Source organism: Nelusetta ayraudi, unplaced genomic scaffold (assembly GCF_046127955.1).
Source record: "Nelusetta ayraudi isolate G7.1 ecotype Tasmania unplaced genomic scaffold, CSIRO-AGI_Nayr_v1 ptg000016l, whole genome shotgun sequence".
Taxonomy (NCBI): domain Eukaryota; kingdom Metazoa; phylum Chordata; class Actinopteri; order Tetraodontiformes; family Monacanthidae; genus Nelusetta; species Nelusetta ayraudi.
The window spans coordinates 1,302,283-1,371,023 of NW_027466066.1; the positions used below are offsets into that span (position 1 = coordinate 1,302,283).

General features: G+C 45.1%; 7 protein-coding genes across 10 annotated transcripts in view; 2 read left to right on the plus strand and 5 right to left on the minus strand.

The window, feature by feature from the left end:
• Positions 1-4,720, minus strand: part of LOC142886655 (cytosolic phospholipase A2 gamma-like) — a 7,456-nt gene extending 2,736 nt beyond the window's left edge. Inside the window, exons 1-11 of the mRNA XM_076023706.1 lie at positions 4,525-4,720; positions 4,093-4,203; positions 3,649-3,791; positions 3,331-3,517; positions 3,152-3,257; positions 2,914-3,054; positions 2,435-2,503; positions 2,197-2,337; positions 1,561-1,707; positions 1,338-1,421; positions 399-553 (exon numbers count right to left, since the gene is read on the minus strand). Of these exons, the coding sequence (XP_075879821.1) occupies positions 399-553; positions 1,338-1,421; positions 1,561-1,707; positions 2,197-2,337; positions 2,435-2,503; positions 2,914-3,054; positions 3,152-3,257; positions 3,331-3,517; positions 3,649-3,791; positions 4,093-4,203; positions 4,525-4,632 (1,392 nt within the window). The 5' untranslated portion in view covers positions 4,633-4,720. The remainder of the gene's footprint in view (positions 1-398; positions 554-1,337; positions 1,422-1,560; positions 1,708-2,196; positions 2,338-2,434; positions 2,504-2,913; positions 3,055-3,151; positions 3,258-3,330; positions 3,518-3,648; positions 3,792-4,092; positions 4,204-4,524) is intronic.
• A 19,792-nt stretch (positions 4,721-24,512) lies between these two features.
• Positions 24,513-26,905, minus strand: timm29 (translocase of inner mitochondrial membrane 29). The gene is made up of 2 exons (XM_076023702.1): positions 26,677-26,905; positions 24,513-25,960 (listed from the first exon to the last, which is right to left on the minus strand). Exons 1-2 carry the CDS (start codon positions 26,789-26,791, stop codon positions 25,323-25,325), a joined length of 753 nt encoding a protein of 250 aa, XP_075879817.1. The 5' UTR covers positions 26,792-26,905; the 3' UTR covers positions 24,513-25,322.
• A 220-nt stretch (positions 26,906-27,125) lies between these two features.
• Positions 27,126-30,956, plus strand: yipf2 (Yip1 domain family, member 2). 2 transcript variants are annotated; one of them, XM_076023704.1, is made up of 9 exons: positions 27,126-27,428; positions 27,588-27,692; positions 27,885-28,036; positions 28,142-28,222; positions 28,326-28,413; positions 28,778-28,894; positions 28,990-29,156; positions 29,276-29,458; positions 29,544-30,956. In XM_076023704.1, the coding sequence occupies exons 2-9, from the start codon at positions 27,662-27,664 to the stop codon at positions 29,634-29,636; spliced, it is 912 nt and encodes a 303-aa protein (XP_075879819.1). In that variant the 5' UTR covers positions 27,126-27,428; positions 27,588-27,661; the 3' UTR covers positions 29,637-30,956. The 2 variants fall into 2 exon arrangements, with proteins under 2 accessions (XP_075879819.1, XP_075879818.1); XM_076023703.1 differs by having other exon boundaries at positions 27,627-27,692.
• Positions 30,957-34,006: 3,050 nt separating this feature from the next.
• Positions 34,007-50,814, minus strand: carm1 (coactivator-associated arginine methyltransferase 1). Its single transcript, XM_076023705.1, has 16 exons — positions 50,618-50,814; positions 45,313-45,438; positions 45,076-45,182; positions 43,608-43,712; positions 43,084-43,194; positions 42,207-42,384; positions 42,019-42,109; positions 41,763-41,844; positions 41,282-41,367; positions 41,097-41,186; positions 40,845-40,982; positions 40,468-40,557; positions 40,230-40,342; positions 38,444-38,521; positions 37,524-37,592; positions 34,007-37,398 (listed from the first exon to the last, which is right to left on the minus strand). The coding sequence occupies exons 1-16, from the start codon at positions 50,757-50,759 to the stop codon at positions 37,259-37,261; spliced, it is 1,746 nt and encodes a 581-aa protein (XP_075879820.1). The 5' UTR covers positions 50,760-50,814; the 3' UTR covers positions 34,007-37,258.
• A 1,305-nt stretch (positions 50,815-52,119) lies between these two features.
• Positions 52,120-54,881, minus strand: LOC142886657 (guanine nucleotide-binding protein G(I)/G(S)/G(O) subunit gamma-5). Of its 2 annotated transcripts, XM_076023710.1 has the most exons (4): positions 54,725-54,881; positions 52,823-52,949; positions 52,677-52,707; positions 52,120-52,538 (listed from the first exon to the last, which is right to left on the minus strand). In XM_076023710.1, the coding sequence occupies exons 1-2, from the start codon at positions 54,815-54,817 to the stop codon at positions 52,824-52,826; spliced, it is 219 nt and encodes a 72-aa protein (XP_075879825.1). In that variant the 5' UTR covers positions 54,818-54,881; the 3' UTR covers positions 52,120-52,538; positions 52,677-52,707; position 52,823. The 2 variants fall into 2 exon arrangements, with proteins under 2 accessions (XP_075879825.1, XP_075879823.1); XM_076023708.1 differs by having other exon boundaries at positions 52,120-52,707.
• A 557-nt stretch (positions 54,882-55,438) lies between these two features.
• clpp (caseinolytic mitochondrial matrix peptidase proteolytic subunit) lies at positions 55,439-58,276 on the plus strand. The gene is made up of 7 exons (XM_076023713.1): positions 55,439-55,593; positions 56,072-56,173; positions 56,316-56,387; positions 56,491-56,587; positions 56,951-57,138; positions 57,231-57,336; positions 57,730-58,276. The coding sequence occupies exons 1-7, from the start codon at positions 55,582-55,584 to the stop codon at positions 57,954-57,956; spliced, it is 804 nt and encodes a 267-aa protein (XP_075879828.1). The 5' UTR covers positions 55,439-55,581; the 3' UTR covers positions 57,957-58,276.
• A 602-nt stretch (positions 58,277-58,878) lies between these two features.
• LOC142886658 (interferon-induced very large GTPase 1-like) lies at positions 58,879-66,826 on the minus strand. Of its 2 annotated transcripts, XM_076023712.1 has the most exons (5): positions 66,764-66,826; positions 66,075-66,115; positions 65,886-65,934; positions 64,727-64,767; positions 58,879-64,595 (listed from the first exon to the last, which is right to left on the minus strand). In XM_076023712.1, exons 4-5 carry the CDS (start codon positions 64,742-64,744, stop codon positions 59,883-59,885), a joined length of 4,731 nt encoding a protein of 1,576 aa, XP_075879827.1. In that variant the 5' UTR covers positions 64,745-64,767; positions 65,886-65,934; positions 66,075-66,115; positions 66,764-66,826; the 3' UTR covers positions 58,879-59,882. The 2 variants fall into 2 exon arrangements, with proteins under 2 accessions (XP_075879827.1, XP_075879826.1); XM_076023711.1 differs by having other exon boundaries at positions 64,727-65,934; positions 66,764-66,818.
• Positions 66,827-68,741: the final 1,915 nt, after the last annotated feature.

Here is a 68,741-nt window from a genome sequence, read left to right on the forward strand (position 1 = left end):
TATATATATACATAGATATATATATATATATATATATATATATATATATATATATATATATATATACATGTATGTATATATATATATATATATATATATATATATATATATATATATATATATATATATATACATAGATATATATATATATATATATATATATATATATGTATATATATATATATATATATATACATATATATATATGTATAAACATATATATATACATATAAATATATGTCTTGTTAACACTGAGCACTCAAGCACGTCAAGCCTCTGCAAAGAAAAGGAATGGGTTCAAACGTACAGATAGTTTACTGCTTGAGCGCAGCAGTCGAATGAATGGCACGTAATCGAAGGCCTATAAGCGCCAATTCACTGACACGCACTTTTCATACCTCAAACATGTCTCCAGCGCTGTACTCTGGTGCGATGATGAGGTCAATGTCCCTCTTTTCTCCCAGAAATGAAGGGTAGGGTGCGTTGATGAGCAACCCCCCGTCTATCAGGTGGAAGTTCTCTTGGGACCGGAGGCAGGAGGGAACGATGGGATCTGTCCAGTGATTTGGGAATTTAGTGTCACCCATCAGTGTGTGTTGATGTTACATCACTCTGAGACATTTAAGATAGAAAAGAAAGCACCAGGCATGGCTAGCATTGCTTTCCTCTTTCAGTTTTAAATTCCTGTGGTGCGCCATTGATTTGGTGACACCTAAATACATCATCAGTTGTAAAAAAAAAAAAACAATAATAATAATAATAAAAAAATTAAACAACACCAATTACGAGCCGGCAGCTCACAACTGGTGTTTCCTACAGCCTGGGGAAGATGGCTAATAACTCTCAAGCAGGGAGGCCTCGCCCACATTAAAAAAAAAGAAAAAAAAAAGGTGTTCTGAGGCATTACTATGATACGAAAGAGGAATAAGGCATCAAGAAGAGAAAAAAATATAACAGGAAGGAGATTTCGTTTTGGATTTTTAAGTTGAAATTTTGTGAATAAAGTCAAAACTTTGTGAAAAAAAAGTCAACGTCAAAAAGAAGAAATTTCATGAATAAAGTCGATGCAAGGTAAGTGGAAATTCTGTGAATCATGTGGACATTTCGAGGTTAATCATATGGACGATGGATTAACCCAGTTACCCACAGTTAAAAAGTAAACTGCCGGAAACAGGCGTATCCCACAAGGTTCACCCACAGTAATCAGGAAACTTTTGATTTTATTCACAAAATTTCGTCTTTTTTTTACGTCAGCTTTATTCTCAAAATTTCGACGGGGGGGGGGAGAAAAGCTTGTTTAGACTGGTTTATTGGATATTGATAAGGTGCTTTCTCACCATTGTACTGGTAGAGGAAATTTGCAGTGGTGCCCCACTCCCATTTCTCAATCAGAGGTAAGACTTTCCTTATGAGTACGGACACTGGGTACAAAGCAAAAAAAAAAAAAAAAAAACTGTGGTTATTTTGTTAATACAGTTTGTTTATATCATACTTCAAGTCAAATTTTTTGTTTTTTTGTTTTTTTTTAAAGTTCAAATTCAGTCCGGGTCTTCTTCTGACCCTGCGTTTTCAAAGGTCCATCCTCCAGGTTTTGGCACCAGATGTCAGTTGCCGCCAGCAGCTCTCCTCTCCACTGCCGAGACTGATTCTTTCTCTCCTCCGGAGTGATGGACGCCCACTGCGCAGAATCATGACGTTGTACCTTGTCTGCGGAAGATAGGGATCTCATGCATTGTAAATCAGGCGTTTCCCGTTGTCCTTTGATCACAGATACAGCGAAATTGAGGCGTCGCTGCCTTGGATATCTGTGGCTGTGATCTTGTAAATTGTCTTGCTATCAAAATAAATGGATTTAATGCGCAAAGCTGATGAAAGATCAGTGAACCGCCTAAGCGGTTTCATAGGCTTTATTTAAATGTGAGCACAGACCGGTGGGGATGTGTAGTTGCGTGTGTGTGTTGTGTTTGTGTGTGTTTTCCATAAACATGAATGTTTATAAATTGGCTGATAAGCCAATAATATTATACAGAGATGACAGTCAGTGTTCTAATTGATTACTTACTTCATCCTCTCTGCCCTCATGTGACATTTTGCTCTTCCTTTTTTTTCCCCTTTGGTCGTTGCATTCTTATTTCTTTTTTTTTCTCCCACAATTTGAAAATAAATGACAAACAAATGAACAAATTGCAACTTTACCATGAAGTGTTGTTCTCAAAATGTCCAGCGCAGAAACAGCGGAAGGCTCCTTAAAGCCGCCTCTGATCAGGCCCAACAGATTAGCTAGGGCGCTGTAGACAAGCAGGTATTCTTTGGCAGCGACGTCCAAAAGCCCCGGCACTGGAACACACACACACACACACACACAAACAGGAAGTCACATGTCGCACATCCAAGAGAGAATCTCAAGTAGAGTTCAACATCAGACTATGATTACCTTCTAGCAACCAGGCTGGAAGGGTCCCTCTGACAGTTTCCTCGTCGGCCAGCGCTGAGCCAAGAACTCCTGCCAAGTTTTTTTTATTGTTATTATTATTGAACACAAACATGCAAGCGAATGCATCTAATATGGCATTAATAATGCTATTAAAGCTATGTCTTGTGAAACAATTAAAGAATTAATTAATCAAATAAAGAAATAAATGGTCCATTGATTCCCAGTGTATGCCAACTTAATTGTTAGGCTAGACAAGATTTTGCGGTGTCAGGTTGCAACGGGCTAAATTGCTATTTTGACGCCAATGTCGGTGGTTTGCGTTTTGATTGACACAGTGTTACAGAAATGTTTGCTGTCTGTGGTGGCAGCTGTAGAAATTGAAGTACACCGTTTGCAAATCATCGCAGCACTCATGAAATGGTTGCTGGCTCCTTCCCCTAAACAGGGGAAGGAGCTTCGCGGCGTCGTGAATGCGGCACCTTGTAGCTCCACCATGTCCATCTCACTCCGCCTCTGCAGCAACTCTCCAGCTTGGAATTTGCTGCCCAGGAGAGAGGTTTCAACAAAAAGCTCCATCTCTGTGAAGCCGGCCTCGTGAGGAGTCACCTCGAACCACTGCCCTGTGGGACAAATAATCTTTGTCACATTCAGCAAAATGACTGGGTAGCTCATCCACGTCAATGCCTCAATGAGGCGTGTGCATAAGAAGACAAAAACCCTCGATGGGTCCGTTCTCAAAGCAGTATCTCTCAATGGCGCAGTAGACGGGGTAGGGGTTGGTGGCGTTCCTGTCAGCTTCGCCCGAGAGATGCCGTACGTCCAGCTGACAGGGAGACAAGAGAGATTGTAGGCAAACGTCCTGTCGCTGGAGAAAACCCGTCCGGTCGCCTCTGTACCTGTTTCATGAACCCAGCAGAGGTCAACGCCCCCCAGACATGAGTGAGGGAAAAGTCCACGTCCTCCGTTTTCTGCCCCAGCCAGGCCAGAGTCTCCTCCAGGCTCACTTCTGAGGTGGACAGCCTGGTGATGGACTTGCTCATGTTGGTGCTCCACTCTGGGTCACTGTACAGGAGGGACATGGACCTGACAGAAGAGCACATATGTCAAGAAAAAAATGTGTCCTTTTTGGGGAAGAAAAACAATGTTTACGTATTGAGATTGGTCCATCAGTTTGGTAAGAACATTGAATATTAACCAATAAATGTCATTCCCACCATGTTGACCCAGAGACCCCTCCAAAGTAGAGCAAAGTGCCCAGCAGGCCGTCCGCCTCCATCTGATGAAGGGCGCCCACTAAAGCCACAGCTGACCTCTGACCCCCACCTGAGGCCAACAGAGCGATGTGGGGAACGTCGTCCTAGACAGCAGATGAGGAAACCAACATGTGTGTTACATACTTTTCAAATTCAGTTTTAGGCCACAAATCAATCAAAGGAGAGAGCACAAAATGTTCCACACCCATCTAGACAGAAAAAAAGGGCATTGTTAAACAAAGAGAAAAAAAATAATCCAGGAACATTTTTTTTCAGAGTGATTCGTCATGTCGAGCGTTTGCCAACCCGTCACAGAAGTCAAACGGGGAAAGAACGACTTGCAAGTCACTGCACGCAACAAGGAGTTCCATGAGTTGGCACTTGTTAAAAATGCCTCCATCTTACTGCGGTGGAGTTGATGCCGAGGCCGTTGAGCGACTCCAACACGATTTGTTTCCTCTTGTCAACATACTCCTGCTCACCAGCACACAGAGACCCAGACTGACGGACGGGACTCTGAAAGGAAAAGACGGCAGCACAAATAAAAGTCAATTCATTCACGAGAAACGTACAAATCCCACAAGCTAAATGCCTAATTGAAAGGGACATGAACTGACATGCAAGTTTTTGATTGTAATTTATCATTTGCTGACGCATTTCAAAAGTTTTCAGCTGGGTGACAGGTTTGCCTTCAGCATGCCTGTTGACACTCTTAAGTGTGTATTTTCATCAGTCTATTGAGGAGACTAAGTGAATAAAACCCCCATATTTATGTCACTAGGGTTAGGGTCAGCTGCCACTGAAAAACACACACTGTCCCATCTTTGCATCTCTTACCTGACGAGCGTCTGCGTTTCCCTCCATGTTCTCCTCAGCCTCCACCAGCACTGCTACAGCGGAGAGCCAAAGCAGCGCTGGCAAAAAACCTGTTGGTCCACCTTGCATGGCAGCCGCAACAACGTTTAACCCTTTCCTGCTCTTGAGAAGTCCCCCCTTAACGGCTAAATGAGGGTCTTGCCCAAGCAAATCTGCCGGACGTTGCCTGTGGATTCCCCTTACATACTGTAGTTGAGCAGGAAGGGATGTTTCTCAACATCAGCCAGATGTCAATTTCCAACCCCGGTGTGGCAAACAAGGAACGGAAATTGGGAAGTGCCATTTTGTGAAAGAAGTCGTGAGGCCACACGGGGCCTTGTAATAACAAGTGGGGGTTCAGTGGCAAATAAGCAGTACCCGTTTTTTCTGTGCACGGAAAACAAGGTGGTACAGGGACAGGCATAGAATAAGCCTCGTCTTCAGCCTGCTCCTTTTTTTGTTTACTGAGTTGGCTCATTTTTTTTGCTGTATAGAGAATATACCGTGAAAATTAGTTTTTAAGTATTTTTTTCGTTTTTGTCAGTTATTAACATTATCCATTTTATTTATTTTGTCCTTGAGAAAAAAAAAAAAAAAAGCGAAATCCATTGCTGTGCTGATAATGGCAGCATTGTTTGTCCTGGCACCCGCAACACTAAGCCCTGTCAACTATGGAACGCAACTGCCCCTGAATGCGGGTGGCGGTTGGTGCAACAAGGGAACACGAGGACAAGTTCAAGGTGTGGCTAGGCGTATTTCCTCTCCGCCGTCAAGTACATTTAAAATGAGGATTCTCTATATCTTGGAGCAGCCAGGACATGATCAAAGCATTCACGGTTTGCGTCTGCTCATCTGCATAAAATGAAATGAAAATGAGTACACACGGCTGCCAGGGGTGCACAGACACTGGCGCAGTCGGTAGTGCCTGTGTGCATCCGAACAGAAGGGCAGAATAGCAAAACACTCTTTTCACATACACGACCAGTCGAAAGTTTGGACACACCTTCTCATGCAATTCTTTTTTTTTTTTTTTTTGTCTTCACAACTTTCTACACTCCAGATAGATACTGAAGACATCAAATATATGAGCAAGATATATGTAATTATGCAGCAAAGAAAAACACGTTAAATAACTCTAAATATGCTTTTTATGAAAGGTGGCTATTTTGAAGAATATTTGAGTTATTTTACACTTTTATTGTTTCCTACATAATTCCATGGTGTTCACAGTTTTGATGCCTTCAGTGAGAAACTGCAACGTCAGCAGTCATGAGAACAAAAGAAAAGACTTTAAATTCATAGGGTGTGACCAAACTTTTGACTGGTACTGTATTTCTGACCATAAATTCTGAGTGGATATTGACAGAACCTCTGTGAGTGTGTAAGCCCATCTCTAAAAAACTAAAAATAAAATCGTTTTGTCCAAAAAAAACCTGCAGAAAAAAAAACATGAGAAAGTAGAGGGCCCACAATGGTTTAGTTGGGATCACTTGCAGCAAGAAGGTTGTGGGTTCAATTCTGGGCATGGGGTCTTTCCGTTACATTTTTCAGATTCCCTAAATCTAGTCACTCATGTGCAGTAATTGCATCGCCACCGTGTTTCCTGTTGAAAACCAGAGTCTTTGAGTATCTCCGACGCTTCCAATGGGATCATCTGCCTCCCACACAGACACGCCTGTAATCTGCTGGTATTTGCTCAGCAAATTCGCCAGATGACACCGAGATCAGAAACACTGCCAAGAGGTTGAGATTAACCGACTCGGAGATAAGGTCCGGCACGCGGCTCGTGATAAGACCTCACTCTCAGAGACTTTGCCCTTTATTATGCTAAACCTTTAGCCTTGATATTATAATAGATTTAAGGCTTGACTGAATCATATTAACATCAACCTCCTCAACAAATGATATTAAAGAGGACGTTGGAAGAGAGAGCAAAAAATATTTGCTAGTTTGGACTAGAATAACAGTGTGCAGTTAATCCAAGTTTCCTCACAAGGTCGGCAGCTGACTAACATTTATCATTTAGCAGAGAACAAGAGTGAGGCAGTCAGACAAAAGCAAATTCTTTCCTCTGTATTCACTCTAAAGGGAATAATTGGCAGTCACGCGAACAAACTCTGTCAGGTTTTCAGTGAAGATGCCAAAATTAAATCTGTGTATGTTTTAATGAAACCAATATTTGTAATCATGAGAATTTCCATATTGTTATAACAAGTATTGCCAGGAGGTAATTTCTCCTGGAATTACTCGCAAGCTTGGAATCAAGTGCACGCTGGTAGAACTGGAGGAAGCAGTTCCTTTCTCGTTGCTGACATCAATGTTTTCCATCAGCATTTAGTTCTGCAAATAATAACATCTTAATATGCGGCACCCAGCTGTAAATTGCAATTTTTGAAAGGAAGGTTTGCTAAGACAGATGGTCACTGAATGAATGCGTCTTTCAAGGCACAATTGTCAGTGTGGAGCCGTCCTACTATTAAACACTTCTTGCAAATAATAACAGGAGACACCGGGAGGCACAATGCAAAAGAAGAATCATACTTTATTTTCAAGAAAACAAGACAAAACAACAAGTAAAAAAAAAAATCTAATTAGGTGGTGAGAACGCAGCATGTACGAAGCCTGCCGGCTGATGTTGACGAGCTAACAAGATCCCGCTGAGCCACCTTCACCCTATAATTAGAGATTGTTTTGGTTTTGGTTTTCAATAGCACAGCTTTGACTGTGTCATGCACAGCTGTGCGAAATGAATCAACAAACATCCGCATTACCTTGATCTGATGGCACAACTCAAAAATATGGTTGTTATTTATTGTTTTAGTGCTGTCACCATTTTTTTTTTTCCGCCTTCTTCTTTCCAGGATTCAGTTCCTCATATTTCACTCTGGGGTCTGGAGAGTTCAAATAGGTTCGGTGGCTCCGCTGTTCTCTCTCTCGACTTATGCCGAATTAGAGACTGTGCATTGTCAAACTCAACCTATACACACATACAATTTCTTTAAAAGTCAAAACCAGTCGAGAGAAAAACAATCAGCAGCTGCTGGTATTTTGTTATGGTCTTTCCACTTGTACAAACACTAGAATAGGTATTTGTAGTTGAGCCAAGGTTGTTTATGCATATGTGACTGTACGATAAAGTGCCTTAAATTTAACACAGTACCAGTAAAAGCTACAATTATTTTTCGTTTTTCATCCCTGATAAATTGTAAACGAAAAGGTTGAGGACATGGCCTCGCGTGTGTGGAATTGTTTGTTTGTTTTTTTTTGACTGTATTTTGGCGCCATCAAGTGAAATAGAACGAACAGTGCACGCTTGAAGGCTGTAACTTTACACATGTAAAAATCCAAATCCTTTTCCACCCATAAAGCCTTTCTTTGATATGATGTTTCGGTTTCACTATACTTGAAAGTAACCAGCAGACAAAACTTCATCGTACTTAAATATTGCCTCTACCACCAGTTGATTCTTTTTATTTTATTTTATCTTATTTTATTTTTTTCGTTATGATTAGCTGAATTGAATGTTTCGATATTCGATACTTCTCGAAATAAATATTTACCACATAGAAGAATAAATACCTATTTGTTTTACTTTATGAGTGGAGGAAGTTCAATTTAACCTGCCCCCAATTGATTATTTGCAGCTGCGCTGATTTATGTTGGCCACCGGAGGGAGGTAGAACACACCATCATCAACACCAAGTTAGCGCTCCGAAAACGCTAACGTCAACATGCAACAATTAAAGGGACATACAGGAATAAACAGCTTTTTTTAAAAAATAAATAAATAAATAAATAAATAAATAAAAAATAGCAAGACGATGAGGCCAAAATGAACAGAAGTCTAAAACGTTTATGTTTTCACTGAGACAACAAGCATCCACATCGTTAGCATAAAGTCAAATAATGAAGAGCTTTTGGACTCCTTTCACTTATTAAAACTGAGAGTGATCCGCTTCCTGTTACTCAGCATATTTCGAAGGCCCAGTGTTTATCATGTCAAATCGGAAATAGAATGCGGCTCATGAAACTGTGTTCGGGTTGTCCTCCATTTTAGCCTATCTGAACTCTTCCTGTGCCTATAGGGATTGCAACAGTATCTGGAGTCTTTCTGATTTGAATGAAATTGAACTACAAAAGAACATGCTCGTTGTTTGGTGGACCAGTTGTCTTGTGAAAAACAACAACAACAACAGCAGCAGCAGCAGTACTATTTGACCACTGACCTCTGTTCTCTTTGTTCTTTCATTCGCACTTGTGGTGTCCTCCTGACCGCAGATCTCCTTTCAGTCGTCTTCCTGCATCCTTCCTCTTCTCTGCCGAGCGACGCCCAAAGTTGTTTCCTTGGCTTGAAGAGGGTGATTTAAGGCTAAACACACTGTTATGATAAGAGTTTAATTTAGTTTTGCCATCTTTAAATATGTTCAAAGCCAAACCATGGCGCAGGGGAGAAACACGTGCAGCTGACTGACAAAAATAATTTAAAAAATAATTTATTTAATAATTGAGCAAATGACCAGCATAGGCGGAAGAAATTCACACCAAATCTCATGCCAGAAAGTGCACCCCACTGTGTCATCTGTCCAAGACTTTCTCTGCCTGATTCATTCTCTGTGAAAGTGGTTGAGGCACATGAAACTGGAAAAAATGACCGAGAGCTGGCAAGCTTACGATGAGAATTATGAGGCTCAATTAGCCTTAGAAAATAAACTTTTGCGGGATAACTGTGCGCTTGTAGGTGATTGATGGGCACTTACAGAGAATATTTGATGTGAAGAAATGCAGTGTTGGCGCAACCATTACCAGAGTGCCCTGGGGATGCATTTCCCCCTCTGCGTGACAGTAAATAGTCAGGGATGAAGGGCAGGAGTTCAACTGACAACCGCAGGGCTCAGAAGCTGAACTGTGGAAGAGAAAAAAAAAGAAGATGCATGGACCTTAACAGTAGAGGTGACCTTCATTTCTTCTTCGGAAAGGGGTCTTATTTCAATTTACCTATTAAATTGTCATACTTGAAGAGGCAACTTCCACCCCGTAATTAAAAAAGGCACTGAAGCAGATAAAGACTGAATAGGGAAGAGACGCAAGTGTGTGTGTTTCCTTTTGTTCTTTGCTGTTGAAGCTTCTGCCGGTTCTGCCAGTGATAAAAACCTGAGTGATTAATTTTTGAAAATGTGGTGCGATAAGGGACTTTCAGCACGCTCATTTAAATTCTGACGGTTAGAAATCAACCAGCTACGGCTGAAAATTGTTTTCCCTTTGAAAGAAATAAAAACTTTTTTTTTTTTTTTCCCCTTTTGCAAACTGTGCATGTCTCCCACACAGTGGTTATTGCCACATTATCTCCGCTGACGAACATGATGGAAATACATTCTCAGGGATAATAATTGCATTTTGTGCAAAATAGTTCGCATTTAAGCTTTGAACACACAAGAAATAGCAAACCTTTTGAAGACACGGTAGGGACAAGATTGTCAAAAAAAAAAAAGTACCGTTAGGAAATCAACAACGGATGTAAGCATTCAAACTAATGTGACTTGTGTTACAACAGAGCTTTCACATTTTATATATCATAGCGCTTTTCAACGTTTTGTTTAGTCTGTCAAGTAAACAAGGGCCTTCAACATTCTAGTGGACCTATATCATAGCCCAAGTCATTATGCTTAGCCTGCTTTAATGAATATTGATCCAGGAGAGTGCTTAGTCTTTGTTTTTTTAAACTGACTTCTCTTCTTGCCGTTGCCCAAGGATGGGTTATTGGTCTTTGGGTTAATTGATTTTTACCATATGGACATATGTTTGGACATATGTTAAGTCAATTTGAATGTGTTGTTTTTTTTTTTTTATCATTATGTATGTGTTCATTGATTATGCTTTGAAGTTTGCTCCATCTCAGGTTGTTTCTAAGACAAATTATGGTCTCGGACCTCCACCCTTCCAGCTAGACAGAATTCTTGGAATCCTGTTTTTTGCTTTTGTGTGCTTTTTCCAGCTAAAGAGTGACGCTAAATTATGGCCTATGATGTCTCAAACAAAGACGGAAACGCCAAACCCTGCTTTTAGGTCCTCTTGTCTTGATTATAGTGACTGCCTTTTTGCATACTTCCGTGAAGAAAAAAAAACAAAAAAAAAACTTGACTGGATCTGCAGACTCCAGTCCTCCAGATGGTCTTCACTGGCTCTTTATCCTCTTCAGAATTCAATTTAAGGTCATTGTGGCCACATTTAAGGCTTTGCATGGTCAGGCAGCGGCCTACATTAGAGGCCTGCTGCAGTCCTGTGACGCTCGTACGCCTGTCCTGATCAACCGCTGGTTGCTCGTTGATTCTAGACTAAAAGAGACGGTGCTGTTAAAGTTGTGGGGTCCAGACTCAAGAAATGTTTTCCCACTGAATCAAAGATCTTTGCACACTAATAGACACAAGCACACCTTTGAAGTGTAGATTCTTGACCTCAACTCAGATATGTTTTGGGATGTTACATATCCTGACTGGCACTGCAGTTTTCCTGAGATGACGGCCAGTGACGCGGCCTTATATCAGCTGACCTTCATCTTTGGGTGCAGCCAGCCTGACGATCTATCAAATCTGTCAGGTCAGCCACACTCCCTGCTGTGTGATGGTCTCTGGAGGAGAAAGACCCAGGTGCACGCGAGCAGGAAGGCACCCTCGTCTCGAAAGACGGTGCTTCGGGCCCGGTTTGGAATTTTTATTACCGGCTTAGTCCGGCCGATTAAGGACACATCACAGGATGTGTTCTGAGGAAGACGGCAGTGACAGTCGAAACGTATCTCAAAGCTGTGTAACATCTCAGCAGTTCTCTGAAGAGAAGAACAAGAAATGGTCAATTTGAATATGAATACAAAATGTTCAATTTTCTATTTTTGCATCAGTGATTTGTGTTAGTGCCAATTACGACATTAGGAATTGTTGTAAAGACATTTCACACGTTTTTCACTTTCTGAGAAAGATTCATTCGGCCCGTTGTCCTAAAAAACAAAACAAAACGCAAAGAAACAAAACAGTTGAGAGGTTTTCCTCCTGTTTCTTGACCTGCGGCCGAGTTCATCACAGCCCTGCACAACCAGGTATGTTCATTTCATGTTCTGTTTGCCACCTTGAGTGGACTGGTTCAAACACAGGACTCGGCACATCTTGGAGGCCATTTCCTGTCGGCAGGCCAAGTTAACTGGAAGCTGATTGTCATAGTCATTACCGGCAGAAGTTTTTGTTACACTGCCCCCTCCCCACCACCCAGCAACACATGAAGCCATCTGTTCACCAGACATTCCTGCAGAGAAGCTGGATGGCAAGGAAAGCTAGATAAAAGTAAAGTAACCTAATGACTATTGTTCTTAATCTTAATGACGAAGCAAAGTTGTTGTTTTTGTTTTCTGCTATTCAATTTAATTTGGTTGCAAACTCATAACTTGATGCGCCAATCCGCTGGATTTAGTTATTTCACGTCTGTCTGGGTTAGAGCACATTAAAACCAGTGAAGTGAGGAGAAAAAAAAAAAAAGGACCTCCAAAGTAGGACAATCACATCTCTTGACATCCCTTCCAGCCAGTTAACTGCCCGGATCATCCAATTGGTGCACTTCATGCACTGCCGTGCAATGTGCCGCAATACACCACAGTGTTTGCATATTTTTTCAAAGCTATTCTGGATTAAAAGACTTTCGGCTGCTCCACTTGTATGTCTCTAATAAGACGCCGACATTGCAGCATTCTGACTGTAGTGGCCGTCGTTGGCAGCCTCACTAACAAGCTTCATGTTTTGTCACAACCAGACCGCTTGCGGTAGATCCCGCCTCTTTCTTCTGAAAAGATGCTGATTGGCCAAATCATACCCTGAGCAGCTGAAAAACATTTCCATTGAGAGCTTTTCAAGACAGAATTCAGACCAGCTGCCGCATATAGTCAAATGATACCATAAGGTTAAGTTGTTACTTTTTAAGAAAAGAAAATATTGCTTTTCTGTTTGTTTCTCTTCGACCCAGGATAGTATACATAGATTATTTTTCTTATTATTTCATGAATAAATCTTCACTTGTACAGAAACTCTTTAAGTTTCAGTCATCAGTCATTTCACATCAGTAACCCTAGTTGAACCCAACAAACATCAAAGTGTGTCAGTTTAATGGACCCATTTGTATCTGTTCTAGGGCTTAATAGGCACTTCTTCCTCCGCTTTCGCCAGTGTGGCTTTGCATGCTGCGCAGTGGCAGCTGAATCAGTGACCTTGCTACAGAGCCTGCAGGGGATACACTCACAGACACACACATCTGCAACCGGGAGTCATGTTGCCTTATGTCATCTCCAATCTTCCTGCCCTACTAATGTAGATTTTATTTTTTTCCCCATGACCAAACACGTCTCCCCACCTCACCATCACCCCCCCCCCACCCCCCACCTCTCTCTTTATTTTTTACTCTTCTCTCTTTTAGTTAAAACACACAGATGCAAAGAAGTCAACACACGGTGAACCCAGCACGTTGTCCAATGTTTTTATTTGCTGTGTAGGTCTTGATATACATACATAAATATTTACATATACTTGCCACACTTCATTAAACCTTAGCGAACAAAAGAGACAAACAGATGCGGATGTGAGCAGCTGCGGGAAGGAGCGTGGTTACGCACGGACACGGTGCTCATTCATCGACCGGCGAGTTGACTGCATCACCAACCCACCGACAGCGATGAATGTGGACCGGGAACCTGCCCAGTAAAGGAGCATTTCACCTTTTACTGACTCCAACCGAGGCATCAGCCAGCGTCAAACACGTGGAGCACATGGACAAAAAAAAGAAAAAAAAAAAAAAAAAAAAAAGGGAACAATTTTTTTTCATTCAAAACACTTTTAATTATTTTCCTTGACGCCCACTGGTAATCTTGAGTAATGTCCGCTGTTAATTGAACAACGCACGAGCACAATGGCTTTTTATTGCGGCGAGGCGTTAAAGTTTAAAAAAAGAAAAAAAAAAACTTCAAGATAATTTGCCTCGCTTTTTCTTGCCTCAACATTGTCTGTCACCACGCTGGAGCACATCATAATCGTCGCCGCATACAAAGGCGCCGCCGTCAAGCTATAATTAAATTAGACTTCACGTGCAAATTGACTTTAACAGGGGAAAAACCTGAGACGGCAGACGGGCCTTGTCTCGATCGTTTGTCACGACGGCGAGATGCTCGTTCCTCGACTTTACGCCGTGGAGCCGCTTTTCGAAGATCCGATGCAAGATTGTGCGCTAAAGCTGCAGCTGCTCTGTTTTAGTTTTTTGGAGTTTGATGAGCTTGTTTAAAGGGAAAACAAGAATTCTAACAACACGGTAGAATTCTGAATTCTACAGAATTCTTGTGGAATTGTTTCCGGACGCCGTGTTTCTCTCGCTTCTTTTTTCAATTTCCTTTCACTTTTCACAAAGTATCCATTAAAACATGGAGTACCGGATATCAACCCTTTATGATGTCACAAAGGGCACTCATATCTCACCTTACACTACACTACTACGCTCATTGACAACAGTCCCAATGAGGCAGGTGTCTCTCCAGCTGCCTGAGACCACCTTGTTTCTTGTAGGCAAAAAAACAACCAAAAAATATCAATTTTTTTTTTACAGGAGGCATTAAACAGAGGGCTAAACATCCTGCATTTTGGGAATGTTAGTCCCACGAGGCTGCCTCCACTGCAAAACTGCACTGGTGGAATTTGTCCGAAACCTGATCGCGGAAGTTCAAAGTGGCCAAAACTGGTGCATGAAGATGATGGGTATGCTAACGTCGCTCTCTGTTGTTGATCCACAAACACACGTTTGGCAGGTCAGTCCGTCCTCCTGGCCGCGCGACACTGCGGCACCGACACGGCGCGAGCGTTCACTCGCAGCGACCGCGGCAAAGACAAGTGGAAGGGTACACTCAACACTCGATGGTTTCTCCCGAGTCCAAAACTCACCGACAGCGTTGAATGTTCCCCAAGACTTGACGAGGGTATAGGAGGGGGGTGGGGGGGGGAGAAAGAGAAACTGGCAGTGACAGCGAGCTAACAAGCAGCTTCTCTCGGAGCTGCCGGGAGCAGCGGGCAGCCGCGGTGACGGGGCCGCCGACACGCGAAGAGACACGGAGGACAGGAGCGCCGCAGGTGTGTACACACACACACACACACACACACACACACACACACACACACACACATTTCGCACTCAGCGACGAGGTGAAGCCGAGCGAACACAAAAAACAGTGGGGGGTCGCGTTTCGTGGGGAGCGAAACAGTTCAAGGGCAGAGGGTTTTTTTTTTTCCCCCCCGCGCACGGTGGCGGTAAAACATTAGTTGTGACAAGTCATCGAGAGAGTCGACGTTTGGCCCTGTTGTGTCAAGCACTGTCTGCCGCCTGGTTTGGTTACCTTGGTTTGATTCACCTGCACACACCACCAACCCCCCCGACCGATGCTTCGCACCTTGTGCGTGAGAGTGGGAGCTCCTGTTTTCTTTCCCCCCCCTTGTTGTCGTTCCTTTCATGCCATTTCATTTCATTTTTTTTGGCCCTCCGTCAGCTTGAAAACGCTGAAAAAGGCCGAAGAAGTGTTTTGGAGAAAAAAAAAAACAACTTATCATGGGATGTGTGCTTTGATGTCAACTGAAAATGGATGAAAGCCTTACAACAAAATATGTGTCTGAAGCCCCATGGTATTTAGCTCTTTATTGAAATGACTCTTAAAACACACACACACCAAAAATGGATGAACTGCAGCTGTTTCATTACTTAGTTACTATTAATATAACTTCTTCAAGTTCGTCGGGGCAGATTAGAAAGCCTAACGGGCCACATATGGCCCCCGGGCCGTAGTTTGGCCATGCCTGATCTCGCAAGTGTAAACGTGTAATTGAATGAAATTTACTTGTGAAATTGCTCATGATTATATTATCATTATAAGCATTATAATTGTAAATACATCTGACCAATATTTACAAGAAAGGCTGGGCTTTAGGTCTACTGTTTATTTGTCTTGCTTTGCATGGTGTTCTTGTGCACTGGCTTGGCACGAGCACCGTTTCCCTTCACAGACAGAAACATTTGATACTATTCTGATGCCTCCGATTGGTCAAGTTTGGAATTGCAGCCGAAAAGTTCTTTTGTCTTTTGTCTTCATGTAATCAAATGTGATGAGTGACATTACTTTCATAAAGTAACTGAAATAGTTACTACTACCATGACATTTTCAAAAGGGTAACTTGTGAATTGTGAGCCACTTAGATTTGCAAGGCAATGTTCCCATACACCGCGCCCAGATTTCAATCACACCGCATTTTGACCTGCGACTTCGCGCCAGCGCCTGTGCCGTGACGGCCAATCGGCATGCAGGCCTCACCTCTCCTGTGCTGTGATCCGCTTCTAACCGCTGAGAGGGAGGCAGACGGAGGGAGGCTGTCAGGTGAACCAAATCAAGGCAGTGCGCGCGGCCTCTCGAGAACAAAAGCGGAGGCGACAGTCAGGACAAACCGGAATCAGCGTTCTTTGTAGGAATTTGCAGAACGGGCTGAGGCTGCCCAACTGAATCCTCGGCCTCGGTACTAAAATTTGGTTTGAGTGCGAGAAAATACGGTGCGCTGATTGTGGAACAGCAGGCACCCAGTGAACCCCACTGGTCGAAACGATAGCGAAAGAACATTGCCACCCGCTCAGTGGCTGATGTTCTCTGAGCCTGTCGCCGCAACACAATCAGTCATTATTGATGTAGCGTGCGCTTGCGTAATGGATGGAAATAGAGGATTTCTGATTATCAGGGTGACTTACGAATGAGGTGAGCGCAAGAACCTGCGAGAAATGGGACCGCGAGCGACCTTGTTAAAACCAAACTAGTCCCCCCCCCCCCCCGACAAAAAAAAAAAAAAAAAAAATGCGTTCAGTGAGTTTCAATTTGACAAAAAAAAATAAAATGCAGTGAAGAAGGCCGAAATAGTCCAAAATACTCGTGTTTCCAGTTGTGACTGTGAAACCACTTCACAAGTAACCCGGGAAAGAAGAAGTAGAAGGCAAAAAAAAATAATTTTAAAAATCATTGATTTAATGAGAGTTGGCACTGGAGTGCTGGGAAAAGAGAACAGGGATGAGTGTTTCACCTTATTTTGGGGACGTTAGCGTCCTTTCCTCTGAGACTTACTGTCGTCCTGTGGCAACGCTGGGTCACTCTCGGGGGGGGAGGGGGCTCACCTGCACGGAAAAACAGCTGCCGTTCGGCCTGGAACACAAGGTGACAGAAATCCGGTCAGTGCAGCCGGGCGCACAAAAAGAAATCGTCGCAACTTTGGGATTATTTTTTTTGTTGTTGTACATACGATGATGATGATGATGAAGATGAAGATGAAGGGGGGGTGGGGAGTCAAGGGTGAGCCGAGAGAATAGGAGGGGTGGGTGGGGGGTGGGGTACTTGGGGTTGAGGTGGGGCGGTTGGCTGGGGGAGGGGGCGGTGAGGCTGTCTGGGCGAAGGGGGAGTGTTGATCGATTCCAGGCTCGCTATTTTCCAGACAGGCTGAATGGTAAAGGTCAAAGGTGAGCTGCTCTTGTTTCCTATGAAAGGGAGGCTGTGTGTGAGCGCGCATACGCCTTTCTTTTCTGTGTGTGTGTGCGAGCGAGTCCCGTCGCTCTTGCGCCAAATTCTGAGCCGCCTTTCAGAAACACGCGACGCCGCTAACCCGAACCCGCGCGGCGCTATTACGGCAGAGTCGGACCCGAACCCGAGCTCGATCGAAGCTGCTCTGTCCCTTTGTTTTATCTTCCTCCTCCTCCTCCTTCTCCTTCTCCTTCTTCTTTGTCTTCATCGTTTTCCTCAGGATCAAATTCCGTGCGCTCCTCCCGTGCGGCGGCCGGCGACTATTTATGGCTCCGGCGTAATTTAAACTTTAAACAGCGCTCCGCTCTTCATTTGGGTGCCTGTAAACATCGGCTTTGAAGATTAAAGCCTGTTTCAACCTGTCAGCTACTTTAACAAAATTGTGGATTTTTTTTCTCTCTCTCTCGCTCTCTCTCTCTCTCTCTCTCTCTGTGAGGATCCGAACTGCTGAGCGCTTTGAACTGTGATTGTGTGGGCAGGTGGTTGGGTGTCTTGCTCAAGGGCACGTGGGGAGGGCGGGAGGAGGGGAGGAGGGCTGGCACGCTAAAAATAGAACCAGGTGCCGCTTCTTCTTCTTCCTCTTCTTCTTCTTCTGCTGCTGCTGCTGCTGCTGGGATAAAGTCTGACACACTTTGCCCTCCGCCACTGTGCGTTCGCGTGCACGTGCGCGTGCACGTGCGTGTTTGTGTTCTGCTCCACCCAGACTCCGGCTGCCCACATGCGCCACATTGCACTGACACAGTGAGTGATGACAGCGCGCGCGCGCGCGCGCGCACAAACACACACAGATATGTAGACAGGCAGCAATGCTAACAGCGGCCTTGTAGACAGGTTTTCAGCCCCACCGCACAGACAGACAGACAGACAGACGGACGGACGGACGGACAGACAGACAGACAGACGGACGTGCAGGTAACAGCAGGTAAAATATACATTTAACATCGTTGGAATTCTCTCTCTCTGTCTGTCTGTCACACGCACGCACGCACGTGCACACACACGCCCACATACAGTAAGGAAGACGTGCGACACGTGCGCACAAGTCTTCAAGGTCCGACCTGCCGTGTGCGTGCGTGCGTGCGTGCGTGCGTGCGTGCGCACGCCCGTGCACGTGCGTGAGCCGGCCAGCCAGCCAGTGTGCACGCATGGGCGGGCGCGAATGCATGCGTGTCTGGAGGACAAGACGGACTGCGGCTGCAGGGCCGCGAGGTAAATAAAAAAAAAAAAAAGAAAAATGGGGGGGGGGGGGGCGGAAGGGGTGGGGGAGGGGCGGGGGGAGGACCGCCACTCACTCGCTCGCTCACCCGGCGTCCCGTCACCTTCCTCCCCCTCCTCCTCCTCCTCCTCCTCCTCTCTCCCACTCACTTCGCTCTCCCCCAACCCCCCCCCAAACAGGGACTTGAACCCGTGACCCCCCGCACCCCTCCTCCCTCCCCCCCCGGTGAACGGGTTCAAGGGAGGCACCGCCGCCGCTTCTGGTGTGGAATGGGGGGGATGGTTTCGGGGTGGACTGCGGTCTGTGCGCGCGCGTGTGTGTCTGAGAGAGTGTGTTACCCCCCCCACTCTCCCCCACCCCCCCACCACCACCACCACCACACCGCTTGTGTCTCCGCTCCCAGGATGTGGTTTTTTTTTCTCAAAAAAGAAGGAAAAAAAAGAAAAGTTGATTTTTCTTTTCAGCGGCGAAAGTTCCAAATTGAGGGTGTTGCACTTATGCAACATAAAGCGCATGGATTGTGTGTGTGTATGTGTGTCTCTCTGACATTGCACGCACACACACACACACACACACACACACACACACACACACACACGCACCCCTTCCCCCCTCCCTCTGCTGCTGGGTGTGTGACCAAGTCTGCGTCTGGCTACCTGGCCCAGACTGGATCAATACTTTAATCTAATTGTCATTCACTTCCACTGGGCAACACACACACACACACACACACACACACACACACACACACACTGGACACTTGCACTTGCACATGCAACATAAACATCCTCTGACTCACACACACACACACACTACTACTCCAACAAAATGTTCTCCCGGTGTCGAACTAGAACATGCACACACACACACACACAGAAACACACACACGGGTGGAGGGGGGGGTGGAAAAAAAAAGCATGAATGAAGATGCCCATTGTGTGCACGCACTCACTGCTATGCTAGCACGCGAGCTCGCCGTCCTCTCTCGCTCCATCCGTCCACTTCCGAGCACAAGTGGCCACTCTCTACCCCTCCGACCCCCCCCCCCCCGCCTCCTCCACCCTCACCCCACCCTTCCTCCCCCAGCCTCCCAGGGCGTTCCTCCCTCGGCGTTGCATCATGCGTGCACATCAGTGTCGGCAAACAGCCGCTGACACACTGTCACATCGCATTTGGCCGGCGACGCCTCCCTCAACCCCCCCCCCCGGCCGTGGAGCGACAATGGAAAGTAGGTGTCAGGACGGCCGCGGGATCAGAGACCCCCCCACACACACACACACCACCACCACCACCACCACCACCGACGTGCTGCACTGCACTGCACTGCACTGCACGGCGAAAGGCTAGAAATCCGGTGGGGAAGGTGAAGGGAAAAGAGCAGCTTTTGATGAGATGAAGGATCAAAAAAAGAGAAGAAGAAGAATTGACTCACCGGCCCCCCCCCCCCCCAGAAAAATTCCTCTCCTGCAGGAGTGTCTGGGTCCCTCCGTCTCTGCATTCCTCTGTGTCTATACCTCCGTCTTCACCCCTCCCACGAGAAGCCCGGCTCCCTGCTCTCTTTCATCCGTCTCCCTTCACCCTCCCCCCCCCCCCCCCACCGCTCCACGTCTCCGCCGCCGCCGCTCACTTCCTTCCCTCCTTCCCTCCTCGCTCCTCCGACTCTTTGTCTGCGGTTTATCGCACTCTTTCCCTCTCCCCTCTTCCTCCTCCGGCCTCTCTCCCGTGTCTTCTTCCTGCCGCTGTGAACTGCAGACTGTCTGCTGAGCGAGTGTGTGTGCGAGAGAGAGAGAGAGAGAGAGAGGGAGGAGAGAGGGGGAGGAGAGGGGTGGGAGGGGGGAGCGGCAAAGGGAAGTGCAAACCAGGACACACACAGCCTCTGTCAGTTTGAATGAATATTGTGCACACTTGGCTTGTCTTTCACCCCTCCATCCCCCCTCCCTTCCTTCCCTCCCTCTCTCCCTCTCGCTCGCTCCCTCCCTCCGTCTCCCACCAGACACCCCTCCTCCACTCCTCTGGCTTTGCCCTCCTTCACTATCTCCTCCTCCTCCTCCCTCGCTCTGGCTGCCGCCTTCAAACATGTTCGCACTCCTAAGGCTGACTGACATTATGGAACTATACTTACCAGCGACGACCCCCACCTCCACTCACACACACACACACACACACACACACACGCACACTTCTCACACCCCCACCCTGGACCCAGACGGCTAAATCCTTTTGATGCAGCAGCACATCCTGTCTGTTCCTATTTATTATCGTCCTCCACATCAATGCCGGCGAGCGAGTATTTATAGATTCTCCAACCGGTTCCTCGGCGCCCTGAAACCTATTAAAGATGACTCAAATGTGAAAATGCCTACGCCGCACACCCATCCCCCCCCCACCCCAACCCCAACCCTCCCTCCCACTACGAGTCCGAAACCCACACGCTGAAGTGTCGGAATGCTCGCAGCCGGCGAGAACAGTGCACGTTCCCGCCCGCGTCGTCCGTCCGTCCGTCCGTCCTGCTCTGCACTCGGCCCGGTTTCTACTCTGCTTAAACTTCAAGGTTTGCCTTTACACACTTCAAAACCAAAAAAAAAAAAAAAAAAACCTAATATCGGCGCCCGCGCGCCACAACAAGGGGCCGCTCTCTCGACAGCAGGCCCCCGACCTGCGCAGTCGCCATGCAGACGTGCGGCGGCGGCGGCGGCGGCGACGCTCGAAGTCGCACGTGTGCGAATTCGCCACGCGCAAAGCGTGTTTGACACATTTCTGCGCCCCGAGCCTGCAGCCTCCAGGTGGGTGCGATTTCACGTTAATTATCTGCAGAGCCGGCGCGCTTCGGCAGTGACACCGGAGCGGTTGTAAAACGGTAAAGGAACCGCACGAGTGGGAGTAAACGCCGTGAATAGGAGGCATCTGAAAGTATTCCTTGTCTCTTTTTGCTTGGTTACTTTTTAATAACAGGGTTTGGAAATACTTCTGCACAGCCACTGGCTCATAAAAACAAACAACAAAAAATAATTCTCTTTGTAATGTGATTACTATCATATCTTTAAGTCATTCTCCAATGGGAGATGGGATTAATCATTAGCCAACACAGATTTCACATGCGTTCCCGCACATTAGGAAAACTGTGTTTTTGTCCAAATCTGAACAAAAACACAGAAACATTAAAGTGTTTTATTTTGAAACCGATGCTCTTAGCTAAGCAAAAACACACACGCGGTGGCATGGCTTGATCTTTTTTTTTTTTTTCTAATGCAGCTCATTGCGCTACTTCTTCTTCTTTCTGCATTAGTCAGATTGACTTAAGGTTTCCTCACGCTGACCGGAAGGCCGTTTTATATCCGTCACTTTTGCTTTTGCTCGGCAGCCCAACACCTCTTGCCTAACGTGCGTTTTCATGTGCGCAGTGCTTCCTTTTACCCTCCTCCATTCTCTCCATCACCCTGCCTCCTTCCTCGGTTACATATTGATTAGGTGGTTCTCTGTGTGTGTGTGTGTGTGTGTGTGCGCGCACATACGAGGCAGGTCCTGCTGTGGTCAATGAGGTCAACATGGTGGCCAGACAGACTTCCCCACCCCCCTTCGTCTTTCCTTTCCCGCTCTCCCTGCCTCCTTCATCGCCTCCGTCTCCTCCCCGCGTCGAGCGGAGTTGCAGTGCAAACACCATCAACGTCCTGCATACCCATCACATCGTGAAAGCGCAAAGAAACGGAGCGCCTGATCAGAAAGCGCGTATTTCTGCGCGTGTCTACCGCACTACCCGCTCCTACCACTCGCACCATCAGAAAAACATCTGTGCAAGAGTGTCATTACTGACTCCTCGCTTGCACAAGTGCGGCCTTTCCATGAGAGAAACAAACAGGGGGAGGAAGGAAGAAGAAAAAGAAAAAAAGACAACAGCATGTTTTTTCAAAGACCACCTGACAGCGGCCGCCCTCGCTGACCCCCGCGGCAGACAGACTGGCTGTCTGGGTGGAGGAGGGGATCTAGGATGGATGGGAGCGCAGGGGTCGATAGAGGGGTCAGAAGGCAGAGACGGAGGGAGACGCGCACAGAGGAAGCCTGGAGGGACGCGACAAAGGAGGGACAAAGACCGGAGGCCTCCTTGCATGCATGCATGCGCGTCCATGCGATTGCTGAATCTGCGCGCGCGCGGACGGATGGACGGACGGACGGACGGACGGATGGACGGACGCATCCTGGTGTGAAAGAAATAACAAATAAAACCCGAGAGGAAATTGGCGGCCGCGCGTCGGGGTTATTTCGACGAGCACTGCAGGTTGTGAATGCAAGTGAAAGTCCACTTGGGGTCAGTCTGGCCGCCAGTCGATGCACCAGCTGGGTCAATAGCAATGCAGACTGCAGACACTGTGGCCAATGGATCAATCCTGGCTCTTTGAGGCCAGGATTTTATGATCGCTTTAGCGCCCCCCTGAGGTCCACATTTTGGTTAGGCGCCGCTGATGTAAGAAGTCTTTTTTATAAAAAGTACAAAAAATGTGTGTATATACAACTACACAACCAAAACGAGGTGAGAGTTCACCGCTTGCACGTTCTCCCGTGCGTGTCCAGGGAGAAGACGCTCGTCAGCGTAAGTGCTAATGGTCGTCTGGCTTTCGGTGTGGCCCCGCGATAAACTGGCCACTTGCCCAGGGTTGTGACCCCGCCCTCGGACAGCTGTGATAGGCTGGGGTGGCCCCCCCCGACCCCCCCCCTCGACCCCGAGTGCAGGAGAAGCAGTGATAGAAAATGAGATGAGACATACCGCACATGCCTCCCTTCTTTCATGATGTAACCTGAGTAATAACAATAATAACAATGATAATGATAATAATAATAATAATGATGGTTGTGTCACTATCTTTTCATCCTCTGTGGAGCTTTCCTGCTCTACTTGAGAGCAAACAGGCCCCTGCACTGTATCGCAAAAAAAGCCACCGAGTCATTCAGACCTCTCGTTTTGTCATCTCCTCACTTCGCTCCATTTTCAGAAAATGAATCTCATCATGGGCAAATCCCAAAGCCATCCATTGTGGCGATTAAGCAACTGTCAGCGCCACAACGGCCGCTGCGACTGGCCTCGCTTTACTCCGGCACAACACCTCCATCTAGCGGCCACATCTGGGAAAACTACTACTGCTGCTGCTTCGGCTGCTGCTGCTGCTCGGAGTTCAACAAACACTCGGCCCAGTCCAAGCCCAGCTCCTGTCTACCACTTCACTGATAATTGTCACATCAAATCAAGCAACATAAAGGCCTTCTAATGAAGGCTGGGAGAGTGATGAAAAAAAACGGAGACCCATAAACAACCAGAATCAGGAAACAGCGATAAAGAATGGCAAAGAGACAGTCTTGAGTCCCACCTGATGAAATAAGAGAATTTCTCACAAAAATGATTAAAGTACCTAATATATACAAGTGACAAATTATGGATATGGACGTGTGCATTTCACGAGATTTAAAAAAAAAAAAAAAAAAAACAGCTTTAAAGACTATGGTGCATTTTTATGTTTTTTTTTTTTTTTAGTACAAACACTGAACAGTTTGTTTCCTTCTGAGCACTATATCAATAAAAAAGAAAAGAAAAACAGCCTGACCTCTGACCCAATACTTTCTACTGCTGACAACTGATAGCTACCGGTCGGTAACATTAGCGACACCATGAGTTGCATGTCATCCCGGTAAAGGGAGAGTTCACGCAAAATCGAAAGGGACCAATAACCAATAGCAATCCCTGTGTCAATAGAAGCTTAAAGCCACTCTCAGGTTTCTCAAGGAGATGCCTCTTGTGAACCAAGTGCTTAAAAAAGAAAAAAGAAAAAGGAAAATCACAAGCTGAGACGTGATGATTTTCTTAGCCAAAATATCCACTGTTATGCCCTCTAAATGTATGACGAGCACTGGGAGTGCGTCTGATAGTCGAGGTGTCGAACACCTCCTGAAACTTTTCAAAAGAACAGAATTCTGCAGAAATTACAACAAGGCCGACAAACTCACCCGTGATCAAGCTTTGCTCGGACAGTGAAGACAGCCTGAGACACACACACACACACACACACACACACACACACAAATACACAAGTTTAGCGAGAGAAAGTAAGTCACCTCCACCTTACTGTAAAGTACCACACTGCACAAACACCAAACCAGTCAATACTTTCTCTTGCATTTATTGTCATTGCATAACGTCAGGACAAACAGCTTTGTGATTTATTACAGTGCCCTACTTTTACTTATTGCCCTCATTTAACTTAATTTCACCAAGATTGGCATAGGTTGATAAATTAACCCCCCCCTCCCCTAATCAAATGCAGCCTCAGAAATGAATCTGAAATTCCTTAACTAGAAAGGCTCTGCTTTGATTAATTGATTAAAAAAAACTACAGACTGAAACTGGAATAAGGGTTGCAACAAACGAGACGCGGGGTTTGCTGTCGGCTTTATTGACGCGTGGATCGCGTTACCATCGATTTACAGTAGCTTGAGGTGAATGACGTCGACTCAATCATTTAAAAGCTCCCATATTGCACCGTTTTCAGGTCTCTGTTGCTCCGCCTGGGCTCCACATTACGCATGATCATTTATAAATAAAACTCCACTTCCAACGTGATTGGAAAGGGACAAAAAAAATAAAAAGAATGCAATGGCGACCGCGAGGCAAGCACCTGGGTGCGGGAGGTATCGGTGCCCTTTGTGACATCACCGAGAGCTCACGTCCGGAACTGGGTGCTTTAGTACATTTACAGATGGGGAGGGGGGGTGGGGGGCATGTAAAAGAAGTAACACTGGTGACACGACTCCTGCGTATTATTACAAGTCACTTTGGTGGCCATCTTGTACTTCGATGGAACCGAGCAGCGGGAACCCTTCCCTCGTCTCCGCTATCGATGGTCCGGACAGTTCAGATCAGGGAGGAGAGAGCCAGAGTGTCCGAGGTGTTGGGTCCACGCCGGCCCCTCAGGCCCCGGCCTTGTCCTGCTGCACTGTGCCGACCGCTGCATCCGCCTCTCCTTCCTCCTCCATTTTCACCGCTAACCAGGACTCTCGGTGCAACCTCTCGCTCCTTTCCACCTCCCCGACACCGGGCGGCGACGTGGCCTGCATGTGCACCGGCAGCCGTCGGAACTCGTCGTCGTTCACGTCGAAGTCTCTCATCTTCGAGTCCAAGATCCACCAGCGGCCGGCGAAGCCCACGTCGAGCATCCTCTCGGGGAGCTCCCTCCACGGCACCGACAGGTTGGAGCACCGGGCTTCGTACAGGGCGACGTCCGGGTCGTAGTCGTAGCGGAAAACCAGCGTGAAAAGGCCGAGGCTGACGTGACGCAGGCGACCCTCGTTGCGGAGCTTCACCAGGCTCAGCACGTGGCCGTCGGACGTCGGGCTGCGGATCCACGGGGAGAGCAGGCCCAGGTGGCCGGAGCACTCCAGCAGCGCCGTCTCGAAGGAGGACCGGTCCGGTTTGGTCTGGAAAGAGGCCCAGGCTCCGCCCACGAGGGCCGCGTACACGGAGGCTTTGAGCGGTCGCTTGCGCGCGCTGACAAAGATCTCACGGCAGGCGTCTTTGTAGTCTGAGGCCATGCTGCGAAACCACACACCTGGAGACAGCGGGAGGGACGATGCGTACATTATGGCCCGTGGCATCAAAGCCGACGTACAGGGGAGCATTCAGGAGCGCCACAACTTATTTTGCAACTCTTTTTGCTCCAAACATCAACTTGTTGACTTGATGAGATTATTTAGGAGATTCATGCTGGACTCCAGCGGCGCATCCTTAATCTGACCACCCCAGAAAATCTAATCTGATTTTTTAGAAACAGCATATTAATTCCTCTGTTGCTTTGTTGGACCATCGACACGTTTGTCAGAGGGGACAAAAACAAGGTGGTCAAAGGAAGGGGTGCCAACGCCGGGCTCAGAAGAAAAGGTAACAACTGTGCCTCCCCTTTGTGACATCACAAAGAGCAGATTTCCAATAGTGTAGTTTAGCAAACGAGTGTGCCATCCTTGACATATAAAAGATGGAGAAAACAGATGAAGCAAAGAATAGCCATCTCTCAATTCCGGCAATTACTGTTGCTAAAACGCACCAAAACATAATAATAGAATATAATATATAAAGAAAACACTGGTAAAGTGAATTTTGAACCCCCCCCCCCTCCTCCCGGTTCTTACTGTAATTGCTAAATGTATAAATAACCACTCAGGGGTGCGGAAAACTAACTTCAGCAGCTGCATTTGAAGGAGTGCATGTCAAAGCCTAAGCTAGTGAAGAGGGACCAGACATGCCTGACTAGCACGCGCAGTTTCTCACCCGCTTTGCTGTTTTTAAGTCTCTCCCATCGACTGGCAGGGACCGGGGGTGCTGCCGCGGCTGCTGTTTCAGAAGCCGCGCAGAACATCCTCGTCACGACGCGCAAGGACGCCATGTTGATCAGGTCTTGATCAGAAACGGTCACCTTCTCGGAGAAAATTCATCTCACAGGAAGTGGACGGATCACATGGGGCCAAAATGGCGGACCCCATGTGAATCGGCTATTAACTTCCGACGGAAAGGTGCAAGCACTAAATGGTTCCGGTTTCAAGATTTGTTTTTGTATTTTGTATAATTAAAAAAAAAAAAGAGAGAGAGAGAGAGAGAGAGATAGTTTTCCTATTCTTAATTAATCACGGGACATATACATTATTATTTATAAAAAACAAACGAAGAGATTCGATTTTTTTTTTTTTCTATCGAGGAGATTCACGTGACCTATTTGTTTACGTGGTGACGTGTACCGGAAGACATGCCAAACAGTCTCCTGCCTGCAGCCAGCTATCTCAGCAACGACTGGAATTTGTTAACCTTTTTTGTTTTAGGATCTCGGGCCGCTCTGTCTTAGCCGCCATTATTGATTCTGTTGTCCTGTGGGTGCCGTTGCTGTATCGGTCTTACATATAGATATAGACGGAGGAGCAGGAGTGCGCGTTTAGTGGAGCTAGAGTGTTAGCCTAGAGCAGGTATTAGCTGTCAGATCTGTGGCTACAGTCACGCCACCATCGCCAGAGACATCCTGCTGAAAACAGGTTGGTTTTTCCAGTTCTTATTTTGCTGTCATGGTGTAAAAAAAAGGACTGTATTTATATTAGTTGTTGTTGTTGTTTTAATGACTATGAGCATTGTGTCACGTTATGTGACGTCAAGCAAACTCGGGTGTCATTTTGAACCGTCCTGCAAAGTAGCAGATGTTTGCCGAGTTGATAACAACGTGGATCCCCACCCAGGTGTCGCATGAGCTTCCTGTTTGTTCAACGCAACTATGGCCAGCCCGAATGATCTACAATTCCAAGGTAACCACGCGAAATACATTGAAACACAGCACAAACAAAACAATATAATAAATAACGTATTAGATCATTGTTTTACCAATTTAGTATCTTGTCAGTTTGGTTTTCAGTCAACTTTGTTTGTTACCACAGAGCAACCGTTTCAGTGGCTACTAACTTATTGACTGCCACTGATTCCTTGATGCACATCTACAGAGTTTGAGGAGGCCGCCGAGCTGCTGTCTGCAGACCCGGGAGCCTCCACGCTCAGCATGTCTGGATCAAACTCCTCGACGCCAACCGCGGCTGCGCAAGACGTGAAACTGGACCTCTCTGAGGATGAGGAGGGTCAGGAGGAAAGCTCCGAGGTGTGAGGAGCATTTTTTTTGTTTCGCGTAGAAAATTAATGTGCGCCTGCAACACAAGGGGAGATCGGAGTTGGGGCAGGAGACAAATCATACGTCTGCTTCCAGCTTTTAGGTGGACAGAAAGCAGCTGGTGGCTTCTGGACCTTCGAGTACTATCAGTCTTTCTTCAACGTGGACACAGTCCAGGTGCGGGACAGACGATTGGTTTATGTTATGCTGAAGTAATCAATCACAGCGTTAAGTTCAGAGGATTTGTATGCTTTCTTTGATGTCCCTTCGTATGTTGCAGGTCCTGGACAGAGTCAAGGGGTCAATGATGCCGTTGCCTGGAAGAAACTTTGTCAAACACCACATCAAGAGTAACCCCGATCTATATGGTGAGCCGGCATCATGAACCCTTTGGTCAATGTTAGGACAAACTCTGCATTGTTTTAAACCCTAAAAAAAAATAATCTACTTTTATGATTAATACCTAAATATTGCGGGAGATGTGAAATCAGATCAGATGATCAAAAATCAATGATGGCCAAGTGAATTCAACTGTGAAGTATTTCTTTTCCATGTTGGATATCCTCCTCAGTGAGAAATTGTATTTGCCGTGTGGGAAGGGAAATGCACTGCTGTCGCGTTTATTAGCCGCTTATTACAGATGATAAGGTTTTCATAAGGGTTTCATGAATGCAGCGCGGGCGTGACGAAAGCAGCCAGTGACAGCATCCTGCGTGTGTTTGTGTGTCGCAGGTCCTTTCTGGATCTGCGTGACCCTGGTGTTCTCGGTAGCGATCAGCGGCAACTTGTCCACCTTCCTCAGCAGACTGGGCGACCCCTCGTACCACTACAGGCCGCAGTTCCACCGAGGTCGGTCCTGCTCCTTGCTGCTCTCCGATCCTCTCTGATTGCGCCTAGCGACGACGCGCGTCATATTCCCGTCCTGTCCTGTTCTGTCCCGACAGTGACGATAGCGGCGCTGGTCATCTTCCTGTACGCCTGGCTGGTGCCCGTCGCTTTGTGGGGTTTCCTGACCTGGCGGCAGGGGACCGAACGGCAAATGGGAGGCTACACCTTCCTGGAGACGGTGTGCGTCTACGGCTACTCCCTCTTCATCTACATCCCCACCTCCGTGAGTCCCGACCTTCCCCTGGGGTGTCGCCTTGACCCCCCCCCGCCCCCCGCTGCTGAACACCCACCTCCAGGTGACCAAAAACATCTTTCAACGCCCCCCTTATTTCCCACTTCCAGGTTCTGTGGATCATTCCATTCGACTGGTTGCGGTGGGCGCTGATCCTCGTTGCCATCGTGATCTCCGGCTCGGTCCTGGTCCTCACGTTTTGGCCCGTCGTCCGCGACGACACCAAGGTGGCGGCCGTGGCCACCGTGGCCACCATCGTGGTCCTGCATACCCTGCTGGCCATCGGCTGCAAGGTGAGCGGGCGACGCCTGCAAGAGAGGCCTCCTTTCAAGTCAAACCCGACCGGCCGGTTGATTCCTCTGTGTCTCCTCTTTTCAGATGTACTTCTTCCAGACGGCAGTTTACATAAACCCGGTCCCCACTGCAAACACGTCGCACCACGTCACGGCGCCCCCCCCCCATCCCCACTGACCTTCGGGAACGAGGACGTGACGGAATGAAGGATAGTTTTAAACTCTGGACTCAATGAAAAATACGCAAAACTGTGTTCAGACAGACCGTCTGATGGGAACGGAGATGTTTTTGGTTGAATAGGTGGTTAGAGAGTGCGGGCGGGGGTTGTTTGTCTTATTTATTCCGAGCTGTTTCGACTGTGACTGGTAGCACTTTCAGCACTGTAACAATCGCACACGCCTGCTTTGAGGAAGTAGTGGTTCCACCTCGTCTGACGGGCTTTCCTCAGACTCCTCCTGATGGAACCTTTTTTTTTATTATAATTTTTTTTAAATCTAATGATTCTGTTAAAAGCGCATCTCACCAAGAAATGGAACAAATACTTCAGTAAAGCTCGCTGCTGGCCACGTCAAGCCCCGTCTCAAATCATCTCAAAGGTTTATCGCATGGACCAAAGCGCAGTTCACACATGAAATCACCAGAAAGCTGTCAGAAGTGAAACCCCATTGTGGTGGGAAAATACCATATTGTTTGGTTTAAGTGACCAAAACACAAAACAGTTACAAAGTGGTGCGCAGCATTTCGACAGGCGCTGCAATTAAATGCTCATTTAAATCTGAGAAGACAGAATTGCTTCCATTTGTTGAGCTGTTCTCTTGCTATATCGCTTAACTTGTGCTATTTGACTCACTCCAGGCGCAGAAGTGCTCCCCCATCCCTTGAATTTAGGATGAAGCAGCCGTTAAATGCTACACTTCCCACCAAGGGCTGTCACAACCAAACATCTGGACTCGTTTCGAGCGCTATGCTACATGTCGCTAGCGCGCTGAACCGCGCCGTGTGGTTTAGCACGCGAGACGACGCTGCAAACATTCCCGCTGAGCGCCGCTTTTCCATTTCAACATTGCTGTTGGGTTTGATACATTGCCATGTTTACCCTATTCAACATTAATGCTAATGGCCATTATTGCACTAAGAGACTATCAGGCAGTGTTACCGTCTTTCAACAGCTGCGGCGTTCAGTGAACTGGGAGCTGTGGCAGTGAGCAGCTGTTTAAGAGTGCGTTCAGTGTGAGATGCAGGCGGAGGGTGGGGAGGAGGGAGGAAACTGTTCCAGATGACCCGAGACGTTAAGAGAGCTGAATGCTACTCCTGGTAGTCATAGAATAAAATGAACTGCTCAGTCTCCCAGGGCTCGAAATAATTATTTTTTTTCCTTTTCTTTAAATTGATGATTAATGGAGGCTGGAATGGGTGTTTAATGTGTGCTCGAGTATTTATTTCCTACTGTGATCGGGGATTTGTTAAATAAAATGAGTCCTGCGTTAATAAAAACAAGTCCCTCATTGTTTTGTCCAAAGAAATTCCCAATTTGTCCTTCATTTCCGAGCACGGAGCTCGGACCAGACATGTTTTCCCTTCAAACAATTATCAGATGTTTCGTATGATAATGGAATCCATAAGGGGACTAATTGAAGCTTAAACGCTGCGCTCTTGTCCTGCAGGCTTTTTGCCGCTAGAATAATTAAAATGAAATTGCTGACCTTGCGTCGCTAAGTGAACCGAAGCCAATGATTCACATCTGCGGCGCTCAATAATGTTCTGATTTCCATTGATATTCATTATCGTTTATCCCCCCCCGTCCCTCCCCCGCTCTTTGGCTTCTTCGCAGCCTCGCTGCCAGCAAGCATTTTTATTTGAACGCGGATCCTGGCGGAGATCCCGTGACGCCTTATCCAGCTGATAATCACCGTCGCGTCACGGCTCCCGCTTCGGAATGTTTGATAACTTATCTAAAGATATCCCCGGGTATTCTTAACTTGTTTTGAAGAGCTCATGTGACACAGCGGGTGACCTGCCACCGTGTGAAATGAATTCAGATCGCAGGCGTCCTCTGGTGGCCGCTGCTCCGGCTTGATTTGATTAAAAGAAAACAACAACTTCATTTTGTTTGGATGCAGCGCGCAGGCCATCAACACTGATTACATAACAGGGCAAATCAAGCAGCACCGAGCAGCAGCACTAGGGAGGTCTTCCAGCTAGGTCATGGCAAATGACAAATGAACTGTCTGTTCAATACTCTCAACACAACAATCACCCCCCCCCCCCCCAGCCTTTTTAAAATATCACTAGAAAAAAAAATATGAACAAGATGAAGCCGAAATCGTTGCTCTTTGCTGTCGAGAGGAGGCTTAAGCGGACTGAGTCACCGCCGCCGTTGAACATCAGCCTACTACACGGTGAGTCAGCAGGGATGCTTCCCACTAATAGAGTGAAAATAGCTCATGAAGGCAGCAACCTGAGTGAGAGGGCAGCCAGGAGTGGGTTATTCCGGGCGTCGTGGACAGCAAAACATAAAAGAGATACTACAACATCAATATCCATATTGTACTGCATCATGACTAATGACGCTTCAGGATACAATACCGTCTGGTTAATGGAAGGCCGCATCGCGGAGCGGCAGACCGACTGGCTCTGCAGCTTTTTATACCCGCGGCGGTGGAACCCAGCGCCGCGGGGGGAAACATTAATAGCGCACTCCTCGCCGTGGCTCTCAGGTGAACGCGAGTCGGCGCGCTTGGCTCCTGGCCGCCAAGAGATTAAATATTTAAGAGGCAAACACACACGTCGGCTTACCACTTCACCGTTGGCGGAGCGTTTGCGCTTCTCTTCCCTGTCGGAACGATGCAGAGGACGTTTAAAGGCATTTCCTACATACCCCAAAGCAACATTGGTTTTAAATTGTTCGGTGCACTTTCATTTCAACTGCAACTCTTTTGAGATGTTGAATAGATTAATATAGGATACCTGCATAAAGTTTCTAGCAGTAAACTGAAGCTGGAGATTTGCTTCCACAAAACTCATTCGAGAAGCTGCACATCCAAAGTGTTGAGAAAACATTGGTCTTACATGGGGTTGAATTCTGCTACAAGGGATCCAGGATGCATCAGGGACCTGATCAGACCTCTCGGCTGATATCGGTTTGCGTCTGACATGCAAAAATGTGCCTACTCAAAAAAAGAATTGGTGATGGTCTCCAGCGTTAACGCTCAGCCGCACTACGTTTCTGCGAGTCGCAGACAGCAAAGCATTGTGGGAAGATTTAAAAACAGCCAATTCAAAAATCTGACACTCTGAAAAAACTTGTGTTTCTTGCTTTGCATGTAAAGTTAAAAAAAAAAAAGTTAAGTTTTAAAAAAAAGTCCCAATTTTTTGTATGTTTTTTGTTTCTATACACAGTACTGTTCATAGGTTTCTGCATTGAACTCCATTATAAAAAGCTTCATGAAATAATCTACTGGAATGCTCTAGGGACATTATTAGTGCATGACAATGACAGTTGTTGCCTATGTCTAATTGAACGTGATTGCAGAGAATGAATATCAAGTGTGCAATATGTGGCCGTCACGACAGAAGTTGCGACACTTTAAAATGGAGAGGTTTCTAAAACAAAGCTTAGCTGTGTGTGCCAAACCGCAAAAGAGTCAACAGAGTCCATCATGGTTTATATTTGAGGCTCTTTAAAGCAGCCGACTTTTAGTGTGTTCACACGGAATCTGGCACACTTGGAATTCTCTCAATCACTTCTAATTAGACACTGGAAACAGTTTTCATTAAACACTCAAATGTTCCCATACTTGTTCAGCACATCGTGACTAATATCCGTGCACCTGGAAGGATCGCAGAGCCTTCAAGACCATCAAATGCAGAAATGAGTCATTGACCCCGAATATCCCCCCCCACCCCGAAAAAAAAGATGAACCAATGGCTGTGTCTCAATTCAGGGTCTGCATCCTTCGAACAAAGCGTCCTCCGTCTGAAGGAAGCGTCCTCCCAGGACCCGGCCGAGAAGCCCCGCCTCCCCGGTAACCGCACGGGACGGTCCAGCCTTCGGCGTATTTCCTGGTTGCGTCACCGCCGTTCCCTCCTGCTGGCCAACCCCAGAAGTGACGCTTTTATAGCATCAATTTAACCATTTGTTCGCCATCTAACAATGGCGTTGGATGTTCAAATAAGTAAAAACCCTACGTTAAAAACTGAATATTTATGTGACATTTAAATACTTCAATTTATTTACAATTTTGACTTCCCAGGATCCCAGGATGCTTTGCAGCAGCACGCAAAGCATCCTGGGATACCGAAGGATAGTAGCGGCGTATCTTTGGAATCGGCTAAAAGTAGGCCGCATTCCAAGTCCGCATTCCGAGTCCGCATTTGGAGCGTCCTTCAGATTTTCGGGAATTGGGACAAGCCTCCGCAGCGCAGTGCTATGACGCAACTTCCTTTCAAATGCATGCTCCGAAGGACGCAGACCCTGAATTGAGACACGGCCAACATCAGGTTATCAGACACTTCCTGTCTCGATGTCCGAAGCAGAAGAGATGAGGTCAGGCCGGTGAGAAAGGTGTTATTACTGGTTGGTCAACACACAGAAAATGACAAGAGCATGACACACTTCCTCAAACACTGTCCCATGACTACACAACAGAGCGATGGTTCCATGGCGAACAGGGAAAAGCTCTCCGAGGCCCGGCACCGCGCAGCCAGCGTCTGGTGTGTCCAAAGTCTGTTTTTGTCTTGTCTTTTTTTTTCTTCTTTTTTTTTTTTTTTTTTAAAGGAACTAGCATAGATCTAAGTGAAACCCTACGACCTCCCCTCCACCCCCGCCCCCCAAATAAAACAAACAAAAAAACTTTCTTCATGATGGTCTGGAACTTATCCGACACATTTAATTCGCCCTGGTATTTTCTTTTTTTTCATCGTCTTTTGTGAAAGACAAAAAAAAAAAAAAAAAAAAGACAAAATGAAGACATCAAAAATGTTAATCCTACAAAGACATTCCCTCCCCACCCCTCCCCCACCCTCAGCTCTCTTAAAACCTGCTAATTCATAACCCCCCCCGCCCCCACCCCCCCCAAAAAAAAAAATTACCCAAAGTCTGATACGTGGAAGCGAATGCATACGAGTGTCAGTCTTTCTCTCCTTGACAGATGAGTGGGGGGAGGGGATCGGGGCGGGGGGAGGGGATCGGGGCGGGGGCCCTTGGGTCTTGATATGTCGGAGGCGAGCGGACGAGATGGTGGGAGGCGGCCCCGCCTCCCGCAGTCTCAGCACTGAAGTGTCTTTTGTGATAGTCTCTCTCTCTCGGAGAAGAAGGTCTGGAAGGTGGGGGGAGGGGGGGGGGGGAGGGGGTCGGGGAGGGGGTGTAAACGAGGACGTCATCAAATCCAGCGCAGTGTTCCTGGTCCCAGCCGGCCGGCCGACCACCCGGCGGGGGGGTGGGGGCACCGGTAGACAAAGTCCTTGCCAGAAAAAGCTCCCCCCCCCCCACCACCACCACAACCACCAACAACTTCTTTGGACTGCGCCGGAGGAGCCATCTGCGGCCGGCCGGCCGGCTGGGAAGTGGGCGAGGAGACCAGGCGGTGTCGTGGAGCAGCAGAAAGGCGGCAGGTTTTCTTTTTTTTTTTTCCCTTTCTCCTTTCGTTCTGCATTCGGCGGGACAAGATTTGTGCAGACTGTCTCGTTGATCACCGGTGGGGTGGGGGGGCGGGAAAAAAACAGAGTCGTTTGTTTGCGAGGCCGGAACAGACGGAAGTCCAGCAAGACAAAAAAAAAAAAAAAAAAAAAAAGGTTATTCCAGCTTTACGAATATCATTTTTTTCTATTCGTCAGAGCATCGGCGCTGTACATTTTTCCGATTGTTAAAAAGAAAAGAAAAAAAATTAGGCTGCAGCTGCCGGGAAGCCATGAGCTCTAGCCACTGCACTGCGACGGGCCTCTGCTGCCTCAATTTTATGCAACACCACCGATATGTGATGCGATATGATTAACACCTGGGTTTTGGTTCAAATTGAAGTTACGAACCTGTAATGACGACGTCATTACAATCTAATTCTTTAAATGACGGTTAAGCGTGAAAAGCTTGTTGCCGGACGGACGTCATAATTTAGGGTCAAACTTCGACGGCAATGCAGCCTTGCGCTGACATGATTCCACCTTTTCTGCCGTCTTCCTGTCGATTGTTTCGCTTTTCGGAACTCCTTGTACCTCATTTACAGCATCTGCGAGAAGTTATCGAGAGAAATAAAATAAAAAAAATCGAAAAAAATCCAGCCGTCCGACAGACAGGAGATGGTAAAAGGACCTGCTTGTAAACATAACAAGAGCAATTAGCAGCAATAACGGAGCAATAAAGCGAGATATGAGAAGGTTGGGGATTACTGTTAGCGTTTATCCGAGAGGACAGATTTCAGATCGATGACTGGCCGGACTAAGAGAAGGAAAAAAAAATAATAATAATTTGCTGGCCTGTTCACGATGTCGACCCTCTCGAGTTGGAAAACTTTGCTGTGCGTTTGCTCCGACCGATGCGAGTGTTAAAAGTCCCGTCTTTTAATCTCCGTGGACGACTGGATGAGATCCAGGTTGAAGGTGACCAGCGGAGCATTCCGCCCAAATTTCTTTCCCGTGAATAACCGTTGGGGAGGAAGATTAAAAACAAAAACAAAAAAAAAACAACAACACAAAAACAACACAACAAAAAAAAAAACAACAACAACGTCACTGCTTTAAAGAGAAACTGCACACTAAGATAACAGAGTCCGTTTGTCCGTGTCACAAATAACACATCTCTTGCACGCACGCATGCACACTCTCTCTCTCTCTCACACTAGGGTGCCTGAACATGGAGACAGCTTAGTTTTCCTGATAATCGCCCTTGCCTGGATCCCTCCCCGTCTTCTGCGTTGAGGAAAACAAGCGGTGGAAAGCGAGGACATGACAACAGTTGTGGTTCCGGGCGGGACCTTTGAACGGCTGGAACGGATGTGGAGGGAAAAAAAAAAAAATTAAAAAAAGGAGAAGAAGAAGAAGAAGAAGAAGAAGAAGAAGAAGAAGAAGAAGAAGCCACGGCGACGGCCCACAGGTGAGTGCCGAGTGTTCGGTAATAACAACAAGCGTCCCACGGCGCTCGTGGAAAGGTCTGGGGGGGCGGGGCGTGGAGAGGACCACGTTGGAACGGACTGATGCTGGTATCTGGCAACGAAGTCGACTCTTTGAGGGAACAACCGGGGGTCGAAGTGGGCGGGGGGGGGGGACACGTTCAGGATGATGACCCGTTTGAAAGAAAATAATTAAAAAAAACGGACAAGAAAAACCAAAGAAAAAAAAAAAAAAAAAAAACAACACAACCCCAGCAGTAGAGAGGAGGAGCAGAGGAGGGACTGAGATACACGTGGAGGGAGGAGGGACGTGGTGACGGCGGTGCGTCCCGGCTGCTGGCTGTGCACGTGCGCGCGAACCCGCCCACCCAGGGGCGGGGTGGGGTTCTCCTCGTGGGTTTGGCGAGACGACGAGAGTCTGGACGGATGCGACAGCCCGACCGTCGGGTGGGTGGGGGGTGGGGGGAGGTGCCAACACGGCACCGGTTTTGGTTTTTCTGGTTTTGGCGGCGGTGGTGGTGGGGGGGAGAGGCGGAGTTCAGTCATAACGTGGGCGGGGTGAGGGGGCTGGGGGGGCGGCGTCAGAGCTCCACTGGGAAGGCTTGGGGGTCTCTTGTCATGCAGGGGGGGCGGGGAGAGGGGCGGGGGACGATGGGGAGCTCTGAAAGGGGGAGGGGGCCGGGGGGATCTTCGCCTTTAACTGCCGTAATGCATGGTGTTGCTGGGTATGACCATCGGCGAGGCCATGGAGATGGCGGCGCCGCCCATGGTGAACTGGTTGGTGACGGGGTAATACGTACCGCTGCTGCTGAGGCCCGACTGGCCCGTCGTGGCTCCTGAAGGAACATCAACATTTCTGTTATCAGCGGTCTCTCCGAAACCAGGGGCGTCCGGACGGCAGGCCCGTCGTCGCTCTAGTGCCTGGGAATGTTTTGTTGGGTCTGTTCGGTGGGAAACCTACCCTGGACTATTCCTGTGCTCATGATGGAGCCCATCCGGGAGTGGGTGTGGTTTACAATCCCTGTGTTCACTGAAACCAACCGGGGGGAAAAGAAAAAAAAAAAAAAAAAAAAAGAGGACAGTTAATGAGATTGGGGCCACAAGCCGCAAAAAAAAACAAAACAAACCGGTGCGGGGGGGAGGGGGGGGGGGGCAACATTCAGGCTCTTGCCGTCGTTCTTACAGAGTATGTGTGCTTGCGTATGTGAGCGCATGACAGCGACGCAACTGGACCGTCACCAAATTACACCGGAAAAAATATGCATGTGTAAAACATTGCAAGTGAGAAACTGACACTACTCACAAATGTTTGACTTTCGAGTGAAATTTATGGGAACGTTAAAATCTCCCTCCACGGAGACAGACGGGCATTTACGTAAAAGCATGCAAAAGGGTGTTTCTTCATGGAAAACATTTTATTGGAACAGACGCCGACAGCAACAATAACAACAACAACAAAGCACAGCAAAAAAAACCAAAACGCTAAGGTCTCGATTAACTTCACAATTGGACGCGTGCACTCAACGGATTAGAGGCAGTCGAGTTGAATTCACAAACATATTCTGAAATTCCATCCGAAAGCCAAACCCAAAGTTTGTGAGTAGTGTACTTGTAAATATTGTCTTTCTTGGAAAAAAAAAAATCCAACTGCAATTAGTTTGACTTCACCCGAGTGAAGATGACGGTTCTCATTAAAGACATTAAAGTCGAGTACTTCGGCCTTCACGTTCATTTTCTGTTGCTTGATCGTCTGACTGTTTATCAACGATTTGATTTTATTTTTTTGTAGCCGTCGATGCGTTCCTGCAACCCCTCCCTCAAGTTCCCTGCCACGCAAGCGCCGTCGCATGTTCAGACGTCACTGGGAGGTAAGATTCATACCCAGGGGGATGAGGTTGTTGTGAGACGCTGGCTGGCCGCTCCCGATGACTGTACTGAGGTCATAAGCTGCAGGCATCCCTGGATGGGGGAGAGGAAACGGGAGCAAAAGTGTTAAAACATGTTTGTCATTACCATGACTTAATCTTCTGGTTTTTTTTAACAGCTCTTTTGAGAAGGTGTTGGCAGCATAGAAATTTAGTGTCGACCTTTTCCAAATTACGAGTAGATGTGATCATACCATTGACTTTCTATAAAGGTGGACGGAGTGCCGTGACATCACCCATCGATTTGAAAAATACCTGTTCGGAAGGCTCGAGATTGGTTTTCACGGTCGGCGCCGACATCTTGAGTTTCCAGTCCGTTTTCAACCGGGCAGATTCCATATTTGGATGTGTGAGAGGGACCGGAGGTGATCAATGATTCAATGATTGGAGCACGAGTGCAATATTTGGCAAGCTGACTACAGTGGTGGTAAATGCCACCACTGTATGCTAGTAAACTTTAACTTTGCCCACAAATTTATGGTTATTTGTGCTCAAAATGAGACAAAATGGACATTGGGGCCTATTTAACGAGTACTTTTCAATAAAGTGATTTAGAACAACAATTTTTTTTTTAACAAATTTGTAATTGTATAAATTTAGTGCTCCTATCCGCTTTGACAGACAGTTATTTTTTAAAATCTTTTTGCAACCGACTTTGGCGGTCCCTGCAGGCCAAACGGAAGAATGCATGCAGGCACTTCCGCCTTGGCCTCCTTTTTGAACCTGTCAGCTCCGTCCATCTTTTTATGGAGTCAATGGATCATACGACGTCACAGTCCCATCAACTCTTTGTGTAATAACCGCCACCGCCAGAGGAGAGAGACCAAGGGCCAATTCCAAGACCTCACTTAACTCCTCAATCACAACCCTCGCCCTTAACCTTCAATCTTTGGCCCTCAATCTTGGCCCTCAAAAATAAGTGTAAGGGCTTAGAAATGGGACACCCCTTAAGTGCAGTTACGTCTTCAGACTGTGGGGGGCGGCCTTACGCCAAAGCTACGTCCAGTCAGTCAAGAAGACGACAACGACGAAGAAGAAGGAGAAAAAGAAGACGACGACGAAAAAGAAGAAGTCCTCCGTCGCTACACAACGATGTACACAAGTAACGTGAAGCCGGGACTGCCGGTCCGGCTGACAAACATCGTAAAGGAAAAAAAATAAATGTTACGATGTCAATAATCCATAAAAAAAAAGTCTTAAACTAAGACAATAAAATGGTTTCGTAATATTTATATCTTTATTAACCAAGAAAATACTTCCATTTGTAGCTCGCTTTTTTCATCGCCATTTTTCGAAGATGTCTTGACGAAAATACGCAATGCCTTCTGGGTAGCCCTTACTCCCAAGGGTGGTGCCGGAGAATCTCAATATTGAGGGCGATACAGCCCTTACTCTTGTCCCTCAACTTGACGTTCTGAGAATCGGGACAGCACTTGCACCTCGCGGGAGCGCACATTTTTGAGATTGAGGGTTGAGATTGAGGGTTAAGGGAGGAATTGGAATTCACCCCAAATCTCTTAACTGGCAACAAAAAAGATGCCCACGAAAAACGCAATGTCCACGTTCGCATCTCGGAAGGAAGACTACGAAACAGAACAGAGAATAGAGTTACACAATCTAACGAAATGAATGTGTTGAACCCTCTTTTGTCGTGTTTGTTTTGCCTCTTTTGGAAATGAACTGGCGCTGAAAACACACTCAGGATGGGCTCATCAGCCACCGGTGATCCTGTGAATGTTCACCTGATACAGGCATCCCCTGACTCATGTTGTAGGCCGAACCCGTGTTCCACATGTTCTCAGACGGGGAGGTGTAGTGTGAGCCGGGAGGGGGGTTAGGGGTAGTGCCTGTGTACCTGCAGACACACACACGGCGTATTCAAGTTTAATTTTTGGGGAGGGGCGGCGTCTCCGAAAACCCGAGCGCTTGCGAGGCCCCGGCGTCCAGGTGTGGCGCAGATCTCTTGGGGGGGCCACTTACCTGAAAAAGGGGTTCTTCAAGTCCAGGAGATTACTGGACTTTGATCCTGTCTGATCCACCTGGGCGACAATACTGATGTCGTAGCTCTGTCTGCAAAGTGGGGGAGATCAGAACGCCGTGAGTTGCAAGTTAGCGAATTGTAATAACACCAATGCTGTGACTCATTTTTGCACGCAAGCTCCAAGTTAACTTGGCTTTTCTTCAGTCTTTTGGTCTCATTTTAAGAAATCTCCAGATATGGAGTCGCAGCCAACCGCTGATAAGCGTAGTATAACTTTACTACGCTCCATTTCCTCAGTCTCTACAGGCGTTAATGCTTTACGGCTGAGCTATTGCGCAATCGGCCGAAGTCTGCAGCCTCTGCCCAAGCGTCGTACCTCTTGTTGGCCACCAGCATAGCGGTGCCGGACAGCGTGTCCCCAGCTTTGGTGAAGAGGGGAGACTGCAACAGACAGCGCACCTGGTACCAGTGGGTGAGGGGCTCTGTGGGCGCCGTGGACAGCCACACGGTCATTCTGCGGGGGAGAGAGAGAGAGAGAGAGCGAGGGGCAGCGCTGCCGTGAGACGAGGCGATCCCTTGCGTTTTGAGCCTTCGACAATTCATTTCAGCATTGGTGCGGCGGACTTACACTGATCCTATGAACGCCACGTCGAACCAGAAAGCCAGGCCATGCACCAGGCCCGAGTTCATCATAAGGAACTTAAAGGGAATCTCTATCCTGAGAAAGACACGACACCCGAGGCAGAAATATTCAATGCACCGTTGACGACGACTCCATGCGACCGCACCATTCACCCGTGGCAGTCCACAAACCTGTAGAGATCCTCTTCTTTGGCCTCCAAGAAGTTGACTGTATGCTTGACCGACTTGGCCATCAGAATGCGGATATCAAACGTGTCCTGCGTGCAGAGAAGTGAGATCTTAAGAGTCTAAATACTTGCCGATGCACCCGAGCCAGACGCAACCAATGGGTCTCTATGACCTCCTTCAGACTGCCGGCCTAAATTAGATTTTTAGCCCATCCAGTTTGAAACCGGATGACCTTTTGGCCGATCTCATTTGGACACTTGCTAAAAACAGTGTGGACAGTCGGATCGGATTTGAGGAGGAATCTGATTTGAATCAGATTCGCCTGCAGTCTGAAGGTACCTTCATGATGTACCTTGGGAATACTGCCAGGTGGTTTTCACCCAGACAGTAAAAGCACTAGACGGGCCCACGTGGTTCTGTAGTCTTTCATTACACTTCCCCTACCGATTCCGCAACAAGGGCAAAAACTGCGTAGCGAACGTACCACAATGGGCTGACGGAAATACTCGTCCACTGCTGCCCCCCGCAGGGCAGAGAGGTCAACACCATGGAAGGAGGGCTGGTACCTGGAGGCCAGAGAAGGGAGACACATATTAGGTTTCAGCCAAACCTAAAGCGACCAATCCAAGTGGAAGCAGGCGTGATGACATGGGCTGATAAAAAAGTTCCCACCCCACTGAGTTTAAGAAGTTTCAGGTGACTTGTGCCCCCCACAACTACTCTTGAGGCAGAACATTTACCAGAAGTTGGCCTTGGTGAACTGCTCCATGTATAGCTGCTCATCTGTAAAGGGGGCCAGGTGGACGTCACCGATGGTTGGGAACATTTTACCTGAAACGCACCGATAGAACGAGCCATTAAAAAACAACAACACATGCATAGCAAAAGGATGGGAATTCACCACATGCCCTCAACACGGCCTTCTCACCGTTGGGTTTGAGGAACTTCTTGGCGTGCAGGTAGCTCTCCAGCATGCGCTCGTTGAACAGCATGTAGCCCATGGGCTCCGAGATGATGATGTCCACCTGCTCGGACAGCGTCACCTCCTCCACCTTCCCTGGAATGACGACCACGCGCTCCCCCAGACGGTTGCTGTTCACCAGTACCTGCAGAGGTCGCGAGGAGGCCACAGTTACCCGGGCTGAAGGCCAGTGTTGGCGAGTAGTCTATTACTAAGTAATCCACTACTGTAACTAAACTACTTTTTTAACAACGGAGTAATGTAATGGGATTACTGTGGCAAAAAAGGTAATCTGATATAATTAACAATTCCATTACTTTTCTGGAATATTCTGTAAGCTAAAAATGTCTTGTTATCCTCAAAATGTCTGAAAACAACCGAAAACAATGGTGTCGCAGATTGATGATGCAGCCGTGCTAGCGACGTCATTGACATGCGACGACGCACCAAAACGAAGCACGGCGGCGGCGGCAAAAGAGCTTTTGATAGCTGGAAATACAGAATGTTATTTTGAGTTCATCTCGACTGAATCAAAGAATATTATGGTTCTTTGTACGTTATGTGCGGGAAGCAAGAAGTTCTCACCTTTGAAAATATTCTTTCCTTTAAAATTAATACTTGAATAAAGTTCATTCCAAAGCAGTGAGCAACTGGCACTTCATCTTTTTTTGTAACTAAAGTAATTAGTAATTGATTACTTATGAAACAAAGTAGTTAAAGAAGTAATTAGATTACTTTTTTTTAAAGGAGTAATCAGTATTTGGATTACTTTTATGGAGTAATCCCAACAACACTGCTGAAGGCCAAGCCAATGGTCAATGAAGGCGGAGTGGGGTAGGTGTACCTCTGCGTGCTGTGCCATAGTGCTGGCCTCGACGGCATAAACCTTCCTGGCTCCAGCCTGGGCTGCAAAGAAGGAGAGGATCCCTGAGCCACAACCGACATCCAAGACCACCTGCGGGAGGGGGGCGGGGGGAAGAGGAGGGGGGGAGGAGAGGAGGCAAGACGGCATTTAAGCCTCCGCGCGACAACAAGCAAAACGGCGACGCGATCATAAAATTGAGCATCAAACTGTCCCGCCCACTCGCTGCAGCGTCTGTTTTCTCTGCCCGTGCGTCCGTGTGTGTGTGTGTGTACAAGAACAAACACGAAAAGGCACAGTCAGTCTCACACACACACGCACACACACAAAAACAATTGTCTGCTGTTGGACTCAGAGTTTTATCTGCCATCTGTCCAAACTCTTTTTTTTTTCCTTTTCCCCCCCTTTTTTAGAGGGCATTCTCACATCCAGCCTATTATCTGAGTCCGCAGTGAAATCCAGTTCCGTGAAGCAAACGAGTATATTTAGCTCCACTGCGAGGTTACCTTATCTTTGAAGTCAGTGTGGTTCTGCAGAATAGCTCGCTGGTAGGTTCCCGTTCGAACGTAGTCCTGCATCATGTTCTGTTGCTGTGAGAGGTAGCCGTAAAACTGCAGAGAGACGTCGACAGAAAGGAGGAATTGAAAATGTGCCAACGCTTGAAATCAGTCCGGCAGAAGCGAGAGGACCTGGATCTCCGAGCGTCAAGAAATTAAGACTGAAGTAACTGAGAGCATCAGTGGGGCTTTATATATTGCATTGGACTTGTTATGTCGTAACACTTTTTTTATATATAGTTACAATCCTAGTTATGATAACTTGTGCATAATCACCTGATGGCCATTCTTAAAAACTCGATGCTAATATTTATCTCAAAACGAGGTCATATTGATATTGCTTTTGCTGTGGAAGGCACTTCTGCAAAAAAAAAGAAAAAAAAAAACTGAACTGCCGTTTGGCTGCACGCAGCGATTCTGTTTTGACAGATGGACACCATGTACCAGGTCTTCTCGTGCTCACAAAACGTGTTAAATTCCGATGGTACGGTGCCACTTTTTGCTTTCACCCAAATCTTTTGATGAACAAATTTTTATTTGTTTACGGAACTGAACACTGGCTCCGTTTTAAAGGAGAAGGTTTGAAAGAAGTGGAACGAGTAATTCCGTTGAGAGCCGCGGAACTATGAATAGTCCAGAAATAAAGTCAGCATGGTGGCAAATCATTAAGGGACAACTGTTCCGAGTTGGTTTTTTGTCTTTAAAAAAGGCCGACTGGATTCCAGCCTGGGGAGATGCTAATAAAGACATAAAAATAAAAACAGACTGAAGCCTGCCATTATTTTTACGAGGTTCTGGTTCTAACTGGGGATCCCATTAAAATGTTTTGCAAATACTAAATACAAAAAAAGCGCATAATTCTGTGTGTTTCCATCCAGGCCTGCCAAGCAAAGATAGACGTGCTTTACTCAGGATGGCTCGAGATTTAAGGGTCAGAAGTAGGGATGCAAAGTTATCGATTAATTCATTAATCGTTAGTTGATTGACCTTATCGATCAATTAACGATTAATTGATAAGCGTCGACTTTTATTTTTGCGACTAAATTTCACAATGGAAAATGTGCAAGGAAGACATTATTTGACCTTTCAATAATGCTGAAAGAACAGAAAAAAGACCCTAAACATTTATCCTCTGACTTTAAGTTGACTTCTAATGGGTCACATTTCAACTTGTTTTTTTTTTAAGTTGTTTAAAAGTAACTTGTTCTAGGTATGCAGCTATACGCCACACCATTTAACAAAAACTTCCATCAATTAATCGCGACTAATTTAATTTAATCGATTAATTGTTAACGTCCCTCATCAGAAGTAATTTTACTTTACTTTATTTTATTTAAGTAGTGAAGTCCTCAACTCACTGACACAAAAAGCACCTTGAGAAAACAGCTTGATGGCATAGTCAGGTTGATCCTCTCACCTGGAAGTACTGAACAGCGGAGGACTCCTCTGTTCTGTCGCTAAAAGCCGAGTGCGCGCTGCTGTGGCCACGACTGTTCTTCAGGATGTTATAAAAGGACTGGAAGTCTGGGGAGGGGGACACGAGCACACAAAAAACGCCAGCAAAATGAGGGGGAGACAAAGAAAGGCTGGAGATCAGAGGAGAGGCAAACAGTGGCCAGAGGATTAAAAGAAAAGAGGTGTTTCGGCCGGGTACCTGCGGGCGAGGAGAACTGCAGCAGCACACTGTTGCAGCCCAGCGTTATGATGAACGACTGCTTCCCCACGCGGCTGCACTCTGTGTCTTTGGATACGGAGCACTTGAACACGCTCGTCTCCTCTCCTGGAAGGGAAAGCGGGAGCGTGGAGAGGGGTTACGATCACGCTCAACACTCGAGCACAGTGCCAATGACATCACTCCATGGCCACCGGACAGATTTGTTTTTATTTTTTCTTGAAGGAAACCAGAGTTTAACTTTATTTAGTAATTTATTATTAAACCCATGGCAGGCAACTGCATCTCTCTGCTCAACACGGTTGGCTTGCCGGTGCAGGTACGAAATCTGTGCGGGTTCCGCCGACTGCCGATGACGTAGCAAACTGTCATTGGCTGAGTGGCGATCGAGCGGATATTTCAATAGCAAGCGAGCAAAGAGTTTTCGTTGCGGGATGGAGAGTGAGGACAGTAGTTTGGAGAAGAGTGCATGTATATATGTATATGATATATATATATATATATATATATATATATATATATATATATATATATATATATATATATATGGAAATATGATACTGTTTTGTTTGTTTGCATGTTTTCATATATTTTTTCAAGCTCAACTATGCAGTAGACATGGACAGCTCCAGAACAGATAGAATAGTGAAGGAGGGAAACGTGTGCCTGACAAGGGAGGACTTCTGGAACGCAGTGCAGCCCGGACAGATTGTGCACCTACACCGGCTGCATCGTCCAGCGTTTAAACTTCCCGCTCACTCGCTGCAAGCTGACTAATGCTGCTGCCTGTCGATAACAGCGGCTACATGACGTCGGTTCAATTCAATGCTAGTCAACAGAAAAGCCATCATTGTCATCACGAGTGCCAGTAACCAACATGCAGGAACAGGAAAAATACTGTGGAGCTAAAATATTTGTGCCTTCAATCCCTTTGGTTAAAAAGGGGGAAATGTCGCCGTTGATGTTCCAAGGCTCAACTCGGGTTTGATTCTGTGCGAGACACACAGAACATTCGCCCCAGTTCGGTGAAACCTCACGACGCGTCGCGCTCGTTGGTTTTAATCCGACAGTCGGACGTTTCAGTTTTCTGGGAGTCTGTTTCCTCGCGGCCGGGGAATAAATGCTGACTGTTTGCCTGACATCAGCAGGAAGGAAGGAAGGAAGGAAGGAGGGAGCAGAAGGCAAACAACTTCGAAACATCAGCCGAACTATTGCCGTCATCTTCTCCCAGCGTTCAAGGGCTGAGGAGCGACTGATGCGGAGAAGTAAATCATTCGTCACGATGAGCGCGTGGGAGTCTGGGGGGATCTGAGAGGAAGCAACACACGCACGCACGCGCACACAGAAGTCGACACAGAGTCAGAGTTCTCCCTCTGTCACGTGACCTCACGCAGGGGGAGAAAAAAAAAAAAAAAAATCCTCCCCCGGCTTGAAATACTTTCACGTCATGCAAGCGGGCTCCAAAGACTCTCAATCAGCTGCGGCTAATCCAGCGTCTATTAAGGGATTAAGAGCAGCGGGCCGCTTCAGATTTAGAAAGATGCATCAACCACTTAGACTGTTGACCAACTGGCAAACACATCCAATCCCCCGCCGCGGCTAACGGGCCAGTGTGACTGCGCAGGATCTATTTAAAGGGAGATGCTGGCGTGGCCCATCTGCAGGGGCACCGGGCCCGACCGGGGCTCCGCGTTAACGGCGAGGTTTCGAGTCTTTTGGGGACAAAGGAAACAGGCCAGGGTCCCCGAAACGAGAAGCAGATTCTCTCCTGAGAAGCAAAAAACAAAACAAAACACAGTCTTCCACTCTACTGCAAATACAATCTGGAAAGACAACGGATCGAAGAGCTGTTGACAGTGTCGGGTGTTCTGTTTTCAGTACAAATATATATTTTAAAAAAACAGAGTTAGTGGCAACAAACTTGGAGGGAAGTTTATTAAAAAAAAAAAAAATGAGGGTAAATCTCTAAAATCGTATCGGAGTGAACAGCTGTCTCCCTCCATGACTGTCTTCTTGTTGTCCGTAATTTTGGATTTCAATGCCAAATAATAACCACTGGGAATTGAGTTGATGGGAATCACCCCCCCCCCGTGCATTGCACTGATACTAATAAGAATTCATAACCTTGGCAGATTAAGAGAAAAATCGTGCCGGATGCTGCAAAAGTGGCCAGCAGTGACGAGTCGGTGTTGCATCGCGCTGTTTTCACGCACGTTTTGGAGGCCTGCACCAGAGAGAGAGAGTGACATCCACAAAGACTACAACACATAATGAACAGAAACAAAAACAAACATCTCCTCTCCCGCATTTCCCAGGCCCGTTAAAGGTGAGTGAAACCGAGAAAATGGAAACCTAAGACACGTGACGGCTGCTTTCGCTGACGCCGTCCCGTCTTTCCGGCTTTCCGCGGCAAAATATTATTGCAAGCTCTTGTATCAATATGTTGAGCTGACGGCTGCCAGGCCGACGCCGTGTTTTTTCCGTCCGGGTTGCAGTCGGTTCCGCTTACAGGCGAGCGACGGACACGCTTTTTAATTCACGCTCGTTTCCCAGCAAAACTGTCAAGAGGACGTCTTTCGGAATAAAGATAGAAACCCAGCGAGGCCGCAGTCGGTTTTTCAGGACGGCTCGGCGGCGGAGGCTTTTAACAGGGCCGGGCGGCCGTCAGCTGGAGCTCTGCAGGACGGGAGGGATGTGAAAGCTGGTGCGAGGGGAGGCGATGGGAACCCACGGGACTGACTGACAACGATTATACGACAACCGCTCCGCTGTTATTTCACAATCGTGCGCTGCACGAGCGCTGAAACGATCTGTTAAGGGGGAAGAAAAAAAAATCTTAATATCTGATCGTTACGGCAATTCAGTGAGGGCACATGTTCATGCTCAGAGGGCAACTGGGTTCTTGACCAAATGCAACTGTGCGGCGCTTGTCTTTGAAAAAGAAAAAAACTTTCCCTATATATATATATATTTTTTTTTTTACAAGAGCTGTAGCGTTATAAATGGTTCAGACTGACCTCATTAAACAGTTACAGAGACGGCTCTGCCGGCCTTCGTAGGTATTATATAAGAGTTACAGTTCTAAATGTTTGTGATTGTAGGAAACGTGACAAAAGAGACCATGAAGTGTCTGCCGTTTAAGCCATTCTGGCCGTTTTCAGTCCCCCACTGCTTCTGTTTCCCGAAGACAGCAAAGTGCTGTACGCAGCGCAAGTACAGTTGAAACAACTTTATATGCTCAGCCTCAAACTTAATCTTCCCTGATACGTCTGCTGCAGTCTAAAGTCCACCTATTGCTTCTTTTGCCCGGCTCTTACAAAGCGTGCGGCGCGAAGCAGCTCTGGAAATCAACCTGTTTGAGGCGTCAAAGCGCACCAATACTTTCCACAGGGGTCTCCTGCGAGATCTCCCCCTGTGAAGTCGCCACGTTTGTATGCCTTTTGAAACACGTGGGAGGCACAACAAAAGCATCACCTCTGACATGAAGCAAATCATTTGTGCAGGCTGTGAACGAACGGCTTCACAAAATGTTTTCTGGAGGTCTGTAATGTTGTTTTTTTTTTGGGGGGGGGGGTGGAATTAGGCACCACTGTTAGGTTGATAAAAAATAGTTTGAAAGCAGACAAAATACACAACATTCACATTTAACCTAAGAAAACAACAAAGTTAAAGCAAAAAGAGCCAATGTCTATGAACAGTGTTTGGTCCACATTTAGAGATAGATTCCTCTTGGCGACTGATGACTCAACAACCTTCTCTTCTCTGTTGCAAATTTTGCAGTCATCAGCTTCAACAGAACAAGTCTTTTTTCAGGAAGTACAAAAGTATTTTATCATATAATTATTTTAGACCCTTTAGTAAAAGAAGAAGAAGAAGAAGAAGAAGAAGAAGAAGAAGAAGAAGAAGAAAATTCCCTCCAGAGGTCCTACAATGCTTTTTACAAATATTTGTAATGAACGAATTGGCTTTGCATACTACTGCACTTCAAAGAGACAAATTGCATTACTAAAATGCTGAACATTTGAAGTAACCGACATTCAAATCTTAGTTGCATAATACCGATAGGCATTATGCAACTTCTTAATACTGGCAGGATAAAAAAAAAAAAAAAAAGAAAGAGAGAAAAGAAAACCCTTGAATGTTACTGCGCAGCCTTTGTTGTGGAAAGTTACGAACAGTACGGCGAGGTGTATTTACATCCGAATTTACATCGTCATGCGGTTTCATGGAACCCTCTCCTGTTTTGTTTTTTTTTTATGCGTGTGAAGCATTGTATGCGTATGTGTGTGAGCGCGAAAGGAGCTTTTCTTCCAACTGAGCATCCCAGCAGAAGGAGGCCTGCCTCTTTCAGCGGGACATCCCATTGAATAAGAAAGGCTGGGGAGGAGCGGAGCGCCACACAGTAGGGAAGTCTACGGCGGGGACCGGGCTATTGTTCCAATGAGAACAAAGATGAATGCATAAGTAATGATGGCCCGCTTCTCGCTTCACCACCCAAAATCTCAGAGCCGGCGGGATTTTTTTCCCCCCAGAGAAAAAGTACAAAGAAATAATAGAAAACCCCTCGCAGGTTTACAGCCGCCTCGGCGGAGGGGATGCTAGCTGGGCGCCGCGCTGTGCCAGTAGCCGCAGCAGCAGCAGCCGCCGCCGCATGGACTGCAGCGCAGAGCGGCGGGTCAGGACGGATGCCCTCCGCTGCCGAAACAACCAACACATGGTGATGCACATGCTAAAGCAGCCAAAATAACGCCAGCAAAAAAAAAAGAAAGAAAGAAAGAAAAGAAAACAGGACTGCGTCAATGGAGTGTGTCATTGGTCCTCGTTTTAAAGGCGACGAAACAAGTGTTTGAGAATGGTCAAGGGCAAAGAGACGCGGTGATGCCCATGAATGCATCACCGCCGTACCCGGGCATTGTTTAAGTCAACTACACGCTGACGTTAGTTGGCCGCTCAGTTTGAGAAATACACCGCCTCCGCGGCGTAGAGCGTGTACCCATGTTCTCTTCGCGGACTGTGCGAAAGGCGGCTAACGCGTGGAGGGCTTTTGAATAACAATAATAAAAAATATCGAGGCTTAAGCGCCACGGCGGCTCTTAGCCGGACGGCGAAAATTTGGGACTTTTAAGGGGCTCCCTCGTGATGAGCAGGGGGAGGCGACGTGGTCTCTCGAGCTCGCGTTAGCTCACTGGCGGCTAACGCTACATAGGCGCTACACAGGCGTTAGCGCTGCATAGCACTAAAACAAGGCCCGGAGATCGGAGTCCGGCAATAAAAGTCCAAAACTCACCATTGGAGAGGTTGATAAGGGCAGCGTCCTGCGTGCTCTTGACTTCTAGCCGCAGCGGCTGCTGCTCGGAGTGCCGCTGAATGTCTCCGTTCGCGTCTCCGATGGAGAGGAGCCGCACGCCGGGGAACACCGAGACCGCCATCTTCGATCTGGAAGTAGAGACAGGTCGGCGGCGCTCACATCCAAACCACGCACTGCTCTCTACACGCTTGGAGGCAAAGCTCGGCATTAGCATGAGAAGGCGCCCCAGCGGCGCCCTCTGCTGGGCCAATGCAAGTAGCGCGTAAACACAGACACCCCCCCACCACCACGACTTCTTTCTTTTTCTTTTTTATCGAAGAAATCTTATTGTCTCGGGGGGGGGGGGTTCTTCTGTGAGGAAGACTGGAACGATTTCACAAACTTAAAAAAAAAAAAAAAAAATCAGTTTAGTACTCATGCATGAAATTTCCAATTTGTGCTTCCAATTCAAAGTTATTTGTTTCCAAATGTTAATGTGCTTATTTATTCACGCTCTTGACCGAACTCAACACTGGGACAATAGCTATACAAAGGAACATTCATATATCTAACATATCTACAATATAGAGTGAGATCATAATTTTTTTTTTTAAAGAAAACAATGTAAAATTATAAAACAAAACACTGTAAAATTTAGAGTAAAAAGTGATGTAATGCAGTTTTAGCAATTAGTCAAATTTGTTGTGTATGCCACATACGTACATATCATAATCACTTACCAAATCTAGACTAATTTGATGTTAAATTACAACAGGATTATTTTAAACTGCCATATCAAAACACCATATTTTATGACACATAAAGTTGTAGGGTTTTGCTTAAAGTTTAAATTTCCTTTTTAATTTTATCATTACTAAAGCAAAATGTATACACACCTACTTACCTTTAGTTGTGAAAAAAGAGTTTCAGTGTGTAACATTTTAAGGGCAACTATTAGCATGAAATAGATTTTTTTAAGCTGTTTTCTCTGTTTTCATTCTCAAATAATGATTCATTTGCATGACTTTAAAGTGAGTGTGAGGCATCTTTAAGTATTGCTGAAACAGCGTCATGTTTCTTGCGCAGTACAGACGAGCAAAAGAGATGAAGCTGAAATACCGTTTTTCCTGTTTTTTCAGTTACGTGAAATAATAAACACTTTGTATGTACTTTCAAACAAGTAAATGTGATTGGCAAAATCATTGCTTTATCCCATGATGAACATCAACCTAATAACCAAACTTCCTGGTTGAGTGAAATGCTAACAGCAAACACAAATGAAGGAGGTTTTCACAGTCACACACAAGAACAAATACAATGAATCCATCAATAGGTGACTGATGTCAATTTGTTTTTACACCAAGATTTTTTTTTTTTTTAATCATATGCATTTGTAAATTAAGGCCACACTTATTACCAGCAGATGGCTGAAGACTTCAAAGAACATTACAGAAATTATTGCTCCATAACAGCTGCAGGTAATCACAGTCCCCCCCCGCCCCCCTCCCCGGCGCAAAGGAAGGAAATTCCATGGCAGCAGGGGGAGAAATGTCTGATGGTATACAGTAAGTGAGCCATTTGAGGTTTCTTGCTCACATTTGGCAAATATTAAAAAGGTATTATAAACATGATGAACCGTGAAAACAACAATCATAGATTCAGCATTCGCTTTATGCTGCTTTCCAATAGCGTACAATATAAGATTAAAAAGTGCAGCTCTACTTTGGACCGCAGGTGTTTAAAGAGGACTGATTATTGTACATCAACATCACATAGGCCTGATGTGGAGGCCGCCCGAGACCCCCTGAGCCTCACAAAAGCCAAACATAATGGACAAAGATCATAACAGAAAACTCTTACAATTTCCTCACACAACAGCATAATTCCTCGGCTGACTGAAGAAAAACTCTATCTCGCTGCTCTGTGTGTGTGTGTGAGAGAGAGAGAGAGAGAGAGAGAGAGAGAGAGAGAGAGAGAGAGAGAGAGAGAGAGAGAGAGAGGCTGTGCGGTTTAGACTGTGGAGCACATGACAGAACACAACACTGGGACGATAAGGCACCTTTTTGAGCGCTCTGCACTCTTTCACAGGCCTAAAGAAAGAAAGAAAGAAAGAAAGAAAGAAAGAATGTTAGCTTGAGGCAATGTTACAATCTCAAAACAGTCAGGGCAGGAAAGGGTAAATTAAGTTGAGAGGAGGACTTGCACCTCAGAGAAGGACACATGACTTGGGAGGCCGGAATGGGTTGTCACTGGAAGGCACACCAGTAAGGAGCGGGTCTTTATGGGCATTTTGCAAACAGAAAGTCTTGAGCTCGGCAGCAGCCTGAGAAACCTGTCGAGAGATGCAGAATGGATACGGTTTTTGCTTGAGCATCCTTGCAATTCAAAAGTTGATTAAAGTTCATGTTTTAATTTGTTTCTTTGAGTGCTTTTCACACAAACCGTCTGAAACTGACAATTTGTTTTTAATCCCCTACTAGGAGGCAAAAATGATTGATGGAGGAGACAAAACAGCGCAGATTGTGAGATCGGGAGGAGATGAGGCCATTGAAGGCAGTAGAATGTAATGTGTCGTGACATTATTGTTGTTTGGGGTAGTTGTACAAAAACCTTTTCAGATCATCTAAAATATGTAGAACCATCTTGCAGGAACTTCAGCACCCTTGGTCAAAAAAAAAAAGTACGAAAACCACTGTCATAGTACACACTGTGTTGTTGATGCAGAGCTAAAATAATAATGAAAAAAAATAATGTCCTCACAGACATTCCTGTGTGTCAAAGTGTGCAATGCTTGTTCTGTTTCACTTTTTTTCCCGAGAGAACACAATGTCACGCCTGATGCCATTTAGTTGCATTAATACTTTCAACAATAGTATAGCGCTTTTTATTTGAGAGATTTTCCTTGCCAGTTGTCACACTATACGAGAGCCCTTACTTACTTTTAGAATGTCACATCTAATATTGTGAAATTGCATCTCCCAGATCCATATGAATGTAGATGTTTAGTTTTATATGTTTGATTAAGGCCAAGTATTCTAGCAATATGGCTTCTGAATCTTTAAGAGGAATGACTCAGTCCTGCTTGTGGTTATTATTAAAGGCAAGGTCTTGCCTTTGCCTTTAATAATAAACATAGTCCGTCTTCTTTTGTGTTATAGGCCTAAATTGTAAGGAGTTTTGCATGTACGCTAAACATCCCCTCCTCTTACAATGAAGTCATCAACCTTATCACATGATTCAGCCGCCTTAAACTGCAAATGTGACTTTCATGCCCGTTTACAGACACGAGCATCCAAACAGTGACTAATTGTAAGAATGTGCAGGCTTCCTGAATCTCCCTGTGATATATATATATATATATATATTTTTTTTTTTTTTTTTTTTTTTTTCCCTTTCCCTTTTTCCAATTCTGGGTGCTCCCCTTGGGCAGGCCTGCAGTTGGGCCGGTTTACCCAGACACACGCTTGACACTAGCCTCACTGATCTGTTCTAAAAGTAGCCACCCCAACAATCACAGCAGTCACACAGCTGCAGTACAATCAACAAAGCTAGCAGTGTGCTGCTCCAGCACGGGGCGGAAAAAAAAAAAAAGACTGTTTGCTGCCATTTCACTGCACACCACGAAATCACACTCACATGTTCTTCTGGTGACTTGGAGCATAAGGCCCAAAGATAAAATAATTAAAAAAAAAAAAAAAAAAAAATGTGAAGATGAGCGACAATGGCAAAAATTATAGGCAGCTGAAGAAGAACACACACACACACACACACACACACACACACACACACACACACACACACACACACACACACACACACACACACACACACACACACACCATAACAATGTGCTTTTCCAAGTCTCTGGCTACCTTCAATACGAGTGAAGACATCATCTATAAAATTGCATCAATGTATTTATTTTTTGAATGTGTTTATATTATAAATGACGGAAGCCGAAGAACATGTATGCTATATTTCTGTTAGAAGTATAGGTAAACAGAGTCATTATTATACCGGGCAATGCCAGTCATACAAAGGGCTGGACGTGCTCAGGGTGCGCACAAGATTGTCAGTGGTTCAGCGCTCAACAAAAGTAGCTCATACCTTTATCCGACGGACACTCGCCTCTAAACGAAGCTGTTTGACTGTCTTCTGGGCGATGGCGAGGCTGCTGGTGGCGGCGCTGTTGTTTGACATGACTGGATCCAACCCTGGAGAGTTTGAGAGAAGTCAGGCGCTATTTACGTTTCAACAATCGCCTGTAGTAGCACACCGCGCGTTCCGGCAAGGCACTTCAAAGTAAAATGCGGTAACTCAATAACAACTCGCAAGAACTCCATCCACACTAAATGCATACATATTTTTGAAACATAAAAATGGCATAATTACAGCATTATATACAAATATTCAAAATGTATTCGTTAATTGTCACTGTTTCAACATCACAACAAGCTAGTGTTAGAACACATTTACTTGACATATCATGATGATCTGAAAACAAATAATTACGTCATTGTTTAAGACGAAGGCCCACATTGGCTAGGAATAGTGTTTTCCGGTTATGTTATGTATGATTCTTACGTTTTAATGACTTTAAATTTACATTCAACATTCAAAAGCAATTTGATGTCCTAATTTGTTAATAAAAAAATAAAAAAATACTTACTGAATTGTTTTCCTTCGAGAAGATATGACAGCAAGTTGGATCCACTCGTTTTATTTATAATGGAAATTTGCTTCTTTTTCTTCTTCTTCTTCTTTCTTTTCTTTTTTTTGCTTTTCTTTTTTAAAGCTCAGATTACGTTTTACATTTTCCTTAAATTTATATGGATAGCCAGTAGGTGGCAGTAATGTCACATTGGGGATTTTAACCACATCTAAAAGCCAAGAGGAAGAAAACAGCTGGAAACTGTTCCGGTGGACATCGGGGTCACACGAGTGATACATAAAGACTAAAAAACATGTTATTACGTGTAAGTACAATCACTCATACAATATTTCAGCATCGTCTGTTGCACTTGAAATATGTTTCTACCTTAAACCCACGACGTGTTGTATTTGTATGTTGCGTTAGCGTCTTGAGGTGTTAGCTAATGTCCATGTCTTGCGATGTTGCCTAATTGCATCACCTCTAACTAGAACCTTTCGGCTCCAGACTCCAGATATTAGAACCCGTTAAATCTCCTGTACTTTCCCACGATCACAAACCGGAGTCTTTATTTAGGTTTAAAACACCGATCTACCTACATACCAAACCAGCAGTGTAATGTAAACTAAGTCGGAACAATTGTTTTTTGTTTGTTTTTTCAATTGCGTAAATGTTCAGATGAGTGTCCCTTTTATCGTTATATTGTCCTGTATCTGCAATAACGGGCTTTTAGTTTTCTTCTTGAGTTTTTATAATTCGTAGTATGGTCATTAGAATAACTTATTTCTGTTTCTGTCGTGCAGAGGGCGTTGCAGATTGGGGGTTTGTCACTGAGGCATTGTCGCTCCATCCACCACAGTCCTATATGGAGGAGTCCTCTTATACCCATAGTTGTGGAGCAGACCGTGAGTGTGACGTCGTGAATTGCATTCCCAGCTACACCTGCCGTAACTTAAGTTTTCACATGCCTAATGGGCTTTAACATGTATATTTCTGTCATAAATAAATTGATTTGTGTTCAACTTCAGTTCCACCTTTGTTTTTCAGGGTAGAGGAGAAAGAGCCTATGACATCTATTCGCGCCTCCTCAGAGAAAGAATCATTTGTGTTATGGGTCCGGTAAGTGTTTCTGGTGAAACTCAAAGACAAAATGACAATTTTCCTGTTCACATGCGATCAAAATAATGTTTGTGTGTTTTTTTGTTTTTATCCCTCTGCTTAGATCGATGACTCTGTGGCAAGTCTGGTTATTGCCCAGCTGCTTTTTCTGCAGTCGGAAAGCAACAACAAACCCATCCACATGTACATCAACAGTCCTGGTAAAACCACAGTCATGGGTCGTCATGTTCCGTATTGAGGCTAGTGGGATCAGGGGTTGTGAGCAGAACATTTGGGACAGTAGAAGGTTGTTGTTTTTTTGCAAGGGGTGAAAAACTGTTTGTCTAAAAATAAACATTTAACCTAAATAGATTAAATAAAAAATTTAAAGTGTGAACCTGTCTAAAAAAGTCTGCAAGTGGGACATTTTCTGATTGAATTAACCAAGCTTATTCTGCCAGAATAGCCAAATACTGTCAAGCTCCTAAGAACCAGTCCCACATTCAGCCTAGTACAGGCCAGTCAAGTCATATTTCATTTATATATGAATCTAAATAACAATCAGAACATTTTTTTTCCCCAAGGCGGTGTGGTAACAGCAGGCCTGGCCATTTATGACACTATGCAATACATCCTCAATCCCATCTCCACCTGGTGTGTCGGCCAGGCGGCCAGCATGGGCAGCTTGCTCCTGGCTGCGGGAACGTCGGGCATGAGGCACTCCCTGCCCAACGCTCGCATTATGGTTCACCAGCCTTCAGGGGGCGCCAGAGTAAGTGGTTCACAGCGCCACCAGTCTGATATTTTCAGGCAGTGTCAATAACTAAGATGCAACCTGTTCACCGAGTGCTGCTGTGTGTCCAGGGCCAGGCCACTGATATCGCCATCCAGGCGGAAGAGATCCTCAAGCTGAAGAGACAGATCAACAACATTTATGCCAAACACACAGGGCAGCTGCTGGAAACCATCGGTAGGCATGCACAGCTCTACAAAACTGTACCATTACTAATATTTCCCATTTGTTGAATATTGTCAAAAACATTGTTTTGTGTCCTTTGGATAGATGGTATTATGACTGCCATAATTACTGAGGATTTAACTCGAAAATGAATTTGGCACATAGGAGATAAAGATTCTTCATGTTGTTATAAATGTCAAGATGGATTAAATGTAAGCTAGCAGAACATTTGAGGATACTGTGACAGCACGAGTGAGTGTACTGATGCCTTTAAATGTGTCGACATTAATAAGCTAGAGGTTCCAATTAAATCAGAGCACTAATATCTTGCGATTATGAAGATATTTTTATATTTATCTTTTGTCTCAAATGTTTTTTTTTTTTTGTTTTTTTTTAACATTCCAGAGAGTGTGATGGAAAGGGATCGCTACATGAGCCCCATGGAGGCTCAGGACTTTGGCATAATTGACAGAGTCCTGGTTCACCCACCCCAGGCGGGCCAGGATGAGCCCGAGCTGGTGCAGAAGGAGTCGACAGCAGCCGCCAGTCCGTCGGCTCAGCCAGAGTCAGCGGCTGCAGAGCAGACCTCCGCGGGCACCAGCGCCCCCTCCTCGTACAAACCCGAGCCGTGAAGTCTCTCTAGGGCAGTGCGAATTGGATCTGTGACGCTCCACACCTCCCTGGTGTGCGTGCGCCTCTCCTCTCTGCAGTCTTTCCCTTTCCATCCCTGCTGAGGGCAGGCAGGCATCTTAGTAGCTCAACACACATCACCGATGTCGGAGGAGGTGGCGTCTTAGCTGTGTTGACGAACAAGAGCTGTGTAATGTTCGAGTCTGATTAACAGGCTACTGTTGTTACTTGCTCTGTACTTTTGAATTTAACATGTAATGTGCAGACTACCACAGAAGAGCCAAAATGCAACCTGTAATAAAATCATATTTTGAATCACATTCATTTTTTGAAAATGTGACCATTTCAACAAACTGTTTAAAAAAATGAGTGATTGTTTTTAATCCACCTATTTCACAAAATTGTCCAAAACATACATAATCATCATCATGAAATTACAAAATCTTTAATCTTAAACTGCTTTTTTTATTTTATTTTTTATTTTTTAAATGAATGAAAATATTCTTGCACCACTCTGGTCATTTCGGAAGAAAAACGATTTGTCCCCAATATCTCTGTCCCTTCAAAGATCTAACTGCAAAGACAAGGATGCCTTCTTTAAATGGATGACTTTATTCCAGCCACAAAGACACAGCAAAAATAGATAAACACACCAGGAACTCCAGACGTGTGCACACATATTGCATTAGCTTCAATAGATAACACTGTAGATGACAGGGGGGAAAAATCATATACTACAATACTATACCATTTATTATAATATTAGATACTTGAGATTAGTATATCAGACTGAAGAGTCTTGAACATAGGAACAAAGAAGTATTTGTGAGGAACTGTGTTCATTTTCTGACTATTTTCTGGTTTTGCTGGTGGATAACCAGCTGACTAATGAAATGGGATTGCGGGCAGACACTCAGGAGAAAATTAATTCAATGTGTTTTAATAAAGGAGAATAGGAGGTCCATTTGTACTGTTTGTTCCCCATGTGGTTTATATGTCACACAAATAACATGAGATAAAAAAAAAAATGGAATACAGCGATACACGCTAATATTAAGCAGAAAAGTATAGCAATATCAAACTATCAAATATCACTGCAATTTAAACTTCAAATAAGAAACTCACAATTGACACAGCAACAAGCAACGCTGGTCCAGTTACTGCTGCAGGTGTAGTGGGAATAGAATCACACCTGTGGCCAGTCATATTTAATGGGATTTCCCCACCTCGTCCTCCCTGGACCCCCTTCCCTCTCCTTTTTCTTCTAACTCTTCACTACAGACTCCAAAATTTACAACAAGAGGGTACCTGGAACTCGGAGTGGAGACGGTGGGTTGGCTATTCCCTTCGTCTACTTAAAAATAGACTGTTTAATGGGGGGGGCACGTAATCCCTAAGACCCATACTGTGTATAGTCTACAACCAGCAGCAAGGATGGATTGGGGAGCTGAAGGGTTAAAGAAGAGGCTTGTAAACCTGAAGTTGGGGGTGTATATAAAAGATGAAGATATGAATTAAATGTCAAATTCAAATACTACTATTACTACGACGACTAATAGTAATTATTATTATTATTATTATAGTCTTCAGTTAAACGGTCTTGTTTGTTAAAATAACTTTCCCCCCCAGAATTATGTTTTGTTGTTCATAATGAAATAGTGTGTATTTTCTAGTATTGCAAAAAAACTATGTAAAATTTTTCGGAATAGTTTAGGAATTTTAAAAATAAATTGTACATAAAATAATCCAAAATTATTCTGAATACAATCACAAATAATCTAAAAAGTGAAGTTAAATAATAAAATCTTACTCCACAGTCCCTTATTTATTTCCCTTGAGCTAACAGCACTGGACAGCTGCTCTCTTCACACTCTGGGACTCTCATCTCTGCTCCCATCATCAGGTGTGATTCTTCTTGGCTTGGCGTGTTAATACAGGCTTTTAAGAGCATTGGCTTTCGTGTGTCTTCTCCACTCACTAGGTATTTCTCCATCCTTGTAAAACTTTTTCCTATAATATGTCTCCAACTCTTTTTCAAACCGACACACAAACCATTTCCAGTAGGGGAGCTTAGATCCATCAGGGGTGATTCTCCAGTTGGCAAATTTTGGACCAGCAGTTCGGTATAATTTGTAGGGAACTGAGCTGTCTGAGTTTGGGTCAGGGTTAAAGCTCTTCCAACTTGCAACTTCTGATGTGCAGACTCCTAAAGCCATTATGTCTGTTCCTGTGTAGCAAATGCCATTGACTGCAGCAGGTCGGTGAAAAGTCACACTGTGGTCGTCAGGACTGTGATCTTCTAAGCTGTTGGTGCAAACAGCTAAACAAAATGGACAAGTCACCCAGCAGCAGCTGCACAGCTGATCAATGAGGATTTCATCAGGCTTCATCCTGGAGTTCAGTGGTAGACTGTGTAGCTCCTCTGTGATGGATTCAATGCCTTTTGATATTTCTTCTTTGAGGAAGTCAAAATCATTTATATCACTGAAGTTCTGACTAGACATGGTGAATACCAGCTTATATTTAAGAAGATTGGAAAATTCCTCCAGCCACATGTCGATTTTGCCACTCTGAGTTTTGAATTTCTCTGTTGCATCATGCAAGGCTTGATTTACAGAGTCTTTTAGCTCATCAACATTTCTACTGAGTATCTGCCTTGCTTTAACTTTGTTGTCCACGAAGATGTATTTCTTCACCTGCTCCTTTATAAAATTCTCCATATGTTCCCTTGGCTGTTTGATGTAAGTGATAAAACTGTCAAAGTTCTCTTTTTCTGCCAGTGACCCCAACACATGATTCTCCAGATCCTGCCTGTTCCCACTGAAGGCTGGAGAACTGTTCTTTATCTCACTCGCCAGGGCTCTGGCAGTATTGTGACAGACAGCTCCACTCATGGAAGTCTTGAGTTTGTTACAGATCTCTGCTGAAAACACCATAACAGAAAAACTTCCTTTAAAGCACATTTTGAAAAGTTTGTAATCATGACCTTTCTTGCTGTCTATATAAGCCTGTGCATCATTATTTGCCTTGAATGTCTTGTGTTCATTTAAAAGCCAAGGCTCTGCTCTGGCAAACACATAATGAAGCAGATCAACAGTAAACTCCTTTTTCAGAGCATATTTCTGCTTTGATTCAAACTCTGCCACTGCGTCTTTTGCATTTTTTGCCAACTCTTGCAGGTAAGTTGGATTGTAGCCTGTGATGACTACAGGTTTGCTCTTCAGGGTAATGAGGGACTTTTGCGCAACCTCATTAATGAAGGATCGAATCAATTCCTGATCCTGGTGTGAAAGAGACCCCGTAAATAAATCTCTAACATGGTCAGCACCTCTCTGAAGTAAACTTCTGTCTTGTTTTTTGATACTTGCATATTGATCATAATTTCCAATTTCTGGCATTTTCTTGAAATTGCCTCCGTGATTCGACTCCTCAATGAAAGACCACTCAATCCCAAGCTCCATCAGAATCTCTGTCTTGTCATTTTCTAAGTTGATCTCATCAATAGGCTCCGTACCTCTAGTTAGTTCTTTAACCCAGTGTCTCCACTCAGAGTGAAACTGTCTTCGAAGTTCCTTCTCATCATCAGTTTTTCCTTTGAGTTGTTTAGCAAGTTCTCTGCTCTTTTGCATCAGCTTGTTCTCAAAGTCTGCCTTCTTGTCATCAAGTTTTTTACAAGCTTCCTTCTGTTGAATAACTTTATCAAGTCTGTTTTTTACCACCTTCAATTGATCATCATAAACGTCGTTAATTTTGCTCTTAAAGCGTCCTTGCCACTGAGCCAGTATTTCTTTGTCTGGCTTGTCTTCAAAGTAAGATGTCAGATCTGTTTGGATCTCATCAAATGTCTCCTTTGTTTCTTCATAGAGATCATTTAGTTGAACACTCTTAAGTGTTCCATTTTTGATTTTGTAATAATACTGGTTTTCAATGGTCAACATGTTGCTTCTCAGGGTCCAGGTCTGGTCACCATACTTGACCTCCAGTTTTCTGTACACTGAAATTTCCAGTGTGTTTTTAAAGCTGAAAACAAAGTTTTCATTCAACAAAGCCTGCCACAGATCCTGGACTTTTCTTCTGAAGTCTGACAGTTTAGTACCATCAGACTGAGATGCTTTAGAGAGGATGAAATTCTTCAGCTCTTGGATGCTCTCGCTATAACCTGGATTGGGAGGAGCCATGGGTGGACTGCCCTCCCAAAGCTGGGCAAAATATTTCACATCTTCTTCCACATTAAAAGCAATGATGTCACTGAATCTCTCAGCACTGCAGACTTCCTCTTTGGCAGCTAGTTGGACCATCTGGTCCAGTTTTTCCAGCAGACGTCTCTTTCCATCCATGTTTTTTTCTACCGCAGAAATATCTGTGACATTCTGGTGAACAAACACACAACTGGGAGACAGGTTAACTTTCTTCATCCTCATGAAAGCCTGAACTACAATCTGGAGAACATCTTGCATGTCAGCTGGATTCTCTCCAAAGATGTTGATTAGTGTCAAGTCTCCCAGACCCACAACAAAGGTTGCCAGCTCGTTGTCGTGTTTGAGAGTCGCACTGCCATCCAGTTCAAGAGCACGCAGCCCCTCAGTGTCCACCACCAGGACATAGTCAAACTTGAAATGTCTCTTCTCCTCTGACACTTTGAGCAGCTGCATGAAGGCTCCCTTTGTGCACCTGCCAGAACTCACTGCAAACTCCAGTCCAAACATGGCATTCAGCATTGTTGACTTGCCACTGCTTTGGACGCCTAAAACTGACAAGACAAAAATTCTTCTGTCACCTAATTTCTTGACAACTTCTTCTAAAAGACTAGAGATCCATGCTAGTGGCACGTGACCTGCATCTCCATCCATCAGCTCCATTGGATGTCCAGATATCAGTAACTCTGCAGCCAGCTCAGGGTATTGAGACCAGTTCCTCACTGCTGTCCTTGGTGGATTCTCCAGAGAAGCATGTGCTTCATAGATCTGCCCCATTTCTCTGAAGATGTGCTCCAAGCCAAATGTTGCTGACTGCAGTTGTTTTGATAATTCATCAAGTTCTTTTTGTTTCACATGAGTGTTCTGTTTCTTCTCTTTCAAAGTCAAGATGTCTGTCCACTTTTTATCGTATTGTTGGAGGATTGGTGTGAGGTCATTCTTGGGGAGAGCATCTATTAAGATCTGAGTCCATTTCACAAAATACTCTTTCTCTTTTGATTTAAACAATGAGAGGATATCAATGAATTTGATCATTAGTTCACCGTCTGAAGCTCTGCGCTGATCTTCTCGTATTTTTTCCATTTTCTCTTGTTTTTCACCTCTCTCCATCTCAATTTGTGAACCTTTAAGACGATACAGGTCTTTGTTTGTGCTGCACCACTTGTGCCACAGTTCTCCTTGACAAGAGAGAAAATCATCTTTGATCTTAGCAACATCCATCCCTTGGAGCAACTGCTGTATTTCCATGGCAGCACTTTTTGCTTTTTGACAGATTTCTTCCTTCTCATCCACTGTGATTCCAGGAACATCAGCCATGGTTTCAAGCTTAAAGAGATCATGTGGTTTAGACAAAATGCTGCAGATGATTCTTTGTAATTCTTCAGATATTGCTGCTTGGTTTTTGCCTTTTAGGCCCATTTTGTATTTTCCCAGTTTTTTCTGTACAGCGTTACATTTCTTATCAGCAATCAGGAAAATTACAGGTTTTTCAGAGTTCAGAAGCTCTGAGATAACTGAAGTACTTGTGTTGCCCTTTTTAAGTGTTGGTACAAAAACTACAATGACAGAAGATTTTGCTGTCAGAATCTCACGCTGCTGTTTATACAACATTGCATCTCCATGAAGATTACAGAAGGCAGTGCAGTCACTGAAGGCATCATTGGGTTTTCCAGCTGGCCAGTACCAGGCGATCTCTGCCACTCCGTCCATCAAATAGCGAGACTCTGTGCTTCCAGGACACTCTCTGTGGAAGAAGGTGCTGTGGCGATTGTTGATCAAAGTGTTCATCAGTTGAGATTTGGACAGTGGCAGTGATCCCAGGCGGAACACTGACACCAGGGGGGTCTCTGCTTGGCAGATGGACATACTCTTCATGGTGATGACACTTGAATTGTCTTTGGTCTGAGTTGTCTTCCAGGTTTTTTTAATTGGCCCGAAGGTCCACAGTGGGCACTCAATATCCTTGTCTACTGGATCAGGTACGAGCAGAGGCAGAGCAAACTGACACTGTGAAAGCTTTGTGATCATGGTCTGCTTCAAGAAGTTGTCTGAGCAATGAAACACTGCCATCTGGACATCCATTGGATGAATATCAGAAGGTCTGGATTCATTCAATTCTTCCTCTGTGTTGAAAAACAAATCTAAATCATCTTGTGTTTCATCTTCGTCAGGCTCTAGAACATAATCTGTTTGGATGCCTTCAGCGCTGTCTTGTCTCACTGGAATATATCTGGCTCTGTAGTCTAACAACAATAACCTCTGAAGAAAAGTGCGAGCTACATCCTTCTCACATGTCTCCTGGCTTTGACTCACAGGTGGGAGTATTTTCATGAAATCTTCACGTGTCCATTTCTGCTGATATTTGTCTTCTAGCTGAAGTCTGCAGAGCAGCGTTTCAAATGTTCCACCATCTTGGTTCTTGACATTCTTTCCTGACAGCGTTAACTGTTATAAATGGGAAAACGGTCATACTTTATATAACAATGTTATGTTCTGGTTATATGAAGTGTAAACTAAAATTGAGAAACCAGGCTGATTGAATGTTAAAGGGATTGCTGAGAATCAAGAGAACAAACCTTCTTTCCTCTTGGCATGCAGCTATCTACCGGCTCATCACCTGAAATGTAATGCATCAAAATGGAGACAAAGTGAACGTAAAGCTTATTTTGTCGTGTGTCTATTTTCCCAGAAACACAACAACTATGGGCCTGATCTACTAAAGGTTTGAGTAGAAAAGTGGACACAAATGCGGTGGTGGCTGGTGAAAAGCATTCTCGGTGGGTCGGCGAACACACACACACAGATAGGGACAGGCATCTGTAACTGGTGCTGATCAGTCAGTGGCTAATGACCTTTGACCTTTGTCTTAAAGTTGAAGGTCTCTCCTAACTGAGCAGAGCCAGAAGATCATATACTGTCCTCCCGGTTAGCATGGACAACTGAGGGATAGCACAGGCACTCACCATGTTTTCAAAATGTTTTAAGCATGTAAAGAAATAAGTTCTGTGTGTATGTAATGATCAATGTAGTTGGTAATAGTTAATAGTGTTCATAGTGTAATTAGACATCCATATTTTTTTTTTTAAATTAGCATATCTAGAAAGACTATGTTCTTTGTCGAGCTGCATGATAATGTTGGCTATGCCTCACACAGCTAGCTTGACTATGGTATTGACATGAAAGACTTTGTTTGTTTGTTTTTTCCTCTTTCTGTCTTTCACTAATTCCAGATATCGTTTCCATCCCTGTATCCAACCAATTACAATTGAAACTGATAGTGGCCGTTATACTTGTGTTTTTATTTAGCACCTTTGAAAGGCAGGTATTACCATTGTGTAAAATTGGCCACACACAGGACAACTGGCCCCAAAGTGTCTGCAAACCTAGCAGGGATTCACTTCCATCCAAACATGAAACAGTTATTGTAGAAAATTGCAGCGAGGCTGCATGCACATTTCTGTCAGGGCCTACAAACATCTTGCAACTTAGTATTTGATTAAAAATAAAACATCTAAAACCAAAGTCATCCACACTAATGCAGAAAATGTCAGTGTTTTCTTTGGCATATATGATTCATCAACTGGCTGTCTTGGTGGGAACACATGTTGGAAGCACATATAAATACTGTTTCTATTGCATTGAACGATGCATAGTTACAAGAAACAGTCCCGATGCCATGTTAAAATCTTAGTGACTCTTCTCGTCCTACTGCAGTATAAATAATGTGTTTCTTACCTTTCTCTGAGCTGTCTGAGTCATGTCCACCATCCTCCAGTTCATCACACTAACAAACCACAAGCAAAATGTTGATCTCTTACTACGTCTTTATTATGAGACAAACTACTAAAATTTTTGTATGAATGCAAACTACAATAGAGACACCAAGATTGTTTAAAGTGACAACTGAGAACCAAGAGAACTGACCTTCTCTTCACTTGGAGTGCAGCTCCTCTTTGGTTCATCGCCTGAAACAAAATTGTTAGAAGTGCTTCAACAAACCAAAATCCAAAATACCTTTTTAAATCATTCCCTTTGAAATATTAACTGAAAGCATTTTTGTTGTTGTTGTTGTTTATGTTTCAAACACATCTGAAAGCTGCAAAGCTGGGGAATCAATCTTATTCTCATTGCAAGATTTCTTGTTCTGCTCATTATCTTCATCATGCATGATTTTAGCAAAGCAGCGATGACTGTCGTCAGACACCATGATATCTATTTTTTTTTCCAATAGATCTACAATCTCGTCTGTCTCAGCCATACTTCTCAAACATGTGTGGTATAGTTTTTCATTAAAATATATCCAGTGGCTTTCAGGTCAGTGATTGAATTGACACTAAAGCCATTTGGTACTAGCAACAAGAAGACATGACATCATCCATCACATCATACAGCAGAGGGGAAAAGTCTCCCTGTCATTATCTGGTAAGAAATTGTTTGACTCCATATTGGTGGCATCTGTGTCTCCAATTTACACACGTGTGAGCTGCAGCAGCAGCATTGAAACAAAGTCAAATAATAATGGAATTGTAATACTAATTTTTGACAGTGAACCAAAAATTTAGAGCACAGCTTTAATGTTTGGGTATGAATTAAATTCTTGATTGAAATGTTACCTGCTTTGTCACTGACTGTCTCAACTTCGGAGTCTCTTCCTTTGTCTTTTCCATAATTTCTAGAGGGCTGACAGTAAACAACAGAGTTATTCAGTGGTCCAGCTGAAAAAAAATAACAATGTGTAGCTTGTTATTCAGGCTGAACAGTTATTGCTTGTAACCAAAAACCTAGAAGATTGCTTCTATCTTACGTTATGCTGGAACAACAATGATAGAACCTAAAAGTTAAAAACAAAACAAAAAAAAATACAGACCGGCACTCACTGAGCTGCACTCACAACTCTAGCACAGGTGAGATGGTAAACCATCATTGACGGCTATAAATAATTGTCAACAGACATTGGATCGCAATGTTTCTCATCCAATAACTTACATGGATAGAAAGAGCACTTTAATAGCAGGTTTAAGAGATATTCAAGCTGCACTAGAACAACCAAGGTACCACAGCTGTCAGCTCCTGCCAGCTCCTCAGCAATCAGCTCTTTGAAAGATAACCCTCATCAAGCAATTTTTTCACTATAATTTCAGATGAGGGCGCAGCGGTGACATGAACGCACATATCAGTGTTTACTAGGTCAATTTGTTTTCTATCCGTTGTCTATCTGTTACCACATTTTCTGAGCAAAAACACAAAAGGCCGTTGTGTGGCAGCAATGATACACCGCTGTCAATTACAAGGTGTCTTGAGCATCAAACAGATTTAGATATGATTTTGGATGCTTTCAAAGGAAAATTGGTTCTCACGCAGCGCAAGTGGTTTTTCTGTCTGACAGATATAGCGACAAAAAAACAAAAACACAACACTTTCATAGGATGTAAGATAACAACAGCATCCAACGTGCCAGTAGTGTGTCAGACAGCAGTGGTGGATGTGGGCAAAGCGAATAAAAGGATTAATGTAAACCTGTTGGTATGTCTGCTCCCTCACTATCACAGTTTATGATGCACCAGCAATCAACAGTAGAAGCTGAGAGATCTTACCATTAACTTGGCTCCACCCTCCTGCGTAGCATCCACTGCAGAACCACATCACAGAAAGTAGAAAACACTGAGTTAACACAAGGAAACAGTTTATGTAAACCATCTATTAAACCATTCAAGGCTCATGGAACATTAGACACCTTCATCACGATGTGTCAGCAGACTGGGGTAACACCCTCTTCCTCCTCCTCTTCCAATTGCATGGTTGTCATGTTGGTCTCCCTCCATCTTGGTATCTTTTCATCTGTCTGACTAAATTATTCAAGCAACTGTAACATAAGGCAATATTTTTGGCACAAAAAATATGTATTATTTTTGCAGGAGCAGTCCATTCTTTGCGGATCTGGCACTTGTCCAACAAGTCTTGTCACCAGGACAGTAAAACTACAAACAATTGATTTTTTTGAGATTTTTCAAAAACTCAACAAGAAAAGCAAGAATCGTTCTGGAATTGAACAAATGAATCAATCAATCAATCAATCAACATGATCAACTAAATCACAGCCAAAGTCATCCCGAAGCATGAGTGAGTGAGTGAACAATCATAAACATTCCACATACATAAGAAACTGTATAGTTTTAAATCCACCTTCTGTTTTATCTTCATCTAATGTGACCTCAAATTACGACGACCTGTATGTCAAATTGCATCTGTCAGAGTGTATATGTGTTGCTGGCATGATCTTACCTTGTGCTGTACTTCCTTGGAACTCTGTGGTCACTGTTAATTCATACCTGAACATGGTTAAACATTACCCAAACTGATAAGGTGAGTAGATAAAGTGGAAAGCAAAAGGGAAATTGAGGCCGTTTACTTTAAACTATGTGACTTAAATCTTAAAGGACATATCAAAAACACTTCCAGTCCTTCTGTCCCTGATATTGAGTATTTTTACAAATGTATGTAAACAAATGTTTGTATTCCAGATTTTTCACCACTGCACAATCACCCCAGAGCTGCAGAGTGGACATGTCAGTGCTGAGGGAATCCAACAGA

Bases quoted from the DNA above. Each gene is read 5' to 3' on its own strand.
- carm1 (XM_076023705.1), bottom strand. From the start codon at position 50,759: ATGGCGGTCTCGGTGTTCCCCGGCGTGCGGCTCCTCTCCATCGGAGAC. The intron at 42,385-43,083 runs GTACACCTACCC...CGACCTCTGCAG, and splicing joins CTATGGCACAGCACGCAGAG to GTACTGGTGAACAGCAACCG. The intron at 40,558-40,844 runs GTACGACGCTTG...CCCACTTTGCAG, and splicing joins ATGCTGGTGGCCAACAAGAG to ACAGAGCTACGACATCAGTA.
- yipf2 (XM_076023704.1), top strand. From the start codon at position 27,662: ATGGCCAGCCCGAATGATCTACAATTCCAAG. The intron at 28,037-28,141 runs GTGTGAGGAGCA...GTCTGCTTCCAG, and splicing joins GTCAGGAGGAAAGCTCCGAG to CTTTTAGGTGGACAGAAAGC. The intron at 28,895-28,989 runs GTCGGTCCTGCT...CTGTCCCGACAG, and splicing joins CAGGCCGCAGTTCCACCGAG to TGACGATAGCGGCGCTGGTC.
- LOC142886657 (XM_076023710.1), bottom strand. From the start codon at position 54,817: ATGTCAAACAACAGCGCCGCCACCAGCAGCCTCGCCATCGCCCAGAAG. The intron at 52,950-54,724 runs GTATGAGCTACT...ATCTCTCGACAG, and splicing joins CGAGTGTCCGTCGGATAAAG to GTTTCTCAGGCTGCTGCCGA.
- clpp (XM_076023713.1), top strand. The intron at 56,588-56,950 runs GTAAAACCACAG...TTTTTCCCCAAG, and splicing joins CATGTACATCAACAGTCCTG to GCGGTGTGGTAACAGCAGGC. The intron at 57,337-57,729 runs GTAGGCATGCAC...TTAACATTCCAG, and splicing joins GCAGCTGCTGGAAACCATCG to AGAGTGTGATGGAAAGGGAT.
- LOC142886658 (XM_076023711.1), bottom strand. From the start codon at position 64,783: ATGCATTACATTTCAGGTGATGAGCCGGTAGATAGCTGCATGCCAAGA. The intron at 64,596-64,726 runs GTTTGTTCTCTT...CATTTATAACAG, and splicing joins GCATGCCAAGAGGAAAGAAG to TTAACGCTGTCAGGAAAGAA.
- timm29 (XM_076023702.1), bottom strand. From the start codon at position 26,791: ATGGCGTCCTTGCGCGTCGTGACGAGGATGTTCTGCGCGGCTTCTGAA. The intron at 25,961-26,676 runs GTGAGAAACTGC...CGCTGTCTCCAG, and splicing joins ACTTAAAAACAGCAAAGCGG to GTGTGTGGTTTCGCAGCATG.